Source organism: Quercus robur, chromosome 4, assembly GCF_932294415.1.
Source record: "Quercus robur chromosome 4, dhQueRobu3.1, whole genome shotgun sequence".
Classification (NCBI taxonomy): domain Eukaryota; kingdom Viridiplantae; phylum Streptophyta; class Magnoliopsida; order Fagales; family Fagaceae; genus Quercus; species Quercus robur.
Genome location: NC_065537.1, coordinates 51547078 through 51619166, shown reverse-complemented (window position 1 = coordinate 51619166; position 72089 = coordinate 51547078). Strand labels below are relative to the sequence as shown.

The following is a 72089-nucleotide window of genomic DNA, read 5'->3' as shown; positions in this document are numbered from 1 at the left end:
ATTAGAGCTCAGTTTTCCAACTCATTCTCTACAAATTTATTGTTTTGAGTTTTTTTGACCTCAGTCCATCTATTTGTTGGGCTAGGATTTCAAATCTGGTCCTTGCAATGACTATCAATAATATTTTAATTATATATATAAGGTTATTATACTATGCATTTTAATGTGTATCTTTTAAGTATATTCATGCATATGCATGGTGATAAGGGTAAAATCCTTTTAATGTGAGTACACAACTCGCACCAATCGGTATTTGTCCGCTTTGGGGAGCCAGTCCCTCACGGTTTTGTCACGAAGGGGTGGGAGCTAAGGATTTTCACCCTTTGGGCTTGACACCTTAGTCCCACATCGCCTAAGTAACCCTCCCACTCATGGTTTATAAGCTTCTGGAGCGACCATGAGTGTACCACTACTACACAGTGTAGTAGTGGTACACTCATGGTCGCTCCAGAAGCTTATAAACCATGAGTGGGAGGGTTACTTAGGCGATGTGGGACTAAGGTGTCATGCCCAAAGGGTGAAAATCCTTAGCTCCCACACCTTCGTGACAAAACCGTGAGGGACTGGCTCCCCAAAGCGGACAAATACCGATTGGTGCGAGTTGTGTACTCACATTAAAAGGGACTCCTACAAGGAAAAGACTTCTAATCCAATAAGGAGAGGTCAACCCTCTACCACTATAAAAACCCCAATACCCTCACCAACCAAGGTATGCATAATTTACCCTCTCTAATACTTTAGAGTTGTGAGAAGTTCTAACTTGACCTTCAGAGGGTATTTGGCCGGCACCACACCGGTGCTCTCTGCAAGGTCTTCTCTTTTTGTGTTGTGCAGGCATTGTTTCGAGCACGTGAGTGCCGTGTAGCTCACTGACGATTTTTCGGCATCATCAGTTGGCGTCGTCTGTGGGAACGAAGCATACTTTAGCCTATCGCTTCCCAAACAAAGAGTTGCATGGTACTTACTCACTCGATGGCAACTACCAACAACGTTCAGGGAGACGAGCTGCGACCCACTACCCTGGAGAGGCAGGTCCAAACCCTCATGACAACAGTGGAACGTCTCACCAAACAAAATCAGGACCTTGAAGAACAGCTACGGCAAAAGAACGCCGCTATGGGTACCCAAGGGGAAAATCAAGAAGGTACCAGTGCCAAGCGAAGAGACCAAGAGGGGTCGGAAGGTAGTAATGCCCCAAGCAGACCCAAGCGACAAGATATGAGCTATCCATCCGTCACTGATATGGCTCAACCCCACATTGTCGCGGAGATGCAGGCGATGAAGGAATAGATGGACGTCATGATGAACGCCCTCAAAGGACGGGTGTCCAGCGACCTTGATGATCTGGTCCACCGAACTGACTCGCCGTTCACCGCGTCCGTCAACTCTTTCCCCCTTCCACCAAAGTTCCGTATGTCGCAAGTGGAAAACTACGACGGAAACAAAGACCCTCTAGATCATTTGGAGTCCTTTAAGACCTTGATGCACCTTCAGGGGGTACCCGACGAGATCATATGCAGAGCTTTCCCCACCACGCTGAAGGGTCCCGCAAGGATATGGTTTAGCAGGCTGACGCCTAACTCCATCAGTACTTTCAAGGAGCTAAGCGCCCAGTTTGCTTCGCACTTCATCGGAGGACACAGGTATAAGAAGTCTACAGCATGCTTGATAAGCATCAAGCGGTGAGAAGATGAGACACTAAGGTCTTACATAGCACGCTTTAACAAAGAGGCGCTTTCAATTGATGAAGCTAACGACAAGATACTTGCAGCCGCTTTCACAAATGGGTTACGGAAGGGTAAGTTCCTATTTTCACTATATAAGAACGACCCGAAGACTATGTCGGATGTGCTTTACAGGGCAACCAAGTACATGAATGCTGAGGACGCGCTTCTGACTCGAGAGAAGAGAGAAAGGCAAGAGGATACGCAACAGGATAGAGGGCAGAAGATGGCAAGAACTGGAGACGCTGAACGGACAGAAGCTACACCGCCCGTGGAACACCAAGCACCTACGGAAGTATTACCAGTAAAAAGGATGGCATAAAGAGCAGCACCCCTTTATTTCTAGTTTACCTTAGTGAATTTTAGCTATACTCCTCAGTTTTTCTATTTACTTTAGTTTTTGCTACAATAACTCTTTTAAAGCCCAAAGGGCAGGTCTTCGTTTTCTTTTTAAGAACTACTTTTTCTATGAATGCATGGTTTATTTTAATAAGAGGAGTTTATTCACGCATGGCCAAAGTCGTCTACGGGTGGACGGTCACTACGCTAAGTTACCTACAGGTAGACGCATGGCCAAAGTCGCCTACGGGTGGACGGTCACTATGCTAAGTTACCTACAGGTAGACGCATGGCCAACGCCTACGGGTGGATGGTCACTACGCTAAGTTACCTACGGGTAGACGCATGGCCAACGCCTACGGGTGGACGGTCACTACGTTAAGTTACCTACAGGTAGACGCATGGCCAAAGTTGCCTACGGGTGGACGGTCACTACGCTAAGTCACCTATGGGTAGACGCGTGACCGAAGTTGACTATGGGTGGATGATCACCATACTAAGTCGCCTACAAGTAGACGACCAAAAAGGTAACGAGGCTCCAAAATTTAGTCACCTCAATTAGTCCACGACCCCAAGTGGACAACTCACAAGGTGACGAGGTACCAACACTTAGTCACCTCAACAAGTCCACAAAGTGGAGGAATCCAAGTCTACAAAATAGACGACCCTAATATGCAGTCCATTAAGTGGACAACCTCATCTCAAGAGGATGAAATGTTATCAAGTTCATAAAATGGACAAGCTTATTAAGTCCACAAGATGGCTGATTTCATCCTAGGAGGATGAAAAAATTATGAAGTCCATAAAATGGACACAAAGTGGACAACCATGTCTTATTAAGTCCACAAGCTGGACGACCTTATTAAGTCCACAAGCTGGACGACCCTACTAAATCCACAAAGCGGACGACATTGCTAAGTCCAAAGTGGACGACCCAATCCTAAGAGAATGAAAAATTATTAAGTCCACAAGTGGACGAGTTTATCATTAAGCCTACAGATTGGACGAGTCACTTAATAATACCCACGAAATGGACGATTGCGCCAAGTCCCCAAAGCGGACGAGCCCATAAAGTTGATGAGTTCGTCCACTAAAGGATATGACTAATATTACAAGACGATGGTTTTAACATAAAAGATAACGAGATGAACAAGTCTACTAAAGAGACGAGTTGGAATTATCCAAATGAAAAGGACTTAAACTCTATGAACCTGTCAGTTTAAGCTGACGAGATCATGGAGTGGGGGGCAGCTGATAAGGGTAAAATTGTGAATGTGAATATTCATGAATATAGTATCATGAAGCGACGTTCAAAATAGACCCGTCGGCCTCACTTGTAATAAATGGCAGTCGAACAACTTTAGGACGTCTACAGTTTTAGGAAGACGGAGTTAACTTGTCATAAATGGAAAGCTGATACTATTAAGCTGAAGGGAGTAGGCGAAGCTGACGACCCTAACAAGGTTGACGACCTCGACGAGGGAGTTGGCGAAGCTGACGACCCCGACGAGGGGGTAGGCGAAGCTGACGACCCTGACGAGGCTGACGACCTCGCTGAGGGAGTAGGCGAAGCTGATGACCCTGACGTGGCCTTGCTTGGTCTCTACGTTTGCATATATAAAGAAATATCTTGCGCCCCACGCTTGGTGTTAAATAAAAAGACTCCTAGAAGGAAATGATCTTGAAAAATACGTCTAAAGAGACTCCTATAAGGAAAAGACTTCTAATCCAATAAGGAGAGGTCAACCCTCTACCACTATAAAAACCCCAATACCCTCACCAACCAAGGTACGCATAATTTACCCTCTTTAACACTTTAGAGTTGTGAGAAGTTCTAACTTGACCTTCGGAGGGTATTTGGCCGGCACCACACCGGTGCTCTCTGCGAGATCTTCTCTTTTTGTGTGTGTGCAGGCATTGTTTCGAGCACATGAGTGCTGTGTAGCTCACTGACGATTTTTCGGCATCATCACATGGAGTTACAAATTAGTAGTTATAATAATAGAGAAGAAAGAATTCAAACTATAGTTCTCCTTGTAAGGGAGAGTAGACAATATTACTAAGCTACAAAACTCCTATTAATTGAGGTCAATTCTTTTTTTTTTTTTTGCCGGGTAATTGTTTATTGCGGAGGATAGAACCCCCGCACTAACGGTTACAAGTGAAATTGGGTATCACTAGGCTACAAGACTCGGTGGTAATTAAGGTCAATTCTTCTCAAACCAAAATTAGACAAATGAATAAATGAAAAAGAACGTATATTTGATGCTCAAGTCTAATATAATAGGATCTCGGTAGATCAAACTAGACACTAGGGGTCCCTTTTATACAATGTGGGCATCAATGTTGCAGAGGTTAAGCAGTCGTTTTCAAAATAATGGAAAAGAATCAAGGAACGAGGATGATAGGCATGGTAATTATTATTTTTTTGTTTTTCAATTGTTTGCACGGTAAAGAAATTGCATTGGTGAATAAATTAAACCGCAGCTATATGGTAAACAATCCCAACAAGAAATGTCCAAGTCAAAGTTATAAAAAAAAAAAAGAAAAAGAAAAAGAAAGAAAGACAAACAAAGAAACAAACCCAAGAGGAGGTAGTTATTAACAGTACCCTACCAATAAACCAAACTCATGAGTCATGCCATTTGATGGATGAGTTGGTAGTGGAAGCCAACAAGCCACTGATGAGAAAAGACCTGGGAAAACGAGTATGTAATGTAAGGTTGATCAAAACAGCTGACACCTCGGCAAAACAAAATTGACTAATAATAAAGGGCAAGAGCAGTGCACTCCAGCAAAGGCAATTTCATGGTATCTAATTTTCTGTTTGGCAATAAATATATTCTTGAAATCAGATTAGTGCACAATAGTCTCAGCTGGCTCAGCACAATATTTAGAAACCACTTCATCCATTTTTAATCTCAATCCACAAGTTGGATTTGCAGGGTCAACGGACCAAGAAACTGTTTGTATAAGACCCAAAATAAAACGTCAAAGATAGACCTTGCTCCTTTAGATAGAATAACTTTCTAGCTTGACAACCAAGAAAAAGCCAACTAGAAAAGAAAGATTACAGCACTAAGAAGAAGAGAACACTAAAGATGAAGCTAGTTTTAATAAAAAGACAATACTACAAAACTCTTAAACCATTTATATTAAGTTATTAAAAACTCATTCTTGTTATTGTTATTATTATTTTATAGATACGATAAAATTTCAATCGATGATTTTAGTTCTATGATGATTGTTTTTAATTATTAAGGTAAGACATCAATTGGTTTTTAGTATACGCTCGATTTGAATTCTAGGTCTTTTGCTTGACAATAGGAGATTTTACCAGTTGAATTAATTAGAACTCACAACTACTCGCTTGATCATTGTGCCTACCTAACAATTTCTCCCTCAAGTGTCACTCTCTATGATTGTAATGTCCAAGCCTCCAAGGGGCCATCTCTTTCCTTCCTGCTTGTTTGTTTGGTGGCAGAGGGGGAGATGGTCATGGCCTTTGATGTGGTCTTTGATCTTTTGGCTCTTTCTGTATGTAATTGAAGATAAATTCAAAAAAAAAAAAAAAAAGAAGACTACTACTGTAACATTATCCAAGTCAAGTGTCGTATACTATCAACACTATGAACCCAATGCTTGTCTAATGCTCCTAAACTGTGCAGGACTATCCTCAACCAACCAATCCATGGGTCAATACCGCTCGCTATGGGACTCACATGCATAATCTTCATCACCACCTTAGCAACATTGGCTCGCATTGCTTATTATTATTTTATTCTTTTTCTTTTTTGTTAACAGTTGTCTTAGGCTTTTTAAAAAAAAAAAGTTATCCACCTGCTTCTTGTGATTGTGACACGAGGAATCCTCCGCCCCATGTGGCCACCAATGAAATATATAGTGGAAATTTGAAATGGGTCCGGCTCCCCTCCTGTTAAAACCCTCCATTTTTCTCCAGTTTTTATTTTGATGAATGACACTGGCAAAAAAAAAATGATCCAACGGCTAAAAAATAAAAGCAAGTCAATCCCATCTTCTTTACCACTTTTCTTCCCTTTTTTTTTTCTGCAACATCACCTAGAGTATGAGAGAAGCCCCTCAAAGCGCACCATCGTCACAAATTCTAATGAGCTTCTTTTCAAGGAGCTAGTGTAAGTGTTCATTTATGTTTTCCTCTTTTGAAAGCCCCAAAAAAGAATTCTACTATGAAAAGGCTTTATTGTTTCCTGCTAAGTGCTAAATTGAAATCAATCTCTCCAAGATCCATTTCTTTGTTTTCTTCCTTCTTCTCATTGTAAGCATTAGAACACAGAGGCCCTTTGTATAGAATTTTATATATATATTTAAATTGAAAGTAGTGGGCTTTTGGGATTTGCAAAGTAGTGACTGGCAGGTGGAGGTCAACGGGGTTGACTTGTGGCATTGGGTTTCATTGTGCCGCTACCACTTTATAGTTACAAACTTTTCTTCATCTTCTCTCTCTCTCTCTCTCTCAGAGTGTGTGAAAATTCTCATTTATGGCATTGGTGACCTTAAATTGCACAATTGATTCAGTCTATTTGTGATTATTTTTTGGGTATGTGTTGGTACAAACTTTGTGATAGGATAGACTTTTCTCATGCTCTGGCGGTGATGTTGCAAGAAGAGGACTTGACTTTTTAAAACTATTGGGTTCCTCTCATACTGTTCATGATGTTGCAGAAAAAAGAGGAGGATAGATTGAAGACAAAAAAGATGAGAATGAGTTGCTTTTATTTTTAACCGTTGGATCATTTGCCTGCTAAGTGTCATTCATCAAAATACAAACTAGAGAAAAATGGAGGTATTTAAATGGGAGGGGAGCCGGACCCATTTGAAACTTTCATTAAGTGTGGTGACATAAGATTTTTCACGATTTTTATTTTATTTTATTTTATAATTGTAAAAATAACATGTGATAATTGATATATAATAAAAACAATTTTAGCTATGAGATCACGTAAAGTGACGTTTAACACATACAAACTGCGGAATATGTAAGCCGTAAAAAAAAAAAAATTGTTTTTTTAACATTGATTTTCAACATAAACCAATATTCATGACTTAAGGAGGCACTTTAGATAAAAACATGAGACAAATATTTATGAAGAGAGAGAGACCACCCTAATTATGAAGTTGATAATTTCAACGACTCTAATGATCTATCAAAAGAAAAATCAATAGAATGTACTTAAAAAAAAAAAAAATTTAGAGACAAACACAAACATACAAGAGACAAGTAATATATATAGAGACAGATTTAGATGGTGGATGAAGAATTTTTATTTTTTTTTAAATTTTTTTAAATTTTTGAGAAACAAGCACAAAAATACAAAGAAAGATATGGAATATATATAGGGAGATATTTAGATGGTGGGTGAAAAAAATTTATAGGCCTAGCACCTTTCTGCACTCTTCTGTCTCCTTTAGACCAAGACATCAAGCAAGTTGCTTTTGAAGTGGTAACCTTGCACTACCATGAAAGAATGTATATAAAATTGCAGATTTTTCTTTGTAGATAATGCAGAGAAAATGACTATGGTCAACTGTGTTCTTTCCATGTCATTTTAATAGCTCATCCACTACTAGTGCAGCCAAAGTGCCAAACCCCTAAAGTACATATTCTTTTTCTTTGAATTGGCTGCTTTTAAGTTTTTTTATTATTTTTATTTTTTATTTTTTTTAATAAGAAACATTAGAAGTCTTTACAAATATATATATTTTTGACCCAAAAAGGTTGTAGTACAACGGAGGTTTTTCCTTAAAAAATTCTAAATGCGAACATGTTATTTCCTTCAAAAAGTAATGGGGCAAAATAAAAATATCTCAAGGGAATATGGGCATGGAAAGGACACCTATCATCCAAGACATCTGGAATCTTATATGTTGTATGTGGCGAAAACAAAATATAGTACACATAAAAAGTTCTTCTAGACTAGTCATCAAGAGCCACATGAAATCACTATGTTGGAAGGGAAAAATGATATGAAAAGAAAGAACCGAGTTTAATTATGGGGAAAATATGATTGAAACTTTCCTTCCGACAAGAAAAGAAAGAACCCAATTGTTACTTATGGGGGGAGAGTATGATTGATGCTTCAACTTAGCCATTTAACTTGCCTTATTTCTGCCAATTTCTGTGGCGTTAAAATATTTCAATAGTCAATTCTAAGTTCTCTCGCTCAGCTTGTGATTAGTTTGGGAAATGTCATTTCCCAAGGAATATTCATTGTGAAATTAAGACTACGGTATCATGAATACACAATCACAATCACAGTCACATAAATAGTGATGGTGATGGTGGTAATGATGATGATTAGGATTATAGAAAAATGACGGTGAAATGCGGTGGAATACTAAAATTGCATAATGTATTATTTTGAAAATTAAAGGACTAGAAAGAAATGTATTTAATGAAGTGAAGTGGACATTAGATAAGATCGTAAGAATTATATTTGATTTAAATATCTATTAAACAGGTCAGAAAGAGAGCGTGTTCTATTTTCCATAATTAATTTAAAGAAAATAGATTGAAAAATCTATCATCATACGTGGATTCTTAATCCTAAATTGACCATAACACATATAAATTCTATTCATGCATATATTAACTATAGTGCCTCCATTAGTTTTAGACACTCCATAATTTCGTTGACCCTAGAGTACAAGTGATGTTCACGGATTAACATGGTTCGTACTCAACTGCATATGTTCATACAGATCATGCAGTCCAGTAACCCAATATTGTGGACTTCATGATCATGTGGTCTACTAGCCCAAATAAATATTGGCTTATAGTTGGCATTTTTCTATTAAAACCCATTTTTGTGTAAATAGGGGCTTGTGGGCCTGTTGGGGTAGCCCATTATAAATATATAACATAAATTAATTGAGTCGTAAGCCTTGATTCCTTGAGGAAAATATATAGGTCATAAGCCCAATATGTGATGTGAAATAATTAGGGGTCATGAGTTCAATCCGTAAAGTGAAGGAATGGCATGGGTCATGGGCCATGAGCCCAAGTCATAAAGCTTAATGAATTATGGCCCCCAATTATGGTAATACCACTTTTAAGGTATTTTTATAATTTTTTTTTTTTTTTTTTTAAAGAGAGGACCACTTTTAAGCTAATTACAAAATAATTTCATTTAAATGATTAATTAGCCAACTGATATATGCATAGCTTCACCAACACTAACAAATACCAAACAATCACAAGCACCCAAACCTCACTAAGTGTTTACATAGAGAAAACCCACAAATGAGATGTTAAAATAGATAGAATAGGTCTTGAAATTCTAAAATAGAACATGTGTTGGGTCTTTACAAAAAATGGACAGGATTCCATTTTACTTAACAGGAAAAGATTTTTATTTTATTTTTGGAATACTTCTAGCTAAAAAAGAAAAAAAAGTTACTCTAAATAGTAATCGTACCCTAGTTGGAAAAACAGTTCGATCGGAACCAATTCTTTCGCCCGTATAAATCTACCTCAACCAGACCTAAAATCATTACTTGTACGTATTACTTAATAACTAATTGTCTTCTTCTGAAAAAAAAAAAAGGTTTTACCAAGAAAAAAAAGTTTACGGAAATGTATTTGGAGCAAAAATAAATAATCCTCATCAAGCTATGAGTCCCACAAACAATGTAGAGGTAAGAAATTTAATGATGGTGTACTTTGGTGATGCCTTATATTGGCACTTCCGTAGAAAATGAATGCACTTCCGAAGTGGTAAGGACACCTATATACTGGCCATCAAATGTGCCTAACCATTTCCATGGGTCATGAAAATTATTTTTAATAGACCGAATAACTGCGTAACACCACATGACTTTAAGGCACCAATCTACAATTACCACAAATAATAATCTCCACAAAAATTTCGAGTTAGAGACGGAACTACACTTAGGCTGGGGGGCCATGGCCCCCTCAAATTTTGAAAAATTAACTAGTAGTATGTATAGGCTCTACAAAAATTCTACTTTTGACCCTAAATTGTATATACTTGCCCCCCTCCCCAAATATTTTTATAAACTGACCCATGAAATTTCCTAAATTGTTTTAATCAAACCATCCCTTTGCTATGTTGCCCCAAAAATATCAAGAAAATCCATTTGACAAACTAACAAAACAATTCATAAACCTGTATAATTAGAAAAACTTTTAGACAATCACAAATCCAGTATAAAAAAAAATACCAATAAGATAAGTACAAATGACAAATCCTTAGCAATACAATCCTTTAGTGCAGCACCACCACCACCATCTTCTTCTTTAGTCGGCTGCATCTCTGCTGCCTTCTTCTTCTTCTATTTATTTATTTTTTTTTTCTAATTTCACAACCTTCAGACTTTTGTGCATGCCTTCTCTCTATTTGGCAAAATGAAGATTGTCAAAGGCACCTTGGAGATTGTGGCAAAGATGGCTACAACTCATTGTGGTTCTTGTGGCCAACATAGAGTCACGTGGGTCTGATCATATAGTATATACTACTTTATATCCATAAAGTTATCTTAAAATAAATGTAGTAGTATACTACCTTATATCCATTAATTTTGTTGTAACTTTATTGTGTTAATAAATTACTAATAATAATATTGTTGTGGCTTGTGAGGTTGTGTTATTTATTTATTCTAAATTTTAAACTAAAGAAATAAATATTAGAAAGAAAAATAAAAAAATATTAATTTTTATATAGGTTAAAGATTCCTGACTTGGCAAGTCAAGAAATAATTTGAATTGTCAGATAGGATAAATTTCTAAAAATTAATATTAGAATACATCTACAAATATGATATTATGATATGTATGCATTTTTTGGTCAGCTAAAATCAACATTTGCGAAAATATTTTTTTGTTATGCTTGCCTCCTCCAAGTTCAAATCTTGGTCTTGTCCCTGTTTCGAGTAACAACAAAGTGTAATACGTGGGTAAAATCAATTACACTTTGCATTTTGCTAAAGTGAATTGCCACACTTAATTAACTCAAAATCTATCAAATTTTTATAATCTAAAGGGAAAATCGATTGAGTATTACTGATATATGAACAAGAAGATAGCTCCTCACCATTACAATAACCCTTCAGCGTAATTAAACTTTACATGCAAATTAACAATTGGGAGAAAGCCCTAGAAATTTATTATAATGAAAATACAGCTTCAAAAAAAAAAAAAAAATGATGAGAATACCGGCCTCATCCCTTGTGTTTTATTTTTTGTGAAAATACCAGGCTAAATATATTCCCCTGGAGCAAAGAATATTCTTTCTAATAATTATCGAGAAATAAAATAGAGAAAAAAAAAAAAATTTTCCACGTAAATTTTTTTAGGTTTTGCATATATTTACGTTTTTCCACATCCGTCCAAAGGTTTACTTAGACTTAGAGCCACCGGGATTGGTAGTATCCCCTTGGCCACCTTGAACAACAATGCCAATTCCGCTGCTGCTGCTGCCGCCACCACCACCGCCACCGCCACCGCTGTCTACGTTTAGAGTACGTATCCTAAACCGGTCAAGCCTCAAATCCGATTCTCCTCCTCTATTAGATGGTGTTCTTGGCGAGCCAACGCTCAAACTCCTTTGCAAGGTTGGAGTTGATCTCCTTCTATTCACTTGAAGATGAGGTATTTGTACTTGAGGCACAACACCGCCACATTTCTCAGAAAACTCTACAAATTCATCATGAAGTTTCGGAAAGCTTTTCTTGCATAATTCCTTTCTTCGAACATAGAGCTCCCTAGAGAATTTTAACAATGACAACAACCTTGGATCAACTGGTTTCTCTGGCTTCGGTTCAAATCCGTAGTAGTTATTAGCACCCATATACATATTGTCACCATAATAATCATATTGTTGCCGATACAAACCACTTTCAAATATTGACATATCATCAATCGTGCCAAAAATTGGTTGATTCCAAGAGCTTGATGGCATGTTGTTTGTAGGATAATTGGTCATTCTCTCATCCCATGGATACCAAGTTGAGTATGTTTCTTGTTCATAAGGTTGCCCCCATGGTGCATGGTTATCCATGAACACTACTTTTTTGGTTTAAAAAACAAAATTGAGAGAAATAAAGAAAAACCAAGATTGAGACTTTTTTTTTTTTTTTGTTGGAGAAGAAAGATTGAGACTTGAGAGAACTAAAGAATGAGATCGGACTTTGGTGAAAGTATAGCTAAGAGCTCAATAGGTTTGATTTTGATATGTGGCTTTGGTTTCTTTGGTCTGATGAAAAAGTAGTTGATAACATGGGGTATTTATAAGGGTGAGTTGTTGGAAAAACTTGTTGGCTAATTCAAAATCAAACTTGAAATTAGATTAAGCCAAGCCATTACGTGGTCATTACTCCAAGCTACGTGTTTTTGATTAAAAAATTGCAATTTCATGGATAATATTGGCTAGAGTGACTTCTTCTTATAATGGACGTTATGACAGCTCAGTTGAGGCCTCATGAATTCAAGGTTTTCATGATATATGGTGAATTGGTGATAATAGGACTGGTTAGTCACACGGTATTTTAATAAAGCCGTCATGATAGCTTATTTGGAGAAATGGATCACTTGCAAAGTACGGAAATTTTCTTAAGGAAAATTGCGTTGGCCATTTCGTGTACAATATTAGGTCCACGTCTTAGTGATTACGAAGAAACTTCTTAGAACAAAATTTGGACTAATCCCTTTCTAAGATCAAATTAATTCCGTGTTCATAATAATAATGATGATTTCCAACTTTAAAGTCCAACCCAGGGACCCATATATATCAATGGTACAAAACGAGTACAGTAAGTTGGAGTTAAGGAAATTTTCTTAAGGAAAATTGCGTTGGCCATTTCATTACTTTTGCTTTTCTTTTTTGCTGTCATCAATTTGATCTATCTTTTTCTCAATTTACTCCTTCAATCTCTTGGTTATATTCATTATTCAACACGGTCCTTCTATTAACATCGGCTAATATTAATTTGTTAATACTAATTAATAGTGATGTGACAAGCATAATTAATTTTTTTTAAAAACGTTTTTATGAAAAAGTACAAGGCGCTTGCTTGTTATCAATAAATTCAGTAATATAAGATTAAATATAAAACCTAGTTTTGACTTCTATAAAAATAAATAAATAAAACCTAGTTTTGAAGCAAAGCAAAGATTTAAATCATATGTTTTGAAATTTCACCATCAATCACAAAGTCCTCAATTTTATGAGGGAAAAAGTCCAAAAAGTTGAGCTTGTTAGGTCAAGTATTTAATATTATTAGTGGAACATGTAGTTTGAACGCCTAGTTTGGATTTCAATAAAAAAGAAAAAGACAAAAAGAACTGAACCTAGTTTTGAAACAAAGCATATATTTAAACCATTTGATTTGTAAAATTAAAGTTTAGAAATTTCACAATTAATAAGAGATTCTTCAATTTTATGAGGGGAAAAAGAAATTTCACAATTAAAGTTTAGAAATTTCACAATTAACCAAAAAAGAAAGAAAAAGAAAAGAAAATAAATGCATGATAAAAAACTTAAAGGATATACCTGAATTTGAGTTATATATATATATATATATATATATATTTTTTTTTTGAAACCGGAACCAATATCATTAATTTAGAAAACTAGAATCCAAATGCAAAGCATCCACAGCAGGAGGACGATCCTCCTCCAGCCAAACAATTTCATTGTCAAGTAATCTAGCAAACCTAGCCAAAGAATGAGCCACACCATTAGCACTACGCCTAATACAATTATAAGAGATGGACCTGAAACCTGCAGCCAAGCACCAGATGTCTTCGTAGATTAAACCAAGTCGTGATAGGTCTGGTTGGGCCTGAGAAATCATCTTCATCACCAAAGCATTATCGCCTTCTAGCATTATCTCTGTGAAGCCCGCATCAATGGCAAACTCAAGCGCTTTACGGCATACCATCACTTCCACCTCCTCACTGTCACGCATAGCTCCTCCCCGAACTGCTAAAGCAGCCATGACTTCACCCTTTTCATTCCTAATCACTGCCCCATAACCCGACGCAGCACCCTCATCAAAACAAGCATCGTCGAAGTTCAGCTTGAATAACGTTTCTGGTGGAGGCTGCCATGTCTGCTGTGCTGGAATATGATTCGGAACAGGCACATGCAAAGAATCTTGTGCCGCCGTATACTCCTTCAAATAGTCAACTGCACGTTGGGCTGATCTTGAGGGATGCTGGAAAACACCTCCATGAATAACCGTATTCCTCTGGTGCCATATCAGCCAACAAGTAATCCATAACAGATTCCATTCCTCCTCAGAAAGCTTCACCAGATGACCTGTGACCAACTACAAAAAATCGTTTTGTGCTGTACAAGATTTTTGAAGTCTACCTAAGCTCCCAGCCCAAACATCTTGCGTCGCCCCACAACTCCAAAGAACATGCAGAACCGTTTCAGTCTCTTGTTGACAGAGGCAACAACGTGCATTCTCCATCACCCTTCTTCGAATAAGATTATCTTGTGTGGCAGAATATTAAGACAAGCCCTCCAAGAAAAAATCTTTATCTTGCTTGGAACAGCTGCTTTCCACAGACGTGACCAAAGGAACCCAAGTGCTCTGTGCTCTGAAGCCTCCCCAACATTTAACTCATCCTTCCTTAATTGCTTTGCCACAAAATACCCAGACTGGATTGTATATCTGCCTCTTTTTGCAAAAGACCATACAACCACATCCTGAACAACCCGCCTACTTAAAGGAACTTGAAGTATTTCTTCCGCATTAAATTGGTGAAACATGGCCATAATTCTTCCTCTATCCCACTGATGAGTCTGCCAATCAACTAAATCAGAGACTCTCCATTCCCAAATTTCCTCCTCTGGTTGAAACAATATTTTTTTTGTTGGAAGGTTTGGTAGCCAGCAATCTTTAAGCACACGAATTGAAGCCCCATTTCCTACTCTCCAAAAACACCCTTTCTTCAATATTGGTTGAGCCGCTAACAAACTTTTCCATACGTAAGAACTATTTTGGCAATCCGTAGCTTCAAGAAAATCACACCACGGAAAGTATTTGGCTTTAAAACAACTGTACAACAAAGAGCCTTTATCCTGTAACAACCTCCAACCCTGTTTTGCTAATATAGCTAAATTAAATGATTTTAAATCTCTGAAGCCCATTTCGCCCTCTTTCTTTGACAGCGTTAAAAAACTCCAATTTTTCCAGTGTATTTTCCTTTCCTCCCCAACTTGGCCTCACCAAAATCTAGCACACATAGAGTCCAACTCATCACATAATTTCCCCGGCAACAGAAATACCCCCATGGTATACGTGGGAATGGATTGAGCCACTGCTTTTATAAGAACTTCCTTGCCAGCCTTAGAAAGCAATTTCCCTTTCCAACCCTGCAATTTCCTCCAAACCCTCTCCTTCAGGAAAGCAAAAGTCTCATATTTTCTTCGTCCTATCAAAGTCGGCAGCCCCAAATAATTATCAAACCTCGCCACTTCCTTAACCTTTAATTTGTCAATTATCCATGTTTTCTGCTCCACAGACACATTACTACTGAAATAAGCAGAAGACTTCTCAAGATTTATACATTGGCCCGAGGCTTCAGCATACAGCTGTAGGGTATCAGACACCACCTGCACTTCATCTTTATTAGCTTGACAAAAAATCAAAGAATCATCAGCAAAGAGCAAATTAGAGATAGACGGCGCATTTCAACATAAAGCCACCCCATGTAGTCGCCCTTCAAGCTCGTTTCTAGCAAGAAGTGAAGTAAAACCTTCAGCACATATCAGAAACAGATAAGGGGATAGCGGATCTCCTTGACGAATACCCCTAGAAGGAGTGATATTCCCATAAGCTTTCCCATTTATTCGGACAGAAAAGGAGGGTGTAGAGACACAACTCATGACCCTGTCAACCCAAATCTTCGGAAACCCCAATTTAAGTATCATGCCTTTAAGGAAACCTCACTCCACCCTATCATAAGCCTTACTTACATCCAGTTTAAGAGCTAAAGCCCCCTTCTTTCCCTTCTTTCGAATATGCATGGCATGCAATGTCTCATAGGCAACTAGCACATTATCAGTGATAAGGCGTCCAGGTACGAAAGCACTTTGAGAAGGGGAAATTAACTGTGACAAAACCAGTTTCAACCTGTTCGCCAAAACCTTAGAAATAATTTTATAAATCACATTGCAAAGGCTAATAGGCCTGAAATCTATATATATAAAAATATATATCTCAAAGGTATATCTTACGGTAAAAAAAAATAGGGTTAGTGACCACTAGCACTAATTCTCAAAAAAAAAAAAAGAAGACCTAGCTAGCATCTGGTCCAAGAAAACATCAAATATGACAATATACATAGACAATGATCATAATTGCTTAGCAGCATTCTCTAAGGCATTTTGTCTATAAGACAGCGAATAAGCTTGAGGATCCTTAAGCAATACAATCTTTTATTATAATTTCCAATCCTGAAAAGAAACCAGTTGAGCATAAGTTTTACTGAAAGGAAAAAAAAAATGAACCATATCAAGCATTTAGTTATAGCATAATTGCATATTGAAATAAATCTATTATGAATTTATGATATTATGATCTTTACCGGTATCAATATCATAATTTTTTTTTTAGTTCTTCAAAAATTTTATGATATTGATACCGGTAAAGGGTGGATGAAGTATAAAGGCATAAGATAGAAAGTATAATAAGAACGTCATTTCATCAATATTTGCAAAGACTTACCTAAAATTGTGCATGTATTAACAAATGCTCAAATGACAAGCGTTAACCGAACCTCTACATTAAATGATTAAACAAGTAAATGACTTAAACACAATGTTATATCCAAACTAAAAAAGTTGAAAGACCTAGCGGAGGAAGAAGAATACTTCTTTTTTTTTTTAAAAAAAAAATTTCTTTTTTTCTTTTTTGGAGGAAAGAAGAAAAATAAAAATCAAGAGAGTGATACCAATTAATAAACTCATTTCAATCCACGAAAGCAAAAAAACTATGTAATTCTAAATTAACATTTGGATTAATCAAAGTATCATAACTTTACGGTTTAAAATATCTAACTTCGGAGAAGTATTTTTTAGACTGTATACAATCATTTTTATTATATATGACAAAAGATAATAATATTTAAAATAATAAAAATATTATTTATAAAACAGTTATATATTACTTATTTTTTTAATTCTAAATTAATCCATCCAATACCATATTAATTAAACACATTACAATAATGGAAGAAAAGTTTCTAAACAACACTAAAGAGAAAAACAAAAAGCCAAAAACATATGTTTATACAAAGTACAAACCCCGCATATGGAACTCCTTTAGAAATTAATATCGATCCAACATTATCTAGGCTTTGAACTTTGTGGGAAATGCTAGTCTTAGTTCTAGAACCGGAAAATTAGTTCTCAAATACAGGACATGGTTGTGTTAATCTGCGAAGCTTGCGTGCCATGGATAATTTGTTTCACCATATATAGATAAACACTACACCAAGCTTGCGTGCCTAATATTAAAATTTTATCTAAAAACTCACAAAAGCCCAAGTATCAGTCTCAACAAACTACCAAAAAAATTTAGCATTGAAAGTTGTCTCGCCACAACCAGCGAGCCACAAAACTTGCTACTATTAATAATTTTTTTTAATTCTCTCCACATGACTATCTCATTTTTATTTTATTTTTTTCTCTCCTCTCTTCTCTCTTTTGTGCCTGTCTCCTCATCGCTCTCTCTTTCATCATATTTGTTCTGTCTTGCACAAATGTTGAATGGATTCTCCCTCTCTCTTGCAGAGATGGTGGATGGGTTTTCTCTCTCTTATCCACAGATTTGTCAGTGATGGTGGTAGTTTTAATGGCGGCCAGTAATTTGTAGGTTTGCTCAATCTATGTTGTCACTGGCTTTGAATTTATATTGTTAATTGTTTATAATTTTATAATTTATTTTTTCAATATGATATAGGATTAGAAATTCTTAACGTGAGTATCATGTTTATATTGTATAACTAGTCCCTAACTCGTGCTATGCACGGAACCTACCTATATGTGAGATAGACTAAAATCTTAAATTGATTAAAAAACTACATCATTGCATGATTTGCTCTTGTATGATTTCAATTTGTATTACAACTTGATGAAAAAGTCATTGCTTAAACGTGCAATGGTTTATAAAAAATTTGTTAGACAGTTTCAGATACGGTAAAAAAATAACTCAAAAATTCAGATATTAAAACTTCTAAAAAAACAAAAAAATATATTAAAGAATCCGATAATTTACTGCTTAGAAATTATTGAAAAAAAAAAAATGACTAAACAATAGAGAAATATAAGAGAAAGATGAGTTACGTTCAAAAGAATAATCCCTGTCTATAATTATTGAAAGGAATCAAAAGATTCAGAGCTTACAAATTATAGATAATATATATATATATATATATATATATATGTGTGTGTGTGTGTGTGTGTGTGTGTGTGACTACACAACATAGAATTATAAGAGAAAGATGTGTTACCATCAAAAGAGTAATTCAGATGTTAAAACTTTTGAAAGGCCAAAAAATATTAAAGAATCATAAGATTTACTTCCTATAAATTTTTGAAACAAAACAAAATATATATGATTACACAATAGAGAAATATAAAAGAAAAATTGAATACCTTCAAAAGAATAATACATGGTATAGTTATTGAAATCTATTTGGTGATTCATGTACGAAAATCACTTTTTTAAAAATACATGAAAAACTGTAAAATAAATAAATAAATAAATAAATAAATAAATAAATATATATATATATATATATATGTGTGTGTGTGTGTGTGTGTGTGTGTGTGTGTGTGTGTATAACAAAGTAGAGGAGAAAAAAATAACAGAAGAAGAGCTCATACCTCTACTTGACTTTAAAAAAAAATATATTGGGGTTTGCACTACTTTTATAGTGTTTATGATTAACCTCGCAAATTTAGAGATAAATTATTAACGTTTGAGTTTAAGTTGGATTTGTTAGAGAGATAGAGTTAATTTCACTTTTTGTTAAGTTTGGACTTTGGTTTTTGATGTTAAAGATTAGTCCTCCTCGGGTTGAAGTTGATATTGTTAATTTAAAAAAGTTAAATAATTAAAAAAAAAAAATGATAATGATGTAACAAACTCTAGAAAGGTTAATAAAAAGTTAAAGATTTCAGTTATATATATATATATATTTGTATATTTATATGTATGTATGTATATATATTACAGTAACCGTGGAAGGCCAGGCAGTGCAAGTATCTTTGTAGGCGGCTTTGTTTTGGGAGGACTCATATTTGGCACACTCAGTTGTGTATATGCACCTCAGGTCCGGTGCTTCTTTATTTGTAATTAACTTTTCCTGTGATTTTGTTGGACAGCAGGGGGTTTGGTGCGTTGCTAAAGGTGGGTCCGCTGGGCAGAAGGGTTGCTGGGAAACGGGGTGGGTGAGGAAGAAGATACAAAAATATTTATTTATTTATTTTTAAAGATAAAAAAAAAATTAAATAGAATAGAGAAATAAATATTTGAATATTTATGTATATGTGTGTGAAACTCCCTCTTAGAGATTTGAATCCCAGCTCTTATCTCTCACATCTCATAAGTATTTATACTTATGAAGTGACCATCGCACCAGAGATGCGCGGTAATATTTTTCTAGTTAGTTTAACTAAAATGTTGTTGAGATTGACGTTAATGCTGGTGAACACAATACTGAACTTCCTGTTTTCAATTATCTAAAGGATATTTACTTCGGCCAAAACCAAAAGAAATTATAAGGTCTTTATGGTGGACAAGTGATGTGGTTCATCATTCCAGTAAAATACTCTCACTTGTTTAAAATTGTAGAGTTTTAAATAAAAACTAAATACTGACTCAACAATTTTAAATAGGTGGAAGCCTTTTACTAGAATGGTAAACAAATGACGTGGTTCACTATGAAAACTGTATAATTTCTTCAAAACCAAAGGGGTCCATGATTCCGTCCCCTACTTTAAAAAAAAAAAAAAAAATAAAATAAAGCTCAAATTAAATTCCAAGGATAAATTAGGTTGTAAGGCGTTCAGCATTAATCATGCATTTGATGCCTGCTAAGTTGATCGTAGTCTCTTAGATATGGCCCCACACTTTAAAAAATCCCACGTCAATGCCGTCGCCTACTTGAAGTACGGTACCGGTATTTACAACCTTTACTTCTCTATTATATTGCTCAATATGTTCCTGAATAATATTACTAATTTCATCCGCTCAAATGGTTACCATGAGTATTTCTTAATTCTTTTTTGGGAAAAAAAATATAATGCCTACAATAGACAGTAGAAGGACTAATCGATTATTTCTGTCAGCGTCCCAAACATGCCAATATTAGCATTGATGGTACGTAAATGTAACTCGTTGTTCAAAGAACTAGTCAGAGTTCCTAGAGCTCCTTTTAAGGCTTGTTGGAAAACCCGTTGTCGGACTTGATTACTCGCTCTTTGTTGTTCAAAACGAATGGTTTCATTTTTGTAAATTTCGAATTGTTCCAAAGTTTGATAAGTTGAATTAATCAAGTTCGACTTTTCTCGTTCTATATCAGAGTATCCAGTCACCCGAAACTGATCCGCTTCCATTTCCACTTTCCTTAAACGTGCCCGGGCTTTTTCCAGCTGTTTGTTAAGGTTTTTCCACGTCCGTCCGTCCGTCCAGAGGTTTACTTTTTTTTTTTTTTTTTTTGGAAGAGCTCCAAAGGTTTACTTAGACTTAGAGCCACCGGGATTGGTAATTGTTAAAGCATGGATTATCTTGTAGATAATAGTTTAGTAGTTCTGTATTTTGTATAATATAGTTTGTATATAGAAGTGATAAGCTACAATAGCATAGAGTAGTAGTGCATTAAACGAGTTGTCGTTTATACAGTGCACAATTAGTTAGTTAGTTAGTTTTAACTTTTTGCCACTTGTCATGTTTGTATTGGTTGTATTGATAGTTAGTTAGGTGGTTATTCTTTCACGATGCTTTGTTTTAGCTATATAAGGGGCAGAGTCATATATTTATGAATATACGAAATCATTCACAACAATACAGCTCCTACTCTCTCTCTTTCTCTCTCCCTCTGTGTGATTCCACCATTGTAGGACCTTTAAGCTTGTGTGTGATTTCAACATGGTATCAGAGCTGAAATGATTCAAGAGAATCTTCAATTTTGGTATTCTTTGAATTTTTAGTTCAATCTCATTTTGTTTCCATAGTGCTTTTCTTCGAATCAAGTAGAAATTTTTCTTGATTCTTGCATTGAGTTCTCTTCTCTAAATCTGGATTTTCTTCCTGTGCTTGATAGCATCTCGAAAATCTTGATTTCTTTTGTATTGGCAAATTGAAATACCTATTAATAGGGTTTTCAATTTTGATTTCTTCTGTATATTGGCAAATTGAAACTTCCATTGTTAGTGTTTTCAATTACCAATTTGTGATTGCTGCATTTCTTTCTTCAAGATCTTGAATTGCGTTGCTTTCTTTCAAGAATCTTGGTTTCTAGCTTTGTTAGCTTCTGTTTGGGAATCTGAATCATGATCAATTCTTTCCTGCTGGATAATTCTTGTTAAGTATGAATAAAGGTGATTCTGTTCCTACTTTCCAGCCTTGGGAAAATGCATCTAGTCCTTTTTTCTTGTCTAGGGGAGATAAGCCTGGTGTTTCCCTTGTGGTTCAACATCTCACTGAGGAGAATTGCAATACTTGGAGTAGAGCAGTTCTTATATCATTGGATGCTAAGACTAAACTGGGGTCCATCAATGGCTCAATTCCTAAGCCTCAATCCATTGACCATCCTCTGTACATAGCTTGGTGTAAATGTAACAACACAGTATTAGCTTGGTTGTTCAATTCTGTTTCTAAGCATTTACAACCAAGCATAGTGTATTTCAAGACAACAAGGGAGGTTTGGCTTGATCTACAATATAGGTATGGACAAGGCAATGTTCCTAGAATTTTGGAATTAAGGAAGGAAGTTAGCTCTTTGACTCAAGAGTATTTGAGTATCAATGCATACTACACCAAGTTTAAGGGTCTTTGGGATGAATTTTCCAACTATAGAACTTGTATTTGTGGACACCATGTGGAGGATTGTACCATGTCATTCTCTATGGGGTTGAATGAGACTATGTTGCAATTAGAGGTCAGATTCTTCTTATGGATCCCATACCTCTTTTGAGTAAGGTTTTCTCTCCTTTGCTTCAAGATGAGAAGCAAAGAAAGGTTGGTGCTGGGAATAAGGTTTTGACTGAAACAGCAGCTGCATTGGCAGTATTGGGACCCAAGTTTGGTGGTAATGCCAAGAATTTCAATAAGTCAAGGACTGGCAGACCTCAATGCACTCACTATGGTGCCATGGGACACATAGTTGATAAATGCTACAAGCTACATGGTTATCCTCCTGGGTACAAGTTCAAGAACAAGAATCAATCTTTTGCAAGTAATCTGGTTGCAGTTGATGATAGTTCCAGTGAACCTATCTCCTTCACTAGAGCTGAGTATCAACAACTAGTTGGTTTGATGAATTCACAATTTTGGTACTCAAGCCCCACCAGAAGTAAGTTTGGACGCTACTCATCAGTGATAGGCCAAAAACTAATTGACCCCTCGTGATAAATTAATTGATTAATTAGCTAAGTTTATTAATTAATCAAATTAACATGCAAATGCGTGGTAGCACAAACAAATCACCAATAAACTAAGTATGCAACGGAAAATAAATTGATATGGTGATTTGTTTACGAATGGGGAAAACCAAATGGCAAAAACCCCATCGGGTGATTTTAAGGTCACTACTTCCGAGAATCTACTATTATCAAAACAAGCGGTACAAGTAAAGGAATCCCAATACTTAATACCAACCTACAGTTGAACCCTTATCCCAATACCCAATCGGACTTGTTTTGTAGTGACAATCTCTTCTTGTAATACACGGCTCCCAGTACGTGACTAACCAATTGTGTGGATTCCAGTACGCGACTTCAATCACCAACTAGAAAAGGTTGTTGGCTGCAAAGTTCTTCAGTTCATCACATGATGAAGATCAAGAAGCTCCTTGGTTATAAAACTCTACGGTGCACAAACACGGTATCTTCTTCATAAGAAGGATGAATTAGGGAAAATTCTATCTCCGGTCACAATTTGCTTGAACAAACTTTGCTTAACACTTGTACAACTTGTTCCACCTTTGACGACTCTTAAAATAATCATTTTATATGTTTAAGGTTATGAGAAAAGAAAACTTAAACATACAGTCATAGATTGAATGAAAAACAGTCCTGAAAAACTGAATTTCATAAACCTTGACAGATACCTATCTGTCAAGCTGCTGTCGAGCCACGGGCTGGAACAGCTCTACAGGTCTCGATAAATGCTAGCTGTCGAGATTTAATGACAGACACTTTTCATACTTGAATCTTGGACAGACTTGCATGACTTTAACACTTGAACTTGAAATAAGGTTTCTTGAAGTATTAAACACATCCTACATCTATCCAAATAAAGTAAAGTGCGTTTTGTCAAAGGATTAGCCAATTAAATAAAATAGTGACATATGTTCTAACAATTGAATCACATATGTCCTAACAATCTCCCCCTCTGGCAATCCATGACAAAACCACAACAATCAAATGAACATATGAGAGAAGTCATAAATCACTTAACTTGTATTCACTTGTTGAATACAATAAAATCTATCCTAACACAAACTCTTGAAAAACTTTGCAAGAAGAGAGTCTATGGCAAGAGAGATTTTGACAACCTGTGTTTCTGAAACATTTTAAACAAAACTCTTCAAGGCATCTTTGTGTGAAACAGAAATAATAAATTGCAAACAAGTATAAGAAACATGTGCATAAAGTGAGAAAAGAAACAACACATGTAAGGATAGGTGAAAGAAAAACATACATCAATATGTAAAGAATATAAGTACAATGTATGTCAATAATAGTCACAAGACTCATGTACAAGATATAATGTATCTAAAATGGAGAAAAGAAAAAGATACAAATAATCCTCACAACATCCCTTTGAAAGAACACTCCCCCTGTCAAAAATCTCTTATGCTAATCCTCCTTCTAACTATGACTACTCTCATAACTACTTCCCCTTTTTGTCATGAATGACAAAGGGTAAGAGTGTCAAGTAGAAATCTCGTCATCGCTGGGTGAGCTAGCATCTCCATCCTTATCATCATCATCATCGTTAGAGTTGTCATTGTCCTCAGATGTCTCAGATGCCTCAGGAGGAGGAGAGGGAGACTCCACAAAGCCACCAAAGCGAGCCTGCCATTTAGCAATACGGCTAACATGGGTGTTCACTTGATACAACTTAGTAGAAAGTGTATTAAGGTGAGCATCCATGTGCTAAAGCTACACCATAATCGCATCAAGGGTTACACCTCCCATTGAAGTAGAGGGAGTGGAGGTGGATGGAGTTGAAGGAGGCGGAATGGCTGTTGATCCGAATTGTCTTGAACGAAATTGCGCCTCACTGCGTTTAACAGTACCAGCATCTATAGCACTCATGACAGGAAAGGGATCAGAAGAGGGAAAACGAACCTCAAAATGGCGTAAAAGCCTCGTGATAGTTGAAGGGAAGATGAGCTTATCACAGGTCACTGTATCCCTGTAGACATCTTTGATAGAAAGAATGAAATGAGAGGGAAAATCTATAGTGAGATGCTTTATCAAAGAAAGCAAAAATCGAGAATGGGACTAAGTAATAGAGTTATAATGAGAAAGAGGGTGTAAAACAAAAGTTATGACCATGTTCAAAAATCGAGGACCTTTTGCAAAGCCCGAATAGTAAGTGAACTGGCGCTCACCCCAATCGGATGGACGCTCACAGAAAGTAGAAATGAGCTCGTCTTTAGGCACTAACTTAAGACGATCACAACCAAGGTAGTAAGGAAACTCAACCTTGGGGACATGGAGCACATCCGTAACAATCTGCGGTGTGACAACTATGTGCGTACCTCGAACACTAGTAATGAAATGAGGTACTGAATAATCGAATCCATGCATGTTGGAGTAAAACTCCTGGATTAGCATGGATGGACAAGTGACCGGGGTGTCACACAGTGGCCCTCATCCCCTACTATAGATGACAATGGGTAGGTCGGTGTCGGAGAAGTCCGACAAGATGACTTGGTGTTCAAAATGAATGCCTCGTCGAGAAAAGTTCTCAAAGAAGTCTGATTTGGCCTTCTCATCATGGAATTGGACAGAGAAACGAGTAGTGTCAGCAGAAGAGGATGCCTCGGAATGAAGAGGGTTTCAGGACAGAGCACATTTACGTTTGGGTGCCATAGAAGCAAACTAACATAAACGGAGAGAGGGAGAGAGAGAAAAGAAAATAAGAAAAGTCTCAAAATATATCAAAGAATATATTGAAAGGAAAGAACGTATGCATGGGAATAAATAAACATGTGACATGCAATATAAAAAGCATCATGGGCTTAGCCTAATCCAAACCTACCAGCACATAATCAGTTGCACACATCTAAAAGCATGTATTGTTACAATGCTCATGAGATGCAATGCATGGATTTTTTAAGATCAAATCTTCAAAACTCATCCCAAAAATTTCACAAAAACCTCTTTGATTTTGAAAATCCCCAACTTTTGCAGAAATCCCAAAAACTTAGGTTACAAAGCATGAAATGCATGAAAATGAGGGATTTGAAACTTACCAAGTGAAGAAAAACTTCAATAAGCTTGAAGAATCCTTGAGGAAGAGGTTGAAGGTGAGTGAGAGAGGTTTTGGGAGATGAAGAGGCTAGATAGAACGAGAGAGATTGAGAGAAATGAGATTAGAAATCATGAACGCCCTTTATATAGCCTATCAGTAAATCTTAATAGATCAAGAAGTGTCGAGGATCTGTCAAGCTTTAAAGGGTTCGACAGAAGCATCTATCGAGCATGTATCCAAGGCAAAAGGAAGCTCGATGGATCGAGGATCTGTCGAGGAGCTATTGAGGGGACAAACACTTTCTCGATCGATCCACCTAGCTATTGAGAGGTGTCGAGAATCTATCGAGGTTGCTTTAAAACAGTTTTTCATGAAGGGAAAAACATATATATGAATGCAATTAAGCATGCAACTCAACCAAGGATCCAAACAACATTTTAAACTCTCAAAAATATTTCTCAGCAAAAAATGTTAAGTACATAGATCCCAAAAAAACACACACACACACACACACTAAACACGTCTAACCAATTTTATATTTTACCAAACAAGTCAAGACAGTTTTGTGAGTATACATTAACACATGTAAACGTTGTGATGGTCAAATCAAATTGTACCTACACATGTATTAAAAGTAGCAAAGAATATTGCGTGTTGTGTGTGAAAAACATCGTAAGATTGCATAGGTGTCTACATGTTATGACGATTTTAGATATGAGAAAATCACTTTAACTCACACACAATCATAACTGTTTGATAGAGACTATCACCTTTGAGGTACATCCTATAATTCCCACATCTCCTAGAAGACACGCTTGCAATCATATATAAAACATTTTGATCTTTTTGCTTTTAATTTTTTTCTTTGTATATTTTTCTTTTTAAGTAAACCATGCATGGATATATAAGAGAGAGAAAAGAAATACCCAATTATGTTAAGCATTTGACATTCCACTTTTGCTATGCCGAAGCATATAAATGTCATTTCATGATTGGCGGGCAGCAGTGGTGAGATGGTTATTTATACCTTTCTCTTAGGATTTTCTAGTCCTTCCTGTCAAAAAGAGTGATATAAGTGTTAAGTACAAGAGATAACTTAATCTTACTGATCACAAATATGAGCCACAAAACTCACTTACTTAGTTGTGCATAGAGATGCTCATCTAAGCTATAAACGATACAAAGTTTAGAACATTTTGTTTCAATGGCCATCCAAGGTACACAAGTACCAATGTACACATAACACACACTGTTTTTGTATTTTTCAAATTTTCATTTTTATTTTCATATGAAAAACAAAATAAATAAAATTGAAAACAACAAACAAAAACATGTTAAGCAAAGTATAAAACTTGACTCAAAACAGTAAAACAAAACACTCAAGTAATGCAAACCAAAAAACAAGAAGAGGAGAGAGAAAAATTGACAAAATCACTTGGAGCCCTTTTCCTTCCACACCTTGGAAGAACCTTTCCTTTGAGTAAACCCTTGAACCGGCGGTGAGAGGGAAGAATTGAAATCGTTCAAGTTCAAAAGGAACATGAGGGCCTTGAAAAGATCTCCGAGAGGAGCAAAAGAGGATGGAAATTGATTTTGGTTTCTCGATGCTATCATGCTGTTGTTCTGTTGAGTGGCTATCCACTTATAGCAATTAGGATGAGTATGACTGGCTGCTCCACAGTGATGATAGAGATGATGCTTCTTTTGTTCAGGCTTTTGAGAGTTAGCCTTTTTAGCCTTAGGGTTTTTAACTTCTTTCTTATCAAGCTTAGGGGGTGCTCCTAAGATAGAGTTACCCTTGTCTAAGTTCTCACTAGCTAATTCATTTTTAACATCATTGTTCTCAATTTTAACATTATTAGCAGGAGGAACAAAAACAGTAATACTAGGAGAAGCAATACTAGAGGAAGAGAAATCATACCCTAAACCGGTTCGATTAGAAGCAGATTTCTGAAGACTGAGCATCTCATCAAGCTTAGTGCCTGAAGTTCTTTCCAGCTGAGCTCTGACTTGGAACAGTTTTGCCTCAAGTTTCTTGGTCTTCTCAACCAAGAAATTATTCTCAAACCTCAGTGCTCCAATAGTCTGATTGGCTTCATCAAACTTTGTGGAAAGCTCTTCTCGTTCTAGTTCTACATTACTAAGCTTCTTGGTGGTCAACCTATACATCTTCTCATACTTTTCTAAGACCTTATATAATTTTGCATAGGTTGTGAGGATGTCAACTTGTTCATCTCAAAATTGGACTTCACCAATTCCTCTTCTTCGTCCATGTCTTCAACAATCCCTTTCGCAGGATTGATAGTGGCAGTGAAGACATTCAGGATTCCGTCATCCTTATTGTCGGAATCATCCTTAGGCTTGGTGTCACTCAATGTAGCAGCAAGTGCCTTGCTCTTCCCAATGGTCTTGAGATATGTGGGGCACTCCTGTTTCATATGTCCAAAGCCTTGACACCTGAAGCACTTTGGTCCTAAGGGAACAGTGTACTGACCGCCATTCCTAGCATTCTTCTTCCCTTTGTCTTGGCTTTTGAACTAAGGAGTATTGGATTGCCTACGGACCTTGTCGAAGCCCTTCCCATTTGCGTTCTTCGTGAACTTCTTGAATTGCCTGGTGATGTAGGACTTCATCTTAGAATCTTCATCGTCTGAAAACTCATCAGTATCCCTACTCTTGGCCTTCAATGCCATACTCTTGCCCTTATTCGACTTGCAAATTCTTGTTAAACCTAACTCATAGGTCTGCAGATTACCAACCAGCTCTGTCAATGGAATCTTATCGATTTTCTTTGATTCCTCAATAACAGTAATCTTAGCATGGAATCTCTCGGGTAGAGATCTGAGCACTTTTCTCATAATCTTGCGTTCAGGAATGGTTTCCCCAAGATTGAAAGCTGAGTTCACTATGTCCTTGAGTTTGGCATAGAACTCATCAAACGACTCATCCGCCTCCATCTTGATCTCTTCAAATCTTGTAGTGAGCCTCTGAAGCTTTGAATCCTTGATAGCCTTGGTTCCCTCATAGGTTGTCTGGTGAAAGGTCCATGCTTCCTTAGGAGTTTCAGTGGAGGATATCTTCTTGAACTCCTCATTAACGACCACACTAAATAAGGCATTCAATGCCTTGCTGTTGAAGTTTGCCACCTTGATCTTGGCATCATCCCAATCGGTCGGCACTTCCTTCGGCTTGGTCTAGCCTATCTCAACAGCTTGCCACATCTTCTCATCTAGAGACTGCAAGAAAGCTCTCATGTGTACTTTCCAGTATGCGTAGTTAGTGCCATCAAATAAAGTAGGTATAATAAGAGATTGTCCTTTATCCATGACAAACAGGGGTTAATGGATCACATAGCAAAGATTAAACCTAATCGCTAGCTCTGATACCACTTGATAGGCCAAAAATGAATTGACACCTTGTGATAAATTAATTGATTAGTTAGCTAAGTTTATTAATTAATCAAATTAACATGCAAACGCGTTGTAGCACAAAAAAATCACCAATAAACTAAGTATGCAGTGGAAAATAAATTGACACGCTGATTTGTTTACCAATGGGGAAAACCAAATGGCAAAAACCCCATCGGGTGATTTTAAGGTCACCACTCCCCAGAATCCATTATTATCAAAACAAGCAGTTACAAGTAAAAGAATTCTAGTACCTTATACCAACTTACAGTTGAACTCTTACCCCAATACCTAATTAGACTTGTTTTGTAGTGACAATTTCTCCTTATAATGCACGGCTCTCAGTACGTGACTAACCAATTGCGTAGATCGTAGTACGTGATTTCAATCACCAACTAGAAATGGTTGTTAGCTGCAAAGTTCTTCAGTTCATCACACGATGAAGATCAAGAAGCTCCTTGGTTACAAAACCCTACGGTGCACAAACACAGCAGCTTCTTCACAAGAAAGATGAATTAGGGGAAATTCTGTCTTCGATCACAATTTGCTTGAACAAACTTTGCTCAACACTTATACAACTTGTTCCACCTTTGAAGGCCCTTAAAATAATCCTCTTATATGCTTAGGGTTGTGAGAAAAGAAAGCCTAAACATGCAATCACGGATTGAATGAAAAACAGTCTTGAAAAACTGAATTTTATAAACCTCGACAAATACCTATCTGTTGAGCTGTTATCGAGCCACAAGTTGGAACAGCTCTACAGGTCTTGATAGATGCTAGCTGTCGAGCTAGCTATTGAGATTTAATGATAGACACTTTTCAGACTTGAATCTTGGATAAACTTGCATGGTTTTAACACTTGAACTTGAAACAAGGTTTCTTGAAGTATTAAACACATCCTAGATCTACCCAAATAAAAGTAAAGTGTGTTTTGTCAAAGGATTAGCCAATTCCATAAATAGTGACATATGTTCCTGACAAGTGAATCACAATGTCCTAACAATCAGGTAGCTAGCATCATTACTCAGTCTCCACTTGGTTCTCAAGGTCAAGAGCTGTCAGGTATTTGGTTTTCTCCATCCTTTGAGTATTCTGTTTTTTCTTCAAGTGTCAATACTTCAAACATAGGCTCCACTGGTTGGATTCTTGACAATGGAGCTACTGACCACATGGTTCATCTCTTCATTTTTTCAAGTCTATTACTTCTTTTGTTCAGATTTCTGTTAGGCTACCTAATGGTGATATGGTCAAGGTGATTCATGTAGGCACTGTCCAAGTTTCTGCCTCTTTACTCTTAGAGAATGTTCTTTGTATTCCTAGTTTTTGTTTCAATCTTATTTTTATTAGCAAATTGACCCAGAATTCTTCTTGTTACTATATATTTCTTTCCCATTATTGTTTTATCCAGGACTTACAGCTTTGGAAGATGATTAGGTTGGGTAAAAAGCAAGGAGGCCTTTACACACTGCAGTGCACTCCACAAGTCACCCTACCAGATTCTGTTTCTGAGGTTTTATCAAAGTTGTCATCCTATTTTCATGGCAAAAGTATTAATTCTTGTAATCTTGATTCCTCATATAGTGTTTTTAGGCTATGGCACTATAGATCAGGTCATCCATCTTCACAAAGATTGAATTTGTTGAATACCATTGTACCTGAAATCAAATCTTGCAATAATAATAAGCCTTTTGATTGTCATATTTGTCCTTTAGCTAAACAGCAAAAATTGCCTTTTCCTCATTCTACTAGCATTTCTTTATCTTGCTTTGATTTGATTCATGCTGACATTTGGGGACCATATTCCACACCTTTCCTGAATGGATCAAGGTATTTTCTTACCTTCGTTGCTGATCACAGCAGGTTTACTTAGGTATATTTGATGACGCATAAGTTTGATGCTTCTTCCTTGATTCAATCCTTCTTCCTTGATTCAATCCTTCTTTAATATGATCTTAACACAATTCAAAGTTCCTATCAAGATGTTTAGAATAGATAATGGACCTGAATTTTCCCTTTCTTCCTTTTATGCTTCTAAAGGTATCATTCATTAATTGTCATGTTTTGAGACTCCATAACAAAATGCTGTGGTTGAAAGGAAACATAAGCATCTTTTAAATGTTGCTAGAGCCTTAAGATTTCAAGCAAATTTGCCTTTGAAATTTTGGGGAGATTGTGTTCTGACAGCCACCTATCTCATTAATAGGCTTCCTAGCCCACTTTTACAAAATCTTACAGCTTATGAGAGGCTCTTGGGTCATCCTCCTACATATAATCATCTTAAGTCTTTTGTTTGTCTGTGTTATGCTTCTACCTTAACTAGACATAGAACAAAGTTTGATCCTAGGGCTAAAGCATGCATTTTCATTGGCTATCCTTTTTGGTACGAAAGGTTATAAATTGTATGATTTAGCTTTTAAGACTGTTTTCTTGTCTAGAGATGTCATGGAGTTCACTTTTCCTTTCAAACATTGGACATCCAAATCTGTCATACCTTTTGTTCCATCTTCTTCTTTTATTTTTCCACCTCAAACTTCAGTTCCAGATGTTACTCCTTTTGTTTCTGGCGAATTTTCCCTTCCTTTCTCTTTTGTTGATCTTGCTGTTCCCCCTGATGAATTTCTTGACCTTGTGCATTTTGATTCAGCTTTTTCTCCATTTATCAATGTCCCTTCTTCTGATCATAATGAGCTTCCTGCTACTATTTTCTCTCCTTTACCTAAGTTACCACCTGTTAGAAGGTCTTCTAGGACTTATAAACCACCTTCATATCTTCATGACTATCATTGTAATCTTGCATTTGCTCATGTGTTGGCCACTGCTTCTCTACCTCAATCACATGATTCCTCTATTTCTGATGGTCCAAGTATTCTTTACCCTCTTTCTTCTTCTTTTTCATATGATAGATTGTCTACTTCACATAGGGCTTTTGCTATTGCTTTAACTATTGCCAAAGAACCTACCTTTTATGATCAAGCCTTGACTGATCCTTTGTGGCAAGTTGCCATCAAGGCTGAGATTAATGCTCTTCAAGCTAACAACACTTGGGTTATGACCAAACTTCCTCCTGGCAAGGTTCCAATTGGTTGCAAATGGGTGTATGAGATTAAACTCAAGGCAAATGGGTCTGTTGAGAGATACAAGGCCAGACTAGATGCTAAGGGATTCACTCAGGCTGAGGGTATTGATTATTATTAGACTTTCTCTCCTATGGTGAAGTTTGTGACTGTTAGAACATTGTTGGCTCTTACTGCTGTTTATGGTTGGCATCTCTCTCAATTGGATGTCAACAATGCCTTTCTCCATGGGGATTTAGATGAGGAAGTATACATGGTTCCTCCACCTGGATTTGGCAGCAAGGGGGAGGTGTGTAAGCTCACAAAATCTCTCTATGGCTTCAAGCAAGCCAGCAGACAGCGGTTAGCTAAGTTGTTTACTACAATCATTGCTGATGGTGTCATCCAATCAAAATCCGACTATTCTATCTTCACCAAGGTTCACAAAGATTCAATTATTATTTTACTAGTGTATGTTGATGACATTCTCAAAGCTAGCAATGATGTGGATGCTATCAACACCTTTAAACTTTTCCTAGACAACAAATTCAAATTAAAAAATCTTGGCACTTTGAAGTATTTCTTAGAGGGTATTAGCTTATGTCAAAGGAAATTTACCTTGGAGCTACTTTCTGATACAAGTTTGCTAGCTAGCAAGCCTGCCGATGTGCCAATGGAGCAATCTGCAAAGTTCAGTAGTTCAATGGGAGAAGATGTTCTTGATCCTTCCTTGTATAGAAGATTGATAGGTAAATTGCTCTATTTGACCCTCACTAGACCAGATATATGCCACTTAGTACACAAGCTTAGCCAAGTCATGAGTTCCCCCAAAGTGCCTCACTTGCAAGCAGCTTATAGAGTTCTTAAGTACCTAAGGAAGACACCAGGTCAGGGGTTGTTTCTTTTTGCAAGCTTAGAATTGAGACTTAAGGCCTACTGTGATACTGACTGGGCAGCATGTCCAAACACCAGAAGGTCCATATTAGGCTTTTGTGTCTTTCTTGGTGAGTCTTTGATTCCTAGAAGTGTAAGAAGCAATAGGTTTTATCAAGATCTTTAGTAGAGTTTGAATACAGATCAATGGCTATAGTCACAAGTAAAATTGTTTGGCTAATAGCTTTGCTCAAGACCTTTGGACTAGAGCACAATCAAGCAGCTTCTCTTTACTATGGTAGAAAGGCAGCTATATATATTGATGCAAATCCAGTTTTCGACCAAAGAACAAAGCATATAGAAATAGATTGTCACTTCATCTGAGAGAAGATTCAAGATGGTGTGATCAAGACCTTCCATGTTCCTACTAGACACCAGATTGTAGATTTCTTCACTAACGCACTTGGACATAAACAATTTCATTACGTGTTATCCAAGATGAACTTAGTAAACATGTATAGTTCATCTTAAACAACAACACCGCCACCATCATTGCTTCTACCACCACCACTACCGCCTACGTTTAGAGTACGGATCCTAAACCGGTCAAGCCTCAAATCCGATTCTCCTCCTCTATTAGGTGGTGTTTGCGGCGAGCCAATGCTCAAACTCCTTTGCAAGGTTGGAGTTGATCTCATTCTATTCACTTGGAGATGAGGTACTTGCACTTGAGGTACAACACCAACACATTTCATAGACAACTCTACAAATTCATAGTGAAGTCTCGGAAAGCTTTTCTTGCATAGTTCCCTTCTTCGAACATAGAGCTCCCTAAAGAATTTTAGCAATGACAACAACCTCGGATCAACTGGTTTCTCTGACTTGGGTTGAAATTCATAGTAATTATTATCACCCATATACATATTGTCACCATGATTTAGGTAACTGCCCACCTTGATACTAGAATTAAAGAAACACATGGATCAGCAAAGCTAGTGAATTTTGTAAATGTTCATGTTGATGAAATGATGATTAAAATTTGTATTCACTTGCAGTGAAGGCATTGCAGGGCATCAAGAGCAGATTGATAGATCCCAATAGGAATCTGAGTAACTGGGATCGAGGAGATCCATGAACATAAAAATGGACAAGAATTGTGTGCTACAATATTACCCTAGATGATGGGTATCTACATGTAGATCAATTGTATGATTTTAACCTTTGCTATTTTATTTTTATCAGGGAGCAATATTGATTCTAATAATGTTGTATATTCTTCCACTTAGAACACTTTTCTTTCTTTATTTCTTTTGTCCCCCTTGCATGATGAGATATTTCGTATTCCACTTTTATCTCTAGTCATATTAGTTGATGAAGGGAATGAAATTCCTCGGTTCTTTAGTTCATTTAAGATTCAAAAAAATTATTGGGACTTGATCTAATAGCCCCATGTTCCCCAATTTTCTAGAAAATATGGGTTCAGATATAAGACCTGAAAGCTTTGATACAACTTTTCTATTTACTACATGTAGGAATTTCTGTTGAAGAACTAATGTGGTGCTTTAATAATTCCTTTTCGGGCTGCCTTTCTGCAGGTTACTATTAAATATGAATTTGTCAGGAAGCTTAGCACCAAAGCTTGGCCAGTTATCTAATTTGACTATATTGTAAGGAAAAGCATATCTGAAAGCTACTTTTCTGTGCTATGATACTTTTTGTTATTCAAAGTTTTTGGTTACCTCTTTCACTTCATGTTCTGGATCATTGTTATTCTCACCCCCATTGTAGCATTTGATGTACTTATCTTACTAATATATTTTCCTCTATCTACTCTTTTGAAGGGATTTTATGTGGAACAACATAAGTGGGAGTATACCAAAGGAGATAGGCAATATTACGTCTTTGTTTCTCTTGTAAGTTGAGCAGCTTCTCTGTTGGATAGGTTAGACATTCAATATTGCAGTCACAGGATTACATGCTTAGACCATTAAGAAATGCAAATATGCTACTAGTTTGTGCATTTCAAAGCCTTTGAATTCTAAATAATATAGGAAATAATCCTTGTATCTGAACTAATTTACTTTATATGTCGGCACTTTTCTGAATACACGATATTTTAATATTGCAAATCTGCAGTACATTGCTTTGTCTCTGATTCCATTTTCAATATTTTGTATGTTCCAGGCTTATGAATGGAAACCAATTAACAGGTCCCTTGCCTAAAGAGCTCGGTTATGTTCCAAACTTGGATAGAATACAAATTGACCAAAACCATATATCAGGACGACTACCTAAATCATTTGCATTCTTGAACAAAACAAAGCACTTGTGAGTGTGTTTCTGATGCTGTAGTGTCTAAAATCCGTTCTACAATGATTAACCCTTATACTTCTCTTTTCTATGAGCTGTTACATGAACAACAATTCGATCAGTGGGCAAATCCCGCCTCAGCTATCCAGATTACCAAGTCTTATTCAATTGTAAGTCAGTAACTGGTTATCTTTTATATTATTTGTCTTATCTATCAGTACAATCTGTGAGATCAGTGACCATCTTCAACTTTTGACCTGCAGCCTTCTTGATAATAACAACTTATCAGGGTCTCTTCCTCCACAGTTCTCCGAATTGCCAAATTTACTGATACTATATGGTTTCTTATTTCTTGGAACATAAATATTTTTGATTTTTATCACTTAAAAATGTCATTACAATTACAATTAAGATTTCTGAATTTATTTTCTTTTTCTTTTTCTTCTCTTCTTGAACAAGGTCATGATTTCTAATTTTCCTTTTTCTATAATCTAATAATAAATAAGCAATCTTTTCTCAAGTTTCTTGATGCTTCATTTTCTTTGTTTTACAGCCAACTTGATAACAATAACTTTGATGGGACTACAATTCCAGCTTCTTATGGCAACATGTCTAAATTGCGGAAGTTGTAAGTGTATAATATTATGTTATTGTCCTGTGTTTTTAACTAGGTTTCAAAAGTAAACGTGGATTGAGGTGATAGCCTTGAGGTGTGAGGCAAAAAGGTTTTGTTTATTATTTTGGCAAAAATGCAAAATTGAAATAAATAGTGAAGAGGAAGAAAATTAGAGGTGACGGATCCATTTAGATGGACTTGACAGTGCAAGACAAATGGGCTAAAGTAAACGGATCCGATGTGAACGGACCCAGGGTGGACGGATCAAAAGGCCACGTGGCATTGAATTGGTCATAATGTGGTCTCCAAGAAACCCTAAACAGAAACGACTTGCGCCTCAAGATTAACCCTAGTCCATAGTGTCCCAATATGAATAGAATTCTAACATGAAGAGGATTCTGGAAGATACGCACATTGATGGAGATCTTCTCCACAAAGGAAAAGACTTGTGACGCAAGCAAAGAAGTTTGATTCTACACTACTATAAAAACTCGAAGACCCTAAAAAAAAAGATATGCATAATTGATCCCAGCTTTGACATTCTAGAGTTGCGAGAAGATTCTAACTTGACCTTCGGAGGGTATTCGGCCGGCACCACACCGGTGTTCTTTGTAAGGTCTTTTCTTTTTATTGTGTAGGTATTGTTGCGAGCGTGTAGGGACTGTGTGGTTCACTGGTGATTTTTTGGCATCATCAAATAGGATGTTGGAAATTGTCTTAGATTTTTATTTTGACTTAGTTTGGATTTTCTTGGTGTGAAAGAAAAAAAATATTCTTTGTAAAAGCAGTAATTTGATTTATTTTATCCACTAAGGAATAGGCATTGAAGCCTTATATAGATAGCATTGTGAAATGTTTGGTGGCTTTGGCCCAAAAGGTCCTCCCCATATGGGGAGGTATTAAAAAGACTAAGAAGAACATGAGTGGGTTTCATTGAATAGTAGCTTGATAGTTCTTTTGGGGTTTAAGGATACCCACCTATGTGACTTTAAAGTTTGACCAATGTGTTATTGTAATAACATCATATGGTGTATTGGGATTTTGGTACTAAAAGAGTGTCAAGTTTGGGATTTGTTATTGGGAGTTTCTTTTGGGTGTATTAGGATATGGGTTAGTTTGGGTTTGTTAAGTCAGTGAATATTGTTTGTAAGAGTTAGTGATTTTGGTTTGTGGTTTGTGGTTTGTGGTTGTAGATCATATTGTTTATAGAGGATTTTAGTTGCCTTACCCGTGGATCTAGGCATAAAGTTGTTCAAACCACAATAAACATTGTTGTCTTAAATTGATATTTCATTTCTTGTTTGTTTAAATGCACAGTGAAATTCTGATAAGTTGTTATCAAAGCTAGGTTGATCTTAGTGTGGTTCAAGAAAAGATTTTTTGTACAAGTTTGTGATTGGTTTGATATAGGTGCACACAAGTTTGGCTTTATACATGGAAATGATGATCAACTTATTTGAGGAAAAACTTTTTAGACTACGATGGAATTGTAATAGAAAGAATGAAGATTACTTGATGGAATTTGGGTCTATGTGGAGATTTGATGAAAATTTTCTCCCATTTTGACTTAGTTTTAGTTTTCTTGGTGTGGGAGGAAAATTTATTCCTTATAAAAGAAGTAATTTGATACTTCTTTTCCACCAAGGAATATATACTGACACCTTATATATAGAAGACAATACTGTAAATGGTTATGTGGTTTTCTCCCAATAAATCCTACCATATGGAGGAGAGAAGGGAAGACTATTAGAAGAACACGAGTAGGTTTCTTTGAAGAGTAGTTTGAAAGGGACCTACATGTGAGACTTGAAAGTTTGTTTATTGTGTTACTTTGAGAGTATCATTGGATGTATTGGGTTTTTTGGATAGTGAAAAGGTCAAGTTTGCGAGTTGATATTTAGAGTTTGTTTTGGTGTATTAGGGTTGGGATTTGTTTGCATTTGTGAGAAGTTTTGGGTGTGTTGGTATTTGTGAAGGTTGTGAGTATTGTTATGAGAGTGTGAGTCTAGTTTCTAGGCATTAGTTATGTGTTGTAATCCATATCTTGATAGTGAATTTTTGCTATTGTTTGTCTAGGGATGTAGACATTGAGTTTGCTAAACCTTGTTAAATATTGATGTCTTGTGGTAATGTTTATATTTCTAGTGTGTGGATGTTTATATTTTTGATTTTTGAATGTTCTTCAGCAAGCACCAAATTCTAACAGATGGAAAAACTAGCCAAAAAAAAAAAAAAAAAATATATATATATATATATATATATAAAATTGATAAAATGGTATACATTTTGTCGGAAATATATAAATTATTCAAACATTGATTGAAAAGAAATTAAATGGGAATGTTACCTAACTTAGATTGTGGTGTTTGTTAAGCCAACTAAGGAGGCATATAAAGTGTTTTTTTTTTTTTTTGGAAACCTCTAGGCCACTGGTATAGCAATGTTCCATACCAGTTTATGTAATCAGATATCAAAAATGTTTCATGTTATTTGGAGCTTTATATGCTTGCAACATGGCAATCAAGGAGTACGCATATCTGCGTCACATGATATTTCATGGAAAGATTGATAATATTTGTGTTTTGGTTGGATTTTCCAGGAGTCTTAGGAATTGCAGTTTGCAAGGACTAGTTCCTGATTTGAGTCAAATACAATAGCTTGGTTATATGTTAGTTGCTTTATTCTATTTTCCTTTTTTAATCTATTTGACGCTGATTATGAATGAGCTTTTGAGTCAAAAAGATAAATGCATCAAACTGAATAAAATTTTCTCTTTACTTTATCAAAGATCAGTCTGCTAGCTACTTATTCTTTAATTTTAACTTACATAAATTTTAGAGATCTTAGTTCAAATCAGCTAAATGGAACCATACCTCAAAATAGACTTTTTGTGAGTATCACGACTATGTAAGATTCTCCATCTTTTGAATGACATGTCATCTGCTGGTTTTTGTGTTTTGTTTAAAATTATTTACCAAATTTACGAAATATTCAGACACATCTTTCAGTTTTTGAACATAATTTACGCAAGCAATTCCCTTGACTTTTGATATCTATTATTCAAACAATATGCTCAGCAATTTATCTAACAACAATCTAACGAGAACAATTCCGACAAACTTTTCGGGTCTTCCTCTTCTTTAGGAATTGTGAGTAGTCCTCCATTGCTTTTTTCCTCCTTCCATATTTTTAGTTGTTAAGTTACCAATTGTTCCAAAATTTTAAGCTTTTGGCACATCGGAATGGAGAAGACAAGGATCAAACTCATGATCTCCTGCTTTGATACTATGTTAAATTACCGATTGTCCCAAAAGTTTAAGCTTTTGGAACAATCAGTAATTTAACAAATTCTATAGTTCAACGTTATAGTAAATCATTTCATATCTATCTAAATTTGAGTTTCCACTTATCTCAACAGTTACTTATAAAGTTACCAATTGATATTAGTCAATAAATTAAACAGTTAATTAATAAATTGCTTTATTTGGTAAATTATTCCCCATGGCAGGTCACTTGCAAATAATTCAATTAAACGGTTCAGTTCCATCCGCCATTTGGGATAGTAGGACTTTGAATGCAAAGGGAAACCTTACAGTGTAAGATCTGAGTGACAATGTTTCTATTTCCCTTAGTTAAAAGCATAATTTTCTGTTGGGTGTGTGTGTGCACGTTCATGCTCTCAGACATCTTGTGCTTATATTGGTACAAATAAAGTTGATTCGTTTTACTGATTACAAGGCACTCTTCTGTAAAATTCCAATGTGTAACATCTTGGATTGACTTCAATAAGTTTAGAAGCATCTAATACTGGATTTTCTAAGCGCTTGCTTGTGGCCCTTTGGTATTGCAGGGAGTTGTAGAATAATAATCTTTCAAATATTATTGGCAGTACTGTTCTACCTTCGAATGTCACTGTCTGGTTTGCTTCTATACTTGCTCCCCAATTTGCACTTGCTAATTAGCTTCATGTAGAATTTCATGAGTAAAAAAATGCATCTTAAAGTAACGTGATTACTTGTTAAGATGTGCTCCTTTTAGTTTTAATAATTAAAAAAAAAAATCGGAGGTGTAACAGACATACACATTGATACAATTATCATGTCACTTGTTTTGATAATTAATTTTCAGGCTTCAAGGGAATCCTGTATGCAACGGCAACGTAAATCTTCAGTTCTGTCAACTTGAAAATGACACTCAGAGTTTAACAAATTCCACTTCTGTTCCTATCCCTACAGTATGCCCACCATCTTACGAATGTTCCACCACATATATGTATACAATAAAGCATTCTGATAGTATGCATAATTGTATTAGTTATTTTAAAACAAATCGGCACAACATCTTTCATTTTTAACATTTGACCTGTATTTAAGTTACAGCGTCTAGGACCACCATGAAAATTGATGGTGTGAAGGATTTCACTTATGGAGAAATAGCTCTGGCTACAAACAACTTTAACAGCTCTTCTTAGGTCGGCCAAGGAGAGTATGGGATGGTTTATAAAGGCATTCTAGCTGATGGTACTCTTGTGGCCATAAAACGTGCCCAAGAGGGATCTTTACAGGGTGAGAGGGAGTTCTTGACAAAGATAGAATTGTTGTCAAGGTTACATCATCGAAACCTTGTGTCTTTGATTGGATTGTGTGATGAAGAATGTGAACAGGTGCTTATTCTTATCTTGATTGGACATATAGAATTTTTTTTACAAATGATTGGATTATCCATCATTCTCATGGTGGAATACACGAACACGAGTTGATGATTCCCATCAACTTAGGAAGTTGATACAATGAAATCATAAGGTCATGAAAGCGGTCAAAGAAAAAAAATAATAATAATAATAATAAAAAAAACAATAGAGTAAATTAAACTCAATCTAGACACATTATGGATGAGATGCTGCCAACTTTTTTTTTTTTTTTTTTTTTTTTTTTTTTTTTTTTTTTTTGCGTAAATCACATTTTCGTCTCTACATTTTCAGGCGATTCCCACTTTGGTCCTTAGATTTTATTTTTATCACTTTTAGACCCTATCCTGAAAAAACGCTTCCCGTTTTGGTTCCTATCGTTACATCAGAGACGGAAAATGCACACGTGACAAATGGCAGAATTAAAAAAAAATATTAAAAAAATTTTATTTTATTTTAAAATAAAATAAATTTTAGTTATCAATAATTTTAAATAAAAATATTAAAAATTTTAGTTAAAAATAATTGTTCTTCATGTTCTTCCCCCAAGAACATGGTTGCCCAAAATACTTTAAGGATGAAAATTGCTGATAGAAATTGCATCAAATCATCACCATTCCTCTATTCTCCTGTTACCCACCTCAATTTTCAACCTCAATTAATTAGACCCCTTTGAATTGATGTTTGTGGTTAATTAATAAGTAAATAAATAAATGAACCCAATAGATTTATTCTTTTTCTTTTCCTCATTTTTTTCGACAAACAAAAGTGAGATGCTCAGTGTTCTCCAACACCCAGCTTAAATTCGTGAGTACTTCTTTCCTTAGCTTTCCCAGAAACCAAACAGAGAATTAAATTAAATTTATAAAAATAAAAATAAAAACAAAACAAAACAAAGTTGAAGGAGGACCTGGAGCTTGCCACCGCTACCACCAAAGGTCATGTGGGCATCAATATCTATCTTCAGAGCCTTCATTTGGTCAACGATATCGGTGACCATAGTTGGCAAAGGAGAGTTGGTGCCCCTGGCCTGCCACTCCTGCAATGTAACAGACCCATTGGCAAATTCTCTAGGAGGAGAGTGAGAGGCTAAGCTTTATTTACTCTTTTCTTTCATTTGTTAGTTGATTGTGTTAGAGTATCTGAGTTTGATCATGATTTTGTTTATGTTTTTGTTTGTTTGGATGCTAAGAAAATGAAATAAACGAGAAGAAAATCTTGAATTTCTTATTTTCTGGGCAACCATGTTCTTGGGGGAAGAACATGAAGAACAATTATTTTTATCTAAAATTTTTAATATTTTTTATTTTAAAATTATTGACAACTAAAATTTTATTTTATTTTAAAATAAAATAAAATAAAATATTTTTAATATTTTTTTAATTCTACCGTTTGCCATGTGTGCATTTTTTGTCTCTGATGTAATGGCAGGGACTAAAATGGGAAGCGTTTTTCAAGATAGGGACTAAAAGCGGTAAAAATAAAATCTAGGTATCAAAGTGAGAATCACCTAAAAATGTAGGGATGAAAATGTAATTTTCGCTTTATTTATTTATTTATTTATTTTTTGTTAATAATGTAGAAGCATATGCAGAGTTCTTTATAAATTAAGGATGATTTGATTTAAAAAAAAATGTATCAATAACTTATTATCTCCTTTCACAATGAACTTTCTATAGTACTGTTCTTCATGAGCAGTATGTTTCTCCTACAAAATTGTTTGGCTTCCACACCAAGGATTGGTATTTTTATTCTCTGTGGTTGAATTTGTTTAAAAATGTTGCTTGGGAAGAGCTTCATGTTAGTATTGTTGTGGATGCAGATGTTGGTCTATGAGTTCATGTTAAATGGTACTCTAAGGGATCACCTTTCTGTTACACCTTACATGCTTCTCCTAACAAATTTACTTTGCAAAATCTACATCATATTCAAATGAGCTTATTTGTGGTTCATGTATGCAATAATATAGTTAAGTCTAAAGAACCTCTGAGTTTTGCTATGAGATTGAAAATTGCCCTAGGATCATCTAAGGGCATCCTTTACCTACATACGAAAGCTAATCCCCCAATATTTCACTGAGATATCAAGGCCAGCAACATATTATTGGACTCTAAGTATACAGAAAAAGTTGCTGATTTTGGACTTTCTCGACTTGCACCAGTTCTTGATATTGAAGGGGATTTGCCTGCTCATGTATCCACAGTTGTGAAGGGAACACCAGTAAGACACTTATTTATGACATTTTCCTAAATAGAATTATAAACTTTATGAGTCTAGGTTGATGAGTGAATTTTTCCACCTCCTATCATTGATTTCATCATCAGTGTTCTCTTTAATGTGGCACCAGTGCCACATGTTAAGTGCCTATAAGTTTTATATGTTTCTTCATTTGACAATCTAGCCTAGGCTTCCAATCCTTCTTGGTAAAAAAAATAAAAATGAAATGATAATAGTGTCTTCCATTTCCATTTTTGTTTAAATTATAAATTTATACAATTTGTTTTTTTTTTTTTAAAATAAATAAGTCAAACTCAAACAAAATGAAATAGACTTAATATTGTGTGGTAGTATATATGACTGATATCTATTTCCTTATTCTCTCATTCTCTATATTAAATTTGCAGGGTTACCTAGATTCGGAGTATTTCTTAACTCATAAACTAACAGACAAGGGTGATGTCTATAGCCTTGGTATTGTATTTTAAGAGAGGTAAAACATTATAGACTTGTTTTCCTTAGATTCAATAGGAGCCCAATGGTACATTAGGTGATTGGGCATGAAAGAAATTTTTGTTCTGTAATTTATTTTACCCTTGCAGTTTAATCCATATTGAAAATTCTCCTCTGCCATATGCCATTTTATACTAGGTGTGATAGTCAAGAGTGAGATCTTGAGTTGCAAGTTTCAGTTTAACTTCAAAAAACCATTGAAATCTTTTTACAATCCTATGCCAAACAGAATTTTATACAATGAAGATCACTTTGTCATGATGTTGTTATCATATCATCCTCTAGGCAACAATGTCTTAAATTTGGTGTAATAAAATGAGCACTTGTAGTTTTTGACTGTCTTTATCCATTCCAAGTTAATGTCGCATATCAATCTGGTATGATCTTTTCAGTTATTGATGATCGAATGGGATCTTATCCTTCTGAATGTGTGGTGAAATTTTTGACTTTGGCTCTCAAGTGTTGTGAATGTTAACAATATAATGTGAGAGAAAGAAAGACTGAATAGTCTGTATATTGTGTGTAAATAATAATGTACAATAGAAAGTCTTATATAGACTAGGCATGTGTGTAGTACAAGTAATATGAGTAAATTACAAGTACAATATACTAGGTTAAGCCCAATGGGCTAATATAGTCTAAGCTATACACTAACATCCCCCCTCAAACTCAAGGTGGCAAGGAGGAGGCCAACTGGAGTTTGGATATAAGATCTTGAAGACGACCAGGTGGGTGAGACTTGATGAAGATATCAGTAAGCTGGTCAGCAGAGGAGATGGAGAACAACTTAAGATTGCCTTGCTTGAGATGCTGCAAGTGATGTGGCAATCAATCTCAATGTGCTTGGTGCGTTCATGGAAGATATCATTATGAGCAATGTAGATAGCACTGATTGTCACAATAAAGAGGAGTGGCAGTGAGTTGTGAATCATCCATGTCAACTAAGAGCCAGCGATGCCAGACAAGCTTGTAGGTGGTGTCGGCAAGGGCATGATACTCAGCCTTAGTACTGGAATGGAAAACCACATCCTGCTTCTTGCTATGCCATGAGACAAGAGAAGTGCCTAATAGGAAACAAAAACCTGTGATAGGGCATCGATCAGTTGGATTACCTGCCCTGTCCACATTTGAATAAGCATGAAACTCAAGAGAAGACCGAGAGGAGCAATGGAGACCATGATAAAGTGTGCCCTTGACATATCAGAGAATTCGAAGAACGACATCATAGTGAATAGAATGAGGGGCATCCATGAACTTACTAACCATACGCAAGACATGAGAAATATCTAGACGAGTAACAATGAGATAGATCATACTACCAACCAACTGATGATAGCGAGTAGCATCGGATATAGGTTCACCATCCAAGGGTGTGAGCTTTGCATTGTATTCCAAGGGAGTGGAAATAGTCTTGTTGTCAGTGATACTTACTTTGGAGAGAAGATCTGAAGCATATTTAGCTTGGGAGAGATAGTATCCATCAGAGGATGAGGTAACCTTAAGCCTAAGAAAATAACTGAGAGTGCCCAGAAGAGAGTGCCTAGATCTTTCATCTCAAAATGTTGACTAAGGAAGTGTTGAAGAGAGCTGGTACCTGCAGAATCATCTCCAATAATAATCATATCATCAACATAAAGAAGAATAAGAGTGATACTAGCAGAGGATCTTTGGATAAAGGGAGCAATGTCATGAGGACTGAAGTGAAACCTTGTTGAGCAACAATTGAGCTAAACCTTTCAAACCAAGCTCGAGGAGCCTGCTTGAGGCTATAAAGAGCACGACGAAGGCAACAAACTTGACTACCTGAGTGTGGATAGCTAAGGGATGGTTGCATGTACACTTCTTCTTGGAGGTCTCCATTGTGGAAAGCATTCTTCACATCCATTTGATAAAGAGGCCAATTGCAAATAGCAGCTATAGCAATGAGACATCTGATAGATGTAAGGCGAGTAACAGGAGCAAATGATTCCTCATAGTCAATGCCATACTCCTGAGTAAAGCCCTTGGCAACTAGGCGAGCCTTGTATCATTCAACAGATCCATCAACCTTGGTCTTGATCTTGTAAACCCACCTACAACTTACTACAGATTGACCAGGGGGCAAATCAACCATATCCCAAGTGTGATTCTTATGATGGTCATCTAGTTCTTCATTCACAGCTTGCTGTCAAAGAGGGTCAGTATGGGCCTCATGATAGGTGTGGGGTTCATAGAGGGTGGCAAGAGCAAAAGAGCAATGATAATCAGTGAGATAAGGGGGAGGAATGCTTACCCGAGAAGAACGACGAAGTTCAGGACCAACAAGAGACTCGGGAGAGGGTGGTACCATAGGATTCAAGACAGGCGGATCATATGCCAGGGACAGAATTGGAGATGAGTCGTCTAGAGAGGCAGCCAATGTCGAAGAATCCTCCACAAGTTCATGATAGAGAGGGAGGAAAAGATCAGTAAAAATAGGAGACTCTGAGTAAGAGGACATAGGAAACTGCTGAAGACTCATGAAAGGACGATGTTCCCAAAACTCAACATGACGAGAGACACGAAGGCGATGAGAAATGGGATCATAACAGCGAAACTCATTTTGAGATACACCATAACCAAGGAAACAACAAAGACCAGCACGAGGCTGGAGCTTTGTTCGTTCATGAGGAGGAAGAGAAACAAAACAAGCACAACCAAAAACCCGAAGAGAGGAGTAGTTAGGGGTTTGGCCATAGAGAAGCTCGAATGGTGATTTGTTGTGTGTAGTTGGTGAAGGAATATGATTAATGGTGTACACAGCAGTGAGTGTGGCCTCACCCAAAAAGCGCTCAAGAAGAGAGGTAGAAATGAGAAGGGTGCGGACAACATCAAGAATGTGACGATATTTTCATTCTGCATGACCATTTTGTTGAGAGATGTAAGGACAAGACCGCTGAGTAAGGGTCCTATAACTATCTAAAAAGGATAAGAAAGATTTATCATTATATTCTTGAGCATTATTTGATCGAAAGACTTTGACAATGCGATTGAACTGTGTTTCAATCATTTTATGAAATGTTTGGTAAATAGACACAAGTTTATACCTAAGGTGAAGTAGATAAATCCAATTATATTGAGAAAAATCATCTACAAATATGACAAAATATCTTGATCCCTCCTTAGTGGGAATAGGTGTAGGACCCTAAATATCAGAATGTATAAGATCAAAAGTGCAGAAGAAAAGAAGTCACTATTATTAAAGGGAAATTTTGTTTGTTTGCCAAAATGACAGGAAGTACAATCAAATTTTTGAAACTGAATTGAACCTAAATGGCCTTGAGAAGCTAACAACTGAAGACGAGATAAGGATGGATAACCAAGACAAGCATGTCATAGATTAGGCGAGAGGGTGGTAGTGGTAGCAGCTGCAGAAACAACTTGTGAAGGAATCTTCAAGCTATGAACCTCAAACATGCGACCAACCTTACGGCCTGTCCCAAACACTTGACTCGTCCGGGGATCCTGCACATCCACACCATGATTAGTAAATAGAAGATCTATGCCTAATTTACAAAGTTGACTAACAGAAAGCAAATTGAGGGATAACTTTGGGATATGAAAAGTGTCACTGAGGGACAAACAAGGAGAAGAGATTTTTCCTTTATGACTAACAAGCATAGGAGTTCCATCAGCAGTGTAAATGGTAATCGGGTGTTCTGAGGGTGCCTTATCAGAAAATTGGGATTCATCAGGAGTCATATGGTTACAACATGTAGTATCAAAAAACCAAGGTTGTTTACCTGAGGTGATAGAAAGGGCAATGGAAGTTCGGGATAAAACTTGCTGAATTACTACCTCAATATCAGCCGTAGTAAGTGAGAAAACCAAAGATGGACCTATAGGAATTGATGGATCTAAAGGATATACAACAGTTGCTTGAGGAAGAGAAGCTTTATTATACTTTTGCATAAATTTTTGCAGGTTGCCACAAACTGAGATGTCATGGCCTTTGGTAAGGCAAAATTCACAGCGAGTACCTTTGGAAGACTGAGAGGTGGGACGCCCAGAGTTTATCCATGGAGGAGCAGTGAATGCAACAATGGGAGGTTGTGGAGATGGTGTAGCCAATACATGATCAGACGATGACATGTGATGAGTAGGCCGACGGTTCTCCTCGGAAATGAGCTCCTTGACTACAGCATCAAGAGAAGGAGTAGGAGATTGGCTAAGCAGAGAAGCCCTAGTAGGCTTAAAATCCTCATGTAAACCCATCATGAAGTGCATAAATTTACGGCAATTCGATATTTGACAAAGAGCTCAATGTCCTTAGAACACACTAGTGGAGGATCTGTAGCAGAGAGTTGTTCCCACATAGTAGAATTCTGAGAATAAAAATTAGAAATAGACTGACCTGTCTCTTGGCACATTCGATAAAATTTTGATTCAATGTGGAACTCTAGGCTTGAATCATTAGTGCAATTATAGCGATCGACCAGAAATTTCCAAGCAGCCTTAGCAGTCTCAAGACAAGGAAGAAGATTATGAATGGAGGGAATAGATGTATTGATAAACCAAGACAAGATCTTACTCTGAATATTCTCCCATTCCTCTAGGTGTTCTTCATAATCATCCGCTATAACAACAGTCTTGGAGGCATCTTCAGTAGCTGTGGCTTTGTACTGATGTTTTGGTACTGGCTTAGGAATTGAACCAGTCACATATCTCCACAGTTTATGACCTTTAAGAAAGACAATCATATTCTGAGACCATGCATGATAGCTAGTAGGACCATCCAGCATAATAGTGATAGGACGTATGATATCTTATTCATTTTGTTGAGCCATAATGAATAAAATGACCAAAAAGCAGTACTTAGATACCTCAAATGAAGAAATGGAGCCCGAAATTGGAATCTATGCAAAAAATTGAGCAAGATTGGCCTTGTTCAAAATTTTTTGACTTTGGTCAAAAAGTTAGCACAAAAGTCATCGGTCAACAGTGCTAGTTAACGGTCAATAGTACTATCTACTGACGTCATTGGATGACGTGTGATGCTAACGTGGTAGATGATGTGCTAGGGCTGACATGGCACTTAGAGGAGTTGAGCGCATGTAGTGCATGGTACGACTGGAAGTGCGTGATGGCGGCTTGTCAGGCACGTGAGCCGCGTGAGGATCATGGCGGAGCGTGAAAGCGTGTGCGGCGCATTTGCGACAAGAAGAAACTTGGGGCGGCGCGTTAGGGTGCGTGGGAGCTCCTTTAGGACTGTTTCTGGCTATGTTTTGATCAGAGAAGTTTGATATACCATGTCGTAACTATGGTTCAATGATTTGATTAATGAATAGACTAGATCTGAGAGGTAGTGGTTGGGTGTGACGGCGGTGACTCGCTTCTGACGGTGGATACTGGTGAAGGTGAGGGCAGTGGAAGAACGCTTGAAAATACCACTAGGGTAAAGCAATGGCTCTGATACCCTATTAACAATACAAAGTGAGAGAAAGAAAGACTGAATAGTATGTATATCGTATGTAAATAATAATGTATAATAGAGAGCCTTATATAGGCTAGGCATATGTGTAGTACAAGTAATATGAGTAAACTACAAATACAGTATACTGGGCTAAGCCCAATGGGCTAATCTAGTCTAAGCTATACACTAACGGTGAAGATGAGACAAATGCTAGACCTTCAATGGTAGAGGTGGTCTGAGAACTTGAAAATATATGGCTTATGATGCCTGATTCTGACATTAAAACAACGGATCCTATGCTCTCAGGTTCAGAAAAGGCAATGACTTCACCATCATCATCCTCTTATGTGAAGAATCCTTTTGTGTCATCAGATGTATTTGGCAATGACCTTGTTAGTGGAGTCATTCCATCCATCACGCCTAGATAGGAAATGTTTGAAAAATTGGTTGTATCTGAACCTGAGGTTGCTAATGTCTTGAAAATTTGTTTACCCTTAAAAAAAATTAGGAACACCCTCAATCAAAATTAGGAACACCCTCAAATTTTAAAAAAAAGAAAAAAATTGTTCTACTTTCAATAAAAAAAAAAATTGAACTCCTCAGTTCCACAAAATAATTCATAATTGTTGTCTTCCACGAATCTCTACTCCAATAATTCCTCTAATGTATCTGTAAGGGGAAATAAAAAGGGGGGGGGGGGGTGAGATAACCCAATAAGTGGAATACATTAACATTGGGGTGTGGGAACAAACTTTTCAAATAAATAATGCTTACAACAATTTCATAACTTGTAACTCATCAATATTTCACATAAAAAAATACTTTTATATTGTGAGCTATCATAATATATATATATATATATATATCAATACCATCATATAAACAATCACCTAGGCTTTTCTCGTGACCTACATTTATGCCCTATTGATAGGGTTGTATTGTCTTCTTTTTGAGACTGGAACCTCATTTTCATCGCTTTTCTTAAGGATGGCTCCTTTGGAACCTAAATGAGCACTCCCTTACTAAGGAGCTTCCTTTTTGTATCCTCAACAGTATACTCCCTTACTAAGGAGCTATCAAATGTGTATTGTCCCCTTTTCTAGTACTGTCCCTTGTTAAAGACTAGCTGTAGTATGATTTTCCCTTGTTAAGGACTAAATACAATACTAAGCTTTTAATCATGACTTGCCATAGGTTTTCAAAACATATTCAAGATGCTCACTAAAATAATCCATTCAAGGTGCTCACAAAAATAATCCATTCATAATTCTAAAAAATATAAGGATATATTCACACATACAAGTTTAAATAAATTTAGGTTGTCCCACAAGTTTTTCATAAAACTAATAGTCAATGTGCACATCAAACATTTATAAAATATCAATTTATATATAGAATATCAACATATTTCTTTGATATAAAATAGTTTAATAATCAACATTGTTTTGGGAAAACCCCCAAAATTAGTAAATACCACTTACCTCTTAGTTGTAAAAATAAAAGAAATCAACCTCCCTTGAATCACAACAATTCAGTAGAATTAGAATCTAGCAACACCAAAAATAGATTCATCAATACACAATTTCCCACTTAAAAAAAAAAAAAAAAGTCTATTTTCAGACTTAAACGGTTTTATCCTAGACAATATTGATATATCCAAAATTCTCCATTTATTCACCTAACTATCCAATTCACTTTCAGCTTTGATCAGATTTTTGGACTTAAAGATATTGCTGCCTAATCAGATTTTTCCATTACGTCATTATAGGTATTCATGAAACTTCAATAGGGCCGAATAATGAACATTTGACCAACCTGAATGTAACAGCCATATTATTTATTCATATCCATTCACTCTAACATTACATCTATCCAATCTAATATTGGAAGCCACGTATAGCCTTAATTTATCAATCTAGTTGCTTAGCATTCCTTCTTGATGACGTTAGATATCTATTGACTCTAATATTATATATATATATATATATATATATATTCAACTTAACATTGAAAGCTACATGATAACTTTAATCTATTAATCTAGTTGCTTAGTATGCCCTCTTGGTGCCATTGGATTAGGATTTTGACAATAACAAAAGTGTGATGCATGTCAGTTGACGGTAAACAAGTGAGACTATAAACAATTAATTTATCAATCTAGTTGCTTAGCATTCCTTCTTGATGACGTTAGATATCTATTGACTCTAATATTATATATATATATATTCAACTTAACATTGAAAGCTACATGATAACTTTAATCTATTAATCTAGTTGCTTAGTATGCCCTCTTGGTGCCGTTGGATTAAGATTTTGACAATAACAAAAGTGTGATGCATGTCAGTTGACGGTAAACAAGTGAGACTATAAACAATTAAATATAAACCACAAAAAGCAACCTTTTCCCTTTCACATGGTGACAACTTGAATTGATAAGTCTAAGCCTATTACTTCATTAGGCACAAATTCAAAGCCCGTGGCCCTTTCGTGACATATTGACCATTCCTTATCTAATATAATAAAATTATAGGAGACCTTTTATATTAGTATAATGATAGTCTAGGTTCATGACAATGGCTAGCTATTGACTATTCAAACTTCTTAAATTTAGAGCAAGACAAACCATACCTGAACTACATGTGCATAGCCGTAGAGAAGAAAAGAAACAGCTTAATAGTGTATTGCAGCTGAAAACAAAAAAGAACTTTCTTATGTACAAACACGTGTAACTTAAAAGGTAAAAGGCTAGGGTTATCAAGGCCCATATTTTTACTTACACTACCTCACTTGGGCTTCATATCCCATAGCATTTATCTTATTTTTTATATCTTAGACCCAAATCAATTTGATCCATTTAATTGTAGGCATCTTTTATAATTTACGTATAATAATTTAAGGAAAATGCTAATGAGTGTCCTTAGGGCATTGGTTAATAATCCATTTAAAGAAAATTTTTATGGGAAATGAAAAAAAGGTAATTAATTTTTCGACAGTTTTTTTCATTTCTCATAAAAGTGGTATCAAAACTTTCCTAAAATAGATTATTAAGGAGTGTCCTAAGGACACTCGTTAGCATGACCCATAATTTAATTAATATCAAAATTATGGGGTGTTACATTAATAATGAGACTATCATACAACGATTTCAAAATATAAAAACTCGTAGAAGATAATTGTAAACTTTATGTATTTGCATGTATTTTGATTATTATTGTCAATATATGAATTTCTCTTTTCATTAAATTGTATAATTTATGCTTTTTAAAGTATACCATTGAAAAAATTTATGGAGTTGCCTTTGCCTCCATTGACAACAAATTCTTAAAGCTCGTTATGGTGACCTGGTCAGAAACATGTGCCACCTTCCACAACCGCGTGGTCCCATTTTCAAACTTCGTTTTCTACGTTTAAATACTCATCTGTAGCATTACATATCTGCTTACATCATTCTAGTAAGTATTTCTTCGTTTTTTGTGATAACCTTTACAAATATGTACAATTTAATTATTGTTCATAAAAAAAAAAGTACAATTTAATTATTAATGGCAATTTGGCTGCTTTGTCTCTTCTCAAGCTGTAATATGGGAGTAGAGCCTTGAGTGATTCTCTTATTTTTTATTCTTCTTGGAGCCTTGTAGGTTTATTTTTGCTGTACTTAACTTTGAGTTCTTTGATTGTTCATTTATTTAATTACCACAATTAAAAAAAGTTATTTTTAGATAAATTGAATTGCTTTAGAATTTGATTGTAGTTTTGATGTAGTTTGTTTCATGTTATGAGCATGGTTTTGAAATCCGGACCGGACCGTACGGTCCAACCGGAAAAACCATGACCCTCTCAGTTTTACGGTGTTTTTAGGTTTTTTTTGCTTCAAGAACCGTTTTATGTGAAAAAAACAGAGACCCGTACGTATCGTGGTCGGACCGTGCGGTTCTGAGAACTGTGACCGGTTTTTGAGGTTCGAACGATTTCTTTTTGCTTCAGCTTTTCCGATGAATTTTGGGTACACCGAGATGAAGTTTTGATCAGATCTAGAAGAAATAAAAAGAAATGAAAGAACACGAAGAAGAACAAAGATCAAAAGAGATCTGATAATTTTTGGAGGTGCTTAGCTTCACTGATTCACAATCTTCAAATCTGCTGCAGTGAGAGAGACAGCTTTTTTTTTTTTTTTTGATAATCAAGAGAAGAAACTCTTTTTGATTGATAACACAAACACAAACACAAACACAGACACGAACACAGAGAGACCACTGATAAAAGAGCAAATTGTTGATTGTGGAGAAGAAACCCAGCAAGCAGATGTAGGCGACTCCAGAACGAAGACCAAAGTTGAGACAAAGAGCTCACAGAACAACAGAAAGGAGAAAGATAAAATAATGAATTATGGCTTCATTGCTTCAGCGGCCAAAAGTAAAGATAGAGATGTGGTCAAGGTAGTAGGTGGGGTAGGTGGGTGAATTGAATGGAGTTCCACGTTTTGCTTTGCTATTGGTTGAAATTTTAACTTTTTATGTTTTGTTTTTATTTTAAAGGAAATAGTTGATTCTTATCTTACCAGTGGGCCACGTTGCATGCAATGCAATACAAATATCATCCGTTCATCACATTAAATAAATGGAGGTATTACGTTCGTAATATTTTCACAATAAATTATAAGTGGTTAGTTGTTATTTGTTCAAATTTGAACCTAACGCTAAAATTAATTTTTTACTTCAATAATAATAACTAGTAACAATCTGTCACTTAGAATTTGTTATAAAAATATTGTGAAAATGTTATGAACATATCATTTTTCTTAAAAAAATAAATGCATTCGTAATTTTATAAGTGCCATGTTGCGGACATGCAACACAATTACACAAATACCATTTTTAATATATATATTTTTTATTCTAATTATTATATTATTAGATATTATCACAAATTTAATTAATCAACGTAAAAAATACTAGGATTTAATATTTCTTAAAGTTATGAATTATGATATAGAAAATACATTTGAAACATAGATTTCTTTGTTTCTATAAAGGAATAATAGATCTCTCTCTCTCTCTCTCTCTATATATATATATATATATATTTGATAGGAATAGATCTTTATATTTAATTGCACTATTTTAGTTAATTTTTTAATATTTTTACTAATTTAATATAATTATTTATATTTTAAATAATTATTAAATTAATTATGACGTCATTACAGTTCGACCTCGGTTCAACCTCGGTTCGACTTTAAAAACCTTGAACCTCTTCCTTTTACGGTTCAATAAACAGTCCGAGTTTCAAAACCTTGGTTATAAGGTGGAGTACTGGGATTCAACCACAAATTCCAATCTTGGGTACTAAGAGAAAGTTGAGAGTTCTAGCTCTCACTGTGATAGTGGGATGTATTTGTTAAAAGCTTGGACGTATGGATTACTTATTGTTGCATGGTTGTGTTGTTCCTCACTACTTATCGATCGGAGCTTAGGATACTCGGATTACCAACCCGGATGAAGGTGATTTTGCTTAGTTTAATTTGTTGTTCTGTTAATTGCAATTTATGATTCATAAGGTTTTTTGCAATTAAGGCTGTGTTTTTTTTGGTTTCAAATCACTTCCGGAAATGCTTTTTCGTAAATGCGGGTGTTTGGTTGTGCGGAAAATTAATTTTCTGGAAAATATTTTCAGTTGACCGTGTGTTTTAGTTGGTTTGACCCGAAAATTGGTTTCAGTCAAAATTTTCACTTCAAACCATTTTCGGACTCACGTGCAAAGAGAGAGAGAGAGAGAGAGAGAGAGAGAGAGAGAGAGAGAGAGCCTTCGACTTCGACTTCAACTTCGCCGATCTACGAACTCACCGATCTACGAACCAATCACGCCTTTGACTTCGCCGATCTACGAACCCACGAACTGATCTTCGACCCAGAGCCTTTGACCCACGAGCCTTCGATTTCGCCGGCGACCTAGAGCCTTCATGCCACGAACCGATCTTCAACCCAGAGCCTTTGACCCATGAGCCTTCGACTTCGCTGGCGACCCAGAGCCTTCGACTTCGCTGGCGACCCAGAGCCTTCGCGCCATTAGTCGATCTTCGACCTAGAGCCTTCAACCCACCGATCTATGAACCCACGAACCAATCTTCAACCCAGAGCCTTTGACTTCACCGGCGACCCAGAGCCTTCGCGCCACGAACCCAAGAACCGATCTCTCCCTCTTTGTGATTTTGATTTTTTGTGTGATTTTGATCGACCCACAAACCGGTCTACGTTTTTGTGTGATTTTGATTTTTTACTTTCTTTCTTTGATCTATGATTTTTTTTTTTTGTTGTTGTTGTTGTGGTGGTGTGGATGGTGGTTTTCTTGTTGTGTGGTGGTGGGTTTTGTGTGGGTGGTGGTGGAAAATAGCATTTTTAGAATGTTACCAAACACATGAAAATATTTTCTAGAACAATTTTCATAATGCAACCAAACACTTGAAAATATTTTTTTTTCTCGAAAATAGCATTTCCGAAAAATATTTTACATGAACCAAACACAGCCTAAGTTTTCACAATGGTCATGGGCACATGTTTTCTGAAAATTTACCCGTGAACTCTCTAACAAGTGATTTCATTCAGGAAAATGCTAAAGATTGTGACACATTAGTTTGTAAGGCTTATGTAATAAAATTTACAGTATACCTAGCATTGCTATTTTATTTACCATGGTTTTTAGACCCAGATCGGACTGTACAGTCCGATCGGGAACCTCTCACTAACACAATTCTTTAAACCAACAGAAACACTCTATGCACAAAAAGCACGAAACTGTTCGAACCGCGATTGAACTGCCCGAATATTAAAACCATGAACGGTTCTCACGGTTCATATCAACGCTTTTTAAAAAATTTAAAAATAAAATAAAATATTTTTTAGAAGCTAACAGCACGTTATCACGATGGTTGAAGCCTCAACCACTATGAGATGCTGTCAAACATTGAAAATATTGAGATCCCATCATCTCTATCTTGCTAGCTTTGTCTCTTGTTTGTTATTTGTCCATAACTTTTCTTCTTAATCTTCTTCTCTTTCTCTCTTTGTCTTGTTTTCTTGCCTCTACTCCGTCTAGATGTTGCGTAAACTGGTTTAAGAAGACTAAAGAAAGGTAAAAAAAAGAAAAGGTATGAGTTGGGAAGTTGGAGTGATGGAAGAAACGAAGGTTAAGAAGACGAAAGAAGGAAAAAATATGTAGAAGTAAAAGGCTAACTTGGTATAGAGATTTTTTTGGGAAATGGAAGCCTGGGGGAAATTTAAAAAAAAAAGAAAAAGAAAAAGAAAAAAGAATGTAAAGTTGATGTTCTGATGAGACCAAACGTGATGTGTTGTTGGTATTGGATTAATATGTAAAGAATGAAATTAACGCAATGATATTTTTATTTAATATGTTTATAATATTTATACAATAAATTATTGTATTGGATTAATATTTAAAGTAATGTTAATTCTATAATAAATTCACCATAAATCTTAGGTTGAAAAATGTTTATTTTCAAAATAAATTATATATATTTTTTGAACTATTTTAGTTAAATTTTCATTTTTTACTAATTTAATATATTTATTTATATTTTAAATAATTATTAAATAAATTATGACATCATCATAGTTCGACTCCGATTCGACCTCGGTCAGATCTTAAAAATCTTAAACCTCTCTCATATATGGTTCTTTGAACGGTCCGGGTTTCAAAACCATGTTATTTATAGGAACTTCACATATCAAATACTCACTTCCCCTAAGTCATTACTGATTATTGTTGCAAATAGTTGAGCTGTAGTTGTTATTTGATTGTATATGCTCAAAATGTGGGGCTGCTAATTACAAAGTTGATGTACAATGGTTAAACAACTTTGCCTTTTCCTTCCATATGGAAACCTTGCTACTAGAATTAAAGAAACACATGGATCAGCGAAGCTAGTGAATTTTGTAAATGTACATGTTGATGAAATGATGATTAACATTTGAATTCATTTGCAGTGAAGGCATTGCAGGCCATCAAGAGCAGATTGATAGATCCCAATAGGAATTTGAGTAACTGGGATCGAGGAGATCCATGCACATCAAAATGGACAGGGATTGTGTGCTACAATACTACATTAGATGATGGATATCTACATGTAGATGAATTGTATGATTTTAACCTTTGCTATTTTATTTCTATCAGGGAGCAATATTGAAAAAGTCGATAAGTTGGGATATTTATAAGGGTGAGATGTTGGAAAACTTGTTGGCTAATCCAAAATCAAACTTGAAATTAGATTAAGCTAAGTTATTACGTGGTCATTACTCCAAGCTACGTGTTTTTGACTAAAAAATAGCAGTTTCAAGGATAATATTGGCTAGAGCGACTTCTTCCTATGACAGCCCAGTTGAGGCTTCATTAATTCGAGGGTTTCATGATATTTTGCGATAATAGGACTGGCTTCTCACGCAGTATTTTAATAAAGCCGTCATGACTCATGATAGCATTCTTGGAGAAACGGATCACTTGCATAGGCATGATAGCATTGATAATAAGACTATCATGCAACAATTTCAAAATATAAAAACTTGCAGAAAGCAATTGAAAAATTTATGTATTTGCATATGTTTTGATTATTATTATTGTTAATATATGAATTTCTCTTTTTATTAAATGATGTAATTTATACTTTTCAAAAGACACCCTAAAAAAAGTTCCTAAAACCGCCACCATTAGTAACAAATTCTTAAAGCTAGTTATGGTGACCTGGTCAGAAACATGTGCCACCTTCCACAACCACGTGGTCCCCATTTTCAAACTTCGTTTTCTTCGTTCAAATACTCAATATCTGCTTACATCATTCTAGTAAGTATTTCTTCGTTTTTTGTGATAACCTTTATAAATATGTACAATTTAATTATTAACGGCAATTGGGCTGCTTTGTTTCTTCTCAAGCTGTAACATGGGAGTAGAGCCCTGAGTGATCCTCTTATTTTATATTCTTCTCGGAGCCTTGTTGGTTTAGTTTTGCTGTACTTAACTTTGAGTTCTTTGATTGTTCATTTATTTAATTACCTCAGTTAAAAAAGTTATTTTTAGATAAATTGAATTGCTTTAGAATTTGATTGTGTTTGTTTGAGTTTTGACGTAGTTTGTTTCTTGTTATAAGGTGGAGTACTGGGATTCTACCACAAATTCCAGTCTTGGGTACTAAGAGAAAGTTGAGAGTTCTAGCTCTCTCTGTGTTAGTGGGATGTATCTGTTAAAAGCTTGGACGTATGGATTACTTATTGTTGCATGGTTGTGTTGTTCCTCACTACTTATCGGAGCTCAGGATACTCGAATTACCAACCCGGATGAAGGTGATTTTGCTTAGTTTAATTTGCTGTTCTGTTAATTGCAATTTATGATTCATAAGCTTTTTTGCAATTAAGTTTTCACACTGGTCATGTGTAACGCCCCAAAACCATAAGCAATAAAAGTCTATTTAACCTAAATAATCCATAAAAATATTAAATAAAAGAAACCAAAAACCTTAAATTTCATCACAAATGTCAGAGCTCTAATTTACCAAAGACAAAACATCCTCAAAATAATTCTCCAATATAATGTTTAATGCCATAAAAATAATAATAAAATCTCCAGTTCCACAAAATAGTTCGTAACTGCTGTCTCCCAAGAATCTTTATTCCAATAATCCTTCTAATATATCTGTAATGGGAAATAAAGGGAGGGAGGGGGTGAGATAACTCAATAAGTAGAATTCACTAACATTGGGGTGTGGGAACAAACCTTTCAAATAAATAATTCTTACAACAATTTCATAATTTGTAACTCATCAATATTTATCATCAAATACTTCATATATATATATATATATATAAAATATCTTTACATTGTGAGCCATCATAATATATATATATATATATATCAATACCATCATATAAACAAATTCCTAGACTTTTCTCATGGTCAATGTTTACGCCCTGTTGACAGGGTTGTGATGTCCCCTTTTTGGGACTGGAACCTTCTTTACATCCCTTTTCTTAAGGATGGCTCCTTTGGAACCTAAAGGTGCACTCCCTTGCTAAGGAGTTTTCTTTTTGGATCCTCAATAGTATACTCCCTTGCTAAGGATCAAATGTGCACTGTCCCCTTTTCTGGGACTATCCTTTGTTAAGGAATAGTTGCAGTATGATTGTCCCTTGCTAAGGGCTAAATACAATATTGAGTTTTTAATCATGACTTGCCATTGGTTTTTAAAACATATTCAATATGCTCACAAAAATAATCCATTCATAATTCTAAAAAATATAAAGATATATACACACATACAAGTTTAACTAAATTTAGGTTGTCCCACCAGTTTTTCGTAAAACGAATAGTAAATTAGCACATCAACCATTTATAAAATATCAATTTATATATCGAATATCAACATATTTCTTTGATATAAAATAGTTTAATAATCGACATTGTTTTGGGAAAACCCTCAAAATTAGTAAACACCACTTACCTCTTAGTTACAAAAATAAAGGAAATTAACATCCCTTGAATCACAACAATTCAGTAGAATTAGAACCTAGCAACACCAAAAATAGGTTCATCAATACACAATTTCCCACTAAAAAAAAAAAAAAAAAACTATTTTCACACTTAAACGGTTTTATCCTAGACAATATTGATATATCCAAAATTCTCCATTTATTCACCTAACTATCCAATTCACTTTCAACTTTGATCAGATTTTTGGACTTAAAGATGTTAGTTTTTAGACCCCTTAAAACACAATTGGATTAACTTAGGTAATTAGCCAAGTTGTTACTTAGTCCAAATTCTAAATCTAGGTTATCACAATCAAACAATCATATCATGCAAAGCAGTGAAAAAATAAATAACACAACGATATGATAACCCAGGAAACTCAAACCAGTAAAAAACCTGGGGAGGATTTAACCTAGCTATCCTCAAGGTAAAAAGCAAATCCACTAGAAAGAATCGAAGTTCATACAATAAGACTTACAAGCCCCCACGCTCGACTTCTTATTGCTACCCACCAGTAGAACTTACTGACACGACCACGTGCAAGCTCCGAATCCACGGACTCCTTCTTTCTTTGGCCTTTGCAAAACACAAACACCCCCGTTTGTGACTTTGAGATCCCACTCAAAGGTTTAGCAACACAAACTCTCCTGTTTGTGACTCCAAGACCACCCTTGAAGGTTTAGATCATCAACACCTTTGATGACAAGAGAAGGCAACAACTTCTACAATACCGGATCTTGAGATTCTTCAAGGAATAACACCGGTAAAAGACATAAGAGAGCTTTTGAGTACAAAACCCTAGATCTACAAAAGAGGCACAAGATGTACTCTAATCTCTCTAAAAAACTCTCAAAACCCCACCTAGGTTTAGCTTATAATGTCCTTTAAATACTGGAAAAAAACGGCTCGCAATTTGGGCTTCAAATGAATAAGTTATGGCCTTTTTACGTTTGCTGATTTTGCTGAAATTTTGGATCAATCGAATCTGTCTTTCGTTCAATCGAACCAACCAGCTTGTAACTCATTTGTTTTTATCCCAAACTTGAGTTTTTTTGTCTTGGTCTTCAATGTAGACCATTCTAAACTAATGAGACTTAGTTTTTGTCATGTTTTGTCATGGTTTGCCAACATTACAAACTCAAAACCTAACAAAAGATATTGTTGCCTAATTAGATTTTTCCATTAACGTCATCATAGGTATTCATGAAACTTCAATAGTGCCGAATAATAAATATCTAACCAACCTGAATGTAATAGCCATATTATTTATTCATATCCATTCACTCTAACATTACATCTATCCAATCTAATATTGGAAGCTACGTATTGCCTTAATTTGTTGCTTAGCATTCCCTCTTGATGCCCCTGGATGTCTATTCACTCTAATATTTTATATATATATATATATATATATAGATTCAACCTAACTTTGGTAGCCACATGATATATAACCTATCTGATCAACCTAATATTTATATCTATTAAACAAAAGTAGAAGCCACATATTATAGTATTCTTAATTTATCAATCCGGTTGCCTATATTTTTCCCTTGATGCCGCTGGACTAGTACTTGGACCATAACAAAAGTGTGATGGTTTGACAGTCAACAATTGAGGCTATATGCGATTACATATTAACTACAAGCACCCTTTGCCCATTAAAATAATCATAGTTTTAGATCCAAGATAGCCATATACGGATATACATATAAAACCACAAAGCAACATTTTCCCTTTCATATGATAAAGTCCAAGCCTATTACTCTATTAGGAACAATTTCAAAACTTGTGGCCCTTTCCTAACATATTGACTATTCCTTATCTAATATAATACAATTATAAGAGCCCTTTTCTATTAGAATTAGAGAAACACATGGATCAGCGAAGCTAGTGAATTTCCTAAATGTTCATGTTGATGAAATGATGATTAACATTTGTATTCATTTGCAGTGAAGGCATTGCAGGCCATCAAGAGCAGATTGATAGATCCCAATAGGAATCTGCGTAACTGGGATCGAGGAGATCCATGTACAACAAAATGGACAGGGATTGTGTGCTACAATACTACATTAGAAGATGGATATCTACATGTAGATCAATTGTATGATTTTAACCTTTGCTATTTTATTTCTATCAGGGAGCAATATTGATTCGAATAATGTTGCATATTCTTCCACTTAGAACACTTTTCTTTCTTTATTTCTTTTGTCCCCCTTGCATGATGAGATATTTCGTATTCCACTTTTATCTCTAGTGACATTAGATGATGAAGGGAATGAAATTCCTTGGTTCTTTAGTTCATTTAAGATTCAAAAAAATTATTGGGACATGATCTAATAGCCCCATGTTTCCCAATTTTTCTAGAAAATATGGTTCAGATATAAGACTATGAAAGCTTTGATACAACTTTTCTATTTACTGCATGTAGGAATTTCTGTTGAAGACCTAATGTGGTGCTTTAATAATTCCTTTTCGGGCTGCCTTTCTGCAGGTCACTATTAAATATGAATTTGTCAGGAAGTTTAGCACCAGAGCTTGGCCAATTATCGAATTTGACTAGATTGTATGGAAAAGCATATCTGAAAGATACTTTTCTGTGCTTTGATACTTTTTGTTATTCAAAGTTTTTGGTTACCTCTTTCACTTCATGTTCTGGATCATTGTTATTCTCACCCCCATTGTAGCATTTGATGTACTTATCCTACTGATATATTTTTCTCTGTCTACTCTGTTGAAGGGATTTTATGTGGAACAACATAAGTGGGAGTATACCAAAGGAGATAGGCAATATTACGTCTTTGTTTCTCTTGTAAGTTGAGCAGCTTCTCTGTTGGATAGGTTAGACACCCAATATTGCAGTCACAGGATTACATGCTTAGACAATTAAGAAATGCAGATATGCTACTAGTTTGTGCATTTCAAAGCCTTTGAATTCTGAATAATATAGGAAATAATCCTTGTATCTGAGCGAATTTACTTTTTATGTCGGCAGTTTTCTGAATACATGATATTTTAATATTGCAAATCTGCAGTACGTTGCTTTGTCTCTAATTCCATTTTCAATATTTTGTATGTTCCAGGCTTCTGAATGGAAACCAATTAACAGGTCCCTTGCCTGAAGAGCTCGGTTATCTTCCAAACTTGAATATACTACAAATTGACGAAAACCATATATCAGGACAACTACCTAAATCATTTGCATTCTTGAACAAAACAAAGCACTTGTGAGTGTGTTTTTGATGCTATAGTGTCTAAAATTAGTTCTGCAATGATTAACCGTTATACTTCTCTTTTCTATGAGCAGTCACTTGAACAACAATTCGATCAGTGGGCAAATCCCGCCTCAGCTATCCAGATTACCAAGTCTTATTCACTTGTAAGTAGGTAACTGGTTATCTTGTATATTATTTGCCTCATCTGTCAGAACAATCTATGAGATCAGTGACCATCTTCAACTTTTGACCTGCAGCCTTCTTGATAATAATAACTTATCAGGGCCTCTTCCTCCACAGTTCTCTGAAATGCCAAATTTACTGATACTGTACGGTTTCTTATTTCCTGGAACATAAATATTTTTGTTTTTTATCACTTAAAAATGTCATTACAATTACAATTAAGATTTCTGAATTTCTTTTCTTTTTCTTTTTCTTCTCCTCTTGAACAAGGTCACGATTTCTAATTTTCCTTTTTCTATAATCTAATAATACTTAAGCAATCTTTTCTCAAGTTTCTTGATGCTTCATTTTCTTTGTTTTGCAGCCAACTTGATAACAATAACTTTGATGGGACTACAATTCCAGCTTCTTATGGCAACATGTCTAAATTGCTGAAGTTGTAAGTGTATATTATTATGTTATTGTCCTGTGTTTTTAACTAGGTTTCAAAAGTAAAGGTGGGTTGAGGTGCTAGCCTTGAGGTGTGAGGCAAAAAGGTTTTGTTTATTAATTTGGCAAAAATGCAAAACCGATTCTTATTTTGACTTAGTTTGGATTTTCTTGGTGTGAAAGGAAAAATATATTCTTTGTAAAAGCAGTAATTTGATTTATTTTATCCACTAAGGAATAGGTACTGAAGCCTTATATAAATAGCACTGTGAAATGTTTGGTGGCTTTGGCCCAAAAGGTCCTCCCCATATGGGTTAAGAAGACTAAGAAGAACATGAGTGGGTTTCATTGAATAGTAGCTTGATAGTTCTTTTGGGGTTTAAGGATACCCACCTATGTGACTTTAGAGTTTGACTAATGTGTTACTATAATAACATCATATGGTGTATTGGGATTTTGGTACTAAATGAGTGTCAAGTTTGGGATTTGTTATTGAGAGTTTCTTTTTGGTGTATTGGGATATGAGTTAGTTTGTGTTTTTTAAGTTAGTGAATATTGTTTGTAAGAGTTAGTGATTTTGGTTTGTGGTTTGTGGTTGTAGTTCATATTGTTTATAGAGGATTTTAGTTGCCTTACTTGTGGATTTGGGCATAAAGTTGTTCAAACCACATTAAATATTGTTGTCTTGTATTGATTTTTTATTTCTAGTTTGTGTAAATGCACACCGAAATTTTGACAAGCTGTTATCAAAGCTAGGTTGATCCTAGTGTGGTTCAAGAAAAGATTTTTTGTACAAGTTTGTGATTGGTTTGATATAGGCGCACACAAGTTTGGCTTTATACATGGAAATGATGATCAACTTATTTGAGGAAAAACTTTTTAGACTATGATGGAATTATAACAGAAAGAATGAAGATTACTTGATGGAATTTGGGTCCATGTGGAGATTTGAAGAAAATTTTCTCCCATTTTGACTTGGTTTTAGTTTTCTTGGTGTGGGAGGAAAATTTATTCCTTATAAAAGAAGTAATTTGATACTTCTTTTCCACCAAGGAATATATACTGGCACCTTATATACGGAAGACAGGATTGTAAATGGTTTTGTGGTTTTCTCCCAATAAATCCTACCATATGGAGGAGAGAAGGGAAGACTATTAGAAGAACATGAGTAGGTTTCTTCGAAGAGTAGTTTGAAAGGGACTTGCATGTGAGACTTGAAAGTTTGTTTATTGTGTTACTTTGAGAGTATCATTGGGTGTATTGGGTTTTTGGATAGTGAAAAGGTCAAGTTTGTGAGTTGATATTCAGAGTTTGTTTTGGTGTATTAGGGTTGGGATTTGCTTGCATTTGTGAGAAGTTTTGAGTGTGTTGGTATTTGTGAAGGTTGTGAGTATTGTTGTGAGAGTGTGAGTCTAGTTTCTAGGCATTAGTTATGTGTTGTAATCCATATTCTTGATAGTGAATTTTTGCTATTGTTTGTCCATGGATGTAGACATTGAGTTTGCCAAACCTTGTTAAATATTGATGTCTTGTGGTGATGTTTATATTTCTAGTGTGTGGATGTTTATATTTTTTATTTTTAAATGTTCTTCGACAAGCACCAAATAACAACAGACCGAAAAACTAGCAAAATATAAAAAAAAATATAAAATTGATAGAATGGTATACATTTTGTCAGAAATATATAAATTATTCAAACATTGATTGAAAAAAAATTAAATGGGAATGTTACATAACTTAGATTGTGGTGTTTGTTAAGCCAACTAAGCAGGCATATAAAGTTTTTTTTTTCTTTGAAACTTCTAGGCCACTAGTACATTGAACAAGTCAGGATTGCTTTAATTAATGATTAATCCTTTGAAGCTTTATGCAATGTTCCATACCAATTTATGTAATCAGATATAAAAAATGTTTCATGTTATTTGGTGCTTTATATGCTTGCAAGATGGCAATCAAGGAGTATGCATATCCGTGTCACATGATATTTCTTGGCAAGACTGATAATATTTGTGTTTTGGTTGGATTTTCTAGGAGTCTTAGGAACTGCAGTTTGCAAGGACCAATTCCTGATTTGAGTCGAATACAACAGCTTGGTTATATGTTAGTTGTTTTATTCTATTTTTCTTTTTTAATCTATTTGACGCTGATTATGAATGAGCTTTTGAGTTAGAAAGATAAATGCACCAGGCTGAATAAAATTTTCTCTTTACTTTATCAAAGATCAATTTGCTAGCTACTTATACTTTAATTTTAATTTACATAAATTTCAGAGATCTTAGTTCTAATCAGCTAAATGGAACCATACCTCAAAACAGACTTTCTGCGAGTATCACAACTATGTAAGATTCTCCATCTTTTGAATGACATGTCGTCTGCTGGTTTTTGTGTTTTGTTTAAAATTATTTACCAAATTTACAAAATATTTGGACACATCTTTCAGTTTTTGAACATAATTTATGCAAGCAATTCCCTTGACTTTTGATATCTAATATTCAAACAATATGCTCAGCGATTTATCTAAAAACAATCTTACGGGAACAATTCCGACAAACTTTTCGGGTCTTCCTTTTCTTCAGAAATTGTGAGTAGTCCTCCACTTGCTTTTTTCCTACTTCCGTAGTTTTAGTTGTTAAATTACCGATTGTTCCAAAATTTTAAGCTTTTGGCGCATCAGAATGGAGAAGATAGGGATCAAACTCACGACCTCCTATTTTGATACCATGTTAAATAACTAATTGTCCCAAAAGCTTAAGCTTTTGGAACAATAAGTAATTTAACAAATTCTATAGTTCAATGTTATAGTAAATCATTTCATATCTATCTAAATTTGAATTTCCACTTATCTCAACAGTTACTTATAAAGTTACCAGTTGATATTAGTCAACAAATTAAACTGTTAATTAATAAATTGCTTTATTTGGTAAATTATTCCCCATGGCAGGTCACTTGCAAATAATTCATTGAACGGTTCAGTTCCATCCGCTATTTGGGCTAGTAGGACTTTGAATGCAAAGGGAAACCTTACAGTGTAAGATCTGAGTGACAATGTTTCTATTTCCCTTGGTTAAAAGCATAATTTTCTGTTGGGTGTGTGTGTGCACTTTCATGCTCTCAGACATCTTGTGCTTATATTGGTACAAATAAAGTTGATTCGTTTTCCTGATTACAGCACACTCTTTTGTAAAATTCCAAAGTGTAACATCTTGGATTGACTTCAATAAGTTTACAAGCATCTAATACTGGATTTTCTAAGCGATTGCTTGTGGCCCTTTGGTATTGCAGGGAGTTGCAGAATAATAATCTTTCAAATATTACTGGCAGTACTGTTCTACCTTCGAATGTCACTGTCTGGTTTGCTTCTATACTTGCTCCCCAATTTGCACTTGCTAATTAGCTTCATGTAGAATTTCATGAGTAAAAAAATGCATCTTAAATTAACGGGATTACTTGTTAAGATGTGCACCTTTTGGCTTTAATAATAAAAAAAAAAAAAAATTGGAGGTGTAACAGACATACACATTGATACAATTAACATGTCACTTGTTTTGATAATTAATTTTCAGGCTTCAAGGGAATCCCTTATGCAACGGCAATGTAAATCTTCAGTTCTGTCAACCTGAAAATGACACTCAGAGTTTAACAAATTCCACTTCTGTTCCTATCCCTACAGTATGCCCACCATCTTACGAATGTTCCACCACATCTACTCAAAGTTGTTTCTGTGCTGCCCCACTGATTGTTGAATATCGGTTGAAAAGTCCTGGATTCACAGATTTTCGTCCATACATAGATGACTTTGAAGTGTACATGACCGCAGAATGTCTTAATTTATCTCTTAATCAGCTGGACTTTAAAAATTTATGGGCATGGGAAGTAGGACCTAGACTGAAGATAACCTTGAAGTTTTTTCCTGAGAACACCTCCGTATTCAATAGTAGTGAGGTTCAGCGAATCACGAGCAACTTCACATCATGGAAATTTCCTCTTAATGACGTATTTGGACCTTATGAACTTCTCCGCCTCGATCTCCTGGATTTTTATAAATCTGGTTTGTCTTGAAACCCCTGTTTGATATGTTTTGCAACAGAGCTTTGTTGCTCATTTACCAGTTGAAGAATGTACAACTGTCTTCTCTAATGTATTTGACCTGCACCTAGAAGTCCTCTATACTAAATAGATAATCTTAGGTTTGTGGCATTATTTTTTGTTAGTGGTTATACCTGTGTTTGAGTCCATACAGAGCTAGCACATTTTAGTGGAGATCAACCCTTTTCTTTTTCTTTTTCTTTTTTTTTTTTTTTTTTTTTTTTTTTTTTTTTTTTTTTTTTTTTTTTTTTCTGCCAACCATTTTGAAGATGGGCTTGATCTAGGCAGTTTAGTGCTTTCACCATAGTGATGTTATGTTCAGTGGTATTGTAGATACAACTGCACTATCCTCAGTTCAAGAGGTTTTATATATTTTTTTTTCTGGGCAATTAAGTTGTGTTCTATATTGGCCAGGAAGGAAGCTTCTAGTTCACACCTGATGTTACTTATGTCTTCACCCCAAGCATAGATGAACTGTGTGTCAGGCACATGTTAATTTCATATATTCATATATGAGATGAATATTGTTGGATGGTTTTGAATTTTATATGCTAATAATTTTCACTAATGTCACAGAGGTTGGCAACTCTCCAAGCTCTGGTATAAGCAAAGGTGCATTGGCTGGCATAGTGGTGGGGACCATTGCAGGTGCAGTAACATTGTCTGTAATTCTTGCTCTTCTGATATTGAGAGTGCACATGAGGAAGCACCATGCAGTTTCAAAACGACGTCATGGTGAGTATCTTATGTTTATGAAGTTAGGATGTTTAGGTGGACATATCATGATTTTTCACTTTCCCTGTATTTGTTTTAATTAGGCCTGTCAAGCTTGCCAGGCTAACGCTTGTCCAAGCTCAGCATGAGGTACAAAGGCCTCAAACTGGCCTGAAATGGTCAATATTGTAGCCCTCTCTCAACTATTGGTATGGGAAAGCTTCAGCCAAGTTCTGGCTGGCCCATGAATGGAAACATCATTTTGGGATGAAATGTTTTAATGAAAAATACCATTAGACTTGGTGGCATGCTGGCTCGAACCAACTCTAAAATAAATAATAACCACTCAGCCTTTCACTTATAAAGTGAAACATATACACACACAACATATATGTATACAATAAAGCATTTTGATAGTATGCATAATTGTATTAGTTATTTTAAAACAAATGGGCACAACATCTTTCATTTTTAACATTTGACCTGTATTTAAGTTACAGTGTCTGGGACTACCATGAAAATTGATGGTGTGAAGGATTTCACTTATGGAGAAATGGCTCTGGCTACAAACAACTTTAACAGCTCTTCTCAGGTTGGCCAAGGAGGGTATGGGATGGTTTATAAAGGCATTCTAGCTGATGGTACTCTTGTGGCCATAAAACGTGCCCAAGAGGGATCTTTACAGGGTGAGAGGGAGTTTTTGACAGAGATAGAATTGTTGTCAAGGTTACATCATCGAAACCTTGTGTCTTTGATTGGATTGTGTGATGAAGAAGGTGAACAGGTGCTTATTCTTATCTTGATTGGACATATAGAATTTTTTTTACAAAAGATTGGATTATCCATCATTCTCATAGTGGAATACACGAACACGAGTTGATGATTGCCTTCAACTTAGGAAGTTGATACAATTAAATCATAAGGTCATGAAAGCGGTCAAAGAAAAAATAAATAATAATAATAAAAACAATAGAATAAATCAAACTCAATCTAGAGACATTATAGATGAGATGCTGCCAACTTTTTTTTTTGTTTTTTAAATAATGTAGAAGCATATGCAGAGTTCTTTATAAATTAAGGATGATTTGATTTTAGAAAAAGTACCAATAACTTATTATCTCCTTTCACAATGAACTTTCTATAGTACTATTCTTCATGAGCAGTATGTTTCTTCTGCAAAATTGTTTGGCTTTCACACCAAGGACTGTTATTTTTCATTCTGTGTGGCTGAATTTGTTTAAAAATATTGCTTAGGAAGAGCTTCATGTTAGTATTGTTGTGGATGCAGATGTTGGTCTATGAGTTCATGTCAAATGGTACTCTAAGGGATCACCTTTCTGGTACACCATACATTCACCCTTTAAGTTTGCTTCTCCTAACAAATTTACTTTTCAAACTCTACATCACATTCAAATGAGCTTATTTGTGGTTCATGCATGCAATAATACAGTTAAGTCTAAAGAACCTCTGAGTTTTGCTACAAGATTGAAAATTGCCCTGGGATCATCTAAAGGCATCCTTTACCTACATACGGAAGCTGATCCCCCAATATTTCACCGAGATATCAAGGCTACCAACATATTATTGGACTCTAAGTATACAGCAAAAGTTGCTGATTTTGGACTTTCTCGACTAGCACCAATTCCAGATATTGAAGGCGATTTGCCTGCTCATGTATCCACAGTTGTGAAGGGAACACCAGTAAGACACTTATTTATGACATTTTCCTAAATAGAATTATAAACTTCATGAGTCTAGGTTGATGAGTGAATTTTTTCACCTCATTGATTTCATCATCAGTGTTCTCTTTATTGTGGCACCAGTGCCACATGTTAAGTGCCTATAAGTTTTATGTGTTTCTTCATTTGACAATCTAGCCTAGACTTCCAACCCATCTTGGTAAAACAAATAAAAATGAAATGATAGTGTCTTCCATTTCCATTTTTGTTTAAATTATAAATTTATACAATTTGTTTTTTTTTATTAAAATAAATAAGTCAAATTCAAACTAGATGAAATAGACTTAATAGTGTGTGGTAGTAGATATAATTGTTATCTATTTCTTTATTCTCTCATTCTCTGTATTAAATTTGCAGGGTTACCTAGATCCAGAGTATTTCTTAACTCATAAACTGACAGATAAGAGTGATGTCTATAGCCTTGGTGTTGTATTTCTGGAACTCCTGACGGGGATGCATCCGATCTCACATGGCAAAAACATTGTTAGAGAGGTAAAACATTTTAGACTTGTTTGCCTTAGATTCGATAGGAGCCCAATGGTACATTAGGTGATTGGGCATGAAAGAAATTGTTGTTTTGTAATTTATTTTACCCTTGCAGTTTAATCCGTAATGAAAATTCTCCTCTAACATATGTCATTTTATACTAGGTGTAATAGTCAAGAGTGAGATCTTGAGTTGCAAGTTTCAGTTTTAACTTCAAAAAAAGATTGAAATCTTTTTACAATCCTATGCCAAATAGAATTTTATACAGTGAAAATCACTTTGTCATAATGTTGTTATCATATCATCCTCTAGGCAGCAGTGGCTTAAATTTGGTGTAATAAAATGAGCACTTGTAGTTTTTGACTGTCTTTATCCATTCCAGGTTAATGTCGCATATCAATCTGGTATGATCTTTTCAATTATTGATGATCGAATGGGATCTTATCCTTCTGAATGTGTGGTGAAATTTTTGACTTTGGCTCTCAAGTGTTGTGAAGATGAGACAGATGCTAGACCTTCAATGGCAGAGGTGGTCCATGAACTTGAAAATATATGGCTTTTGATGCCTGATTTTGACATTAAAACAACGAATCCTATGCTCTCAGGTTCTGGAAAGGCAATGACTTCACCATCATCATCCTCTAATGTTAAGAATCCTTTTTTGTCATCAGATGTATCTGGTAGTGACCTTGCTAGTGAAGTCGTTCCATCCATCACGCCTAGATAGGAAATGTTTGGAAAATTAGTTGTATTTGAACCTGAGGTTGCTAATGTCTTGAAAATTTGAACTGGGAAATGGTCTTTACGTTCATCTCAGTTGTTGATGTTTTGGAAAGTCTCTCTCTTAAATCTTCATTACAATTTGTTTTGGAAAACTAATGTACTTAGAGCAGTAGATGGTTTAATAATATTGGTAGTGGCGGCGCCATGTGGAGCTCGGGGTGTTCCTCAGGGTGTTCCCATGAACACCCTAACCTGAAAAAAAAATTATATATAATAATTAATTTTTTTTTTATTTGTTTACCCTTAAAAAAAAAAAATAGGAACACCCTCAAATAAAAAAAAAAAAAATGTAATAGAGTAAGCGGCAAGCCCACAGATTCTCAAAAAAAAAAAAAAAAAGGATGCAAGCCCAACATCAAGCCCACAGCAAGCCAACAAATTACAGAGGTAGCAAACCCATGGATTCTCAAAAAAAAAAAAAAAAAAAAAAAATCCCAATACAGAGCAAATCACTAAATTAGAAACCTCAAATCACTAAAGCAAACCTAAAGACAAAAACATCAACAAAGCGACGCCTTACGCCTTAGGCTTAAGCCAACAAATGGAGATCGGTCACGTCGCTCACTCGACTTCGGAGAACGGTCACGTCATCGAAGATCGGTCCAATCCAAAGCACATCGTTGCATCAAAGATCGATCATGTCACTCGCTCGTCATTGTCGCTCGCTCGTCGATCAGAGATTGCTCATCACTCGCCCCTCATCGAAGATCACTCATCACTACCTCGGCATTAGCCTTCAAGCCTCCTTGCTCTGGTGCTCCCTTAAGATATTTCATTTTACTAACTTCTCTCTCTTTTTCTCTCTAACTCTCTCTAAGTCTCTCACTCTCTCTCTCTTTATCTAAAATCACTGAAATGAAATGAATGAGACTCTCTCTCTCTCTCTCTCTCTCTCTCTCTCTATTCATGAAGACTAACTTTATCTGATTCTTTTGAATTGTGATTGGTTAAAGCTTTAACTTTATTAATATTTTGCCTAATTTTTAACTTTTTGGCTTTATCTTATCCATTGGTGTTGGTGTGTGTTGGT

General features: G+C 35.5%; 3 protein-coding genes and 1 pseudogene across 5 annotated transcripts; 3 read left to right on the top strand and 1 right to left on the bottom strand.

Moving 5' to 3' along the window:
• Positions 1–11458: 11458 nt before the first annotated feature.
• Positions 11459–12121, bottom strand: LOC126722143 (uncharacterized). Its single transcript, XM_050425297.1, has one exon. It carries the CDS (start codon positions 12119–12121, stop codon positions 11459–11461), a length of 663 nt encoding a protein of 220 aa, XP_050281254.1.
• A 9551-nt stretch (positions 12122–21672) lies between these two features.
• Positions 21673–23476, top strand: LOC126722142 (uncharacterized). Its single transcript, XM_050425296.1, has 3 exons — positions 21673–22242; positions 22284–22656; positions 23409–23476. Exons 1-3 carry the CDS (start codon positions 21673–21675, stop codon positions 23474–23476), a joined length of 1011 nt encoding a protein of 336 aa, XP_050281253.1.
• An 8928-nt stretch (positions 23477–32404) lies between these two features.
• Positions 32405–71155, top strand: LOC126722141 (probable LRR receptor-like serine/threonine-protein kinase At1g06840; annotated as a pseudogene).
• LOC126722902 (probable LRR receptor-like serine/threonine-protein kinase At1g06840) lies at positions 57776–71155 on the top strand. 3 transcript variants are annotated; one of them, XM_050426054.1, is made up of 21 exons: positions 57776–57914; positions 58052–58244; positions 61378–61528; positions 61919–61990; positions 62165–62236; positions 62508–62651; positions 62732–62803; positions 62897–62968; positions 63187–63261; positions 65283–65351; positions 65522–65590; positions 65761–65832; positions 66193–66279; positions 66534–66602; positions 66815–67299; positions 67914–68072; positions 68552–68835; positions 69340–69391; positions 69502–69752; positions 70148–70282; positions 70659–71155. In XM_050426054.1, the coding sequence occupies exons 2-21, from the start codon at positions 58136–58138 to the stop codon at positions 71001–71003; spliced, it is 2844 nt and encodes a 947-aa protein (XP_050282011.1). In that variant the 5' UTR covers positions 57776–57914; positions 58052–58135; the 3' UTR covers positions 71004–71155. The 3 variants fall into 3 exon arrangements, with proteins under 3 accessions (XP_050282011.1, XP_050282010.1, XP_050282012.1); XM_050426053.1 differs by having other exon boundaries at positions 68546–68835; XM_050426055.1 differs by lacking the exon at positions 57776–57914 and adding an exon at positions 61016–61022 and having other exon boundaries at positions 58155–58244.
• Positions 71156–72089: the final 934 nt, after the last annotated feature.

Excerpts from the sequence above, each read along its gene's own strand:
- LOC126722143 (XM_050425297.1), bottom strand. The coding sequence starts at position 12,121 with ATGGATAACCATGCACCATGGGGGCAACCTTATGAACAAGAAACATAC.
- LOC126722142 (XM_050425296.1), top strand. The coding sequence starts at position 21,673 with ATGAATAAAGGTGATTCTGTTCCTACTTTCCAGCCTTGGGAAAATGCA. Across the intron at positions 22,243-22,283 it reads AGACTATGTTGCAATTAGAG|GTTTTCTCTCCTTTGCTTCA; the intron begins GTCAGATTCTTC and ends CTTTTGAGTAAG. Across the intron at positions 22,657-23,408 it reads GTACTCAAGCCCCACCAGAA|ATACCTATCTGTCAAGCTGC; the intron begins GTAAGTTTGGAC and ends AAACCTTGACAG.
- LOC126722902 (XM_050426053.1), top strand. The coding sequence starts at position 58,136 with ATGTATCTGTTAAAAGCTTGGACGTATGGATTACTTATTGTTGCATGG. Across the intron at positions 61,991-62,164 it reads TTATCGAATTTGACTAGATT|GGATTTTATGTGGAACAACA; the intron begins GTATGGAAAAGC and ends ACTCTGTTGAAG. Across the intron at positions 66,603-66,814 it reads CCTTCGAATGTCACTGTCTG|GCTTCAAGGGAATCCCTTAT; the intron begins GTTTGCTTCTAT and ends ATTAATTTTCAG.